Below are 68,725 nucleotides of genomic sequence, written 5' to 3'. Positions count from 1 at the left end.
TGGATCACATGGACCGGTGTTCCTGATATTTTGTCTATTACATTTAAATCAGTGAGGCCATGCTAAATAAAAGAGACTCAGCTGTTTATAACGCAATACAGTTCAGACCACAAACTACATCTACCAAAATTAACAAATATTAAATTTAAATAAAAACTGAACATTCCTCACCAACTTTCATTACCACAGTGGGAAAATATTCCTTTACAAATACATATTACAACATCTTCAGATGGGGCACCTTCTGTCTGCAACTGAAGGGCTTTTATTAGGTTTACCGCTGATGAAATTAAACATTCAGCCATGCATCAACACTATTTCAGGATACAGCTTACTAAAATGTCTTTGAAGCTCAAGGAACCTCTGCGCTCAGGTACCGTTGTGAGGACAGATCTATTAAAAACAGATTACAACAGATAAGTTAAATATAAACATACTTATCATACAAACATAATAATTACACAGTTCCAACTGATCTGACTTGAAAATCACCCAACTGGAGGGGTTTTCATTTCATATTTAACCTATATCAGTGAAACTAGGCTCTATCTTGTTCCACATTATGAATGTTTTTACTTTTTGAGGAAGTGTACATCTTACTACAAACACTGCGTTCAGAAACCGCTTGTTAACTTATATGAAGGCAGAGCTTGACTGTCTCCACAGTAACGTTATAGGACTAAAGTAACGTTAACTAACTTCCAGCAGTTCAGTGCAAAGTGAACATTAACGTTACCTCATTGTGTTAGCCAGCTAACTTCAAGTAACGTTAGCATTAGCCTTTCTGTTAACATTACTGCGCCTGAAAACAGAACTTTTTCACTTACCAGACCAAAGCGCATGTAACAAGGAGCCCCAGATGAAAAATCATTAAGTGTTAACGACTGTCTGGAAAGGTTTGAGCCACTGGTGATACGTTATGTTAGCTAACGTTAGCATAACAGGAATACGGCAAACTGACTCCACATACTGCCTCCGGTCATCCCAGTGTACGGTTATAACATAAAGTCAAAGAACAGAAAAAAACACTTTCACAGGCTGAGAAGAAAGCTAGGTTCTCTCGAACAATGTAAATTAATTATTAATTATTTTAATTTTTCAATAAACATTGGGCAACATTGGGCAGCTTATCAGAGGTGTTACCCAATCAGCTGCAACACATTTGTAAACACAGCTGTGGTAAAAAAAATAAAATAAGTGCGTTTGCATAAACAACTGTGTGTTCAAGGCACCACCGTTTCCGTTTAAATATATGTTTTGCCACCTTTTGTCCGCTGAATTCAGCCTAGATCCAATGGTGACTACAGTCGCGCTCACGCCACGCCCCCTTCATATTTCAGCATCATTTGGCGCCAAAATGTCGTGACATACGAAGTTCGGACGTCATCGGTCACGTGGAATATCATATATAAGCGGCATCACGAGCTTTGTGAAAGTAAAACGAGCGTCGACGTCGCGTTCCAAACGTCCCATCGTTGGCGCGAGGTAAGTCTTTCCTACTTATTAAACCATTGTTTTGTATTTTAACATAAGCAGGGTTGTAGAATAACAGAATAGAATAGAACAGAATAGAATAGAACAGAATAGAAGGGCTATTAGCACTTTGGAATTCTGTTAAAAAACCTTAGCTTCTCAATTTAATGGCACATTTAAGCTAGCCATCAACTCGGTCCTAATAAAAAATAGGACCGAGTTCATGGCTAACTACTAGTAATAAGTTACTCCTGCTGAACAATTCGCGGGCATTCCTACAAGGTCTTATGATGTAAACATTAATGTTGTTGCTCTAGAAACAGCATTTAGCTGTATTTAAAATCTTAAATTATTTATAGGATTATAAATAATTTTAAAACAACCAGGCAGTTAATATGCACACTTCAACACATGTTTATTTATTGCAAGTCATATGTCCTCTCAATATATAACAATGTTATCGCACATTGAATATTTTCCTCATACCCTGCGGGTCTACATCATGCCCGTTGGGTCTGGTCTCACCAAATAACTGTCATCAGTAGGGGTGTAACCATACACTAAATCCACGGTTCTGTTCAGACCTCGATATTTGAGCCAGGGTTCGGTTCATATCGCGGTCCCCTAATATTTACAAAAGATAGGCCTACAGCTTGCACTAACTTAAGTGTTTTCAGGACACATATAGTGAATCACAGGTGAGTTTATTAAACACAGCGACTTTATGAAACATACTGCTGGTGGAGAAAAACAGCAGAGACACACAACAGAGAGAGAGAGAGAGACAGAAAGAAGCGCCGTCTACGCCGAAACACCTTTTAGTCTGGTTCTGATCCAGGTTGTGTTCAGTAAGCAGGACTCTGTGTTGCAGGAGCTGATGTGTCACATGATGATGGGGAACATGGTGATGTTCAGGAAGGACTCTGTGCTCAACATCCTCAGTGAGTGACTCTCAGAAACACCTGTCCTCACATCTTCCACCTGTGTCCACCTGTCCTCGCGTCTTCTTTGTGTGTCCACAGTTTAGTCTCTAGGCTGGGAGAACTTCGAGCAGTACAGCACCTGGCAGCTGTTCCTGGCTCACAGCATCCCCCTGGAGACCATCATCCCCATCCTGCAGCACCTTTAAATATAAAGGTGAGTGGTGTCTAGGGAAGGGTCCCTGTCCTCCAGTCTGATCAGTCCTCTGACTCTTTTGTCTTTGTGTTTCTAGAACTCCCGGAGGCCTTGTCGTGTCTGCTGCTACTCCGCAGAGAGAGATGGGGAGCCAGCGTCTGCAGTCATCAGCAGGTCATTTGTGACCCTGACCAGGGCGGAAACCAGACTGAAATTTTTCAAACAGGTTGCGTTGTTTTAGATGGTCCTGAAGCTGTGCGACAACTACTTTTTCCAGCACCTTGGAAAGGAATGGAAGGTTGGAGATGGGCCTGTAGATGGCAAAGACTTCTGGGTCTAGGGTTGGTTTTTTGAGAAATGGCCTGATGACAGCATTTTTCAGTGTTCATGGAACATGGCCAGCCTGGAGGGAGTGGTTAATGACCTTCGTGATGAGGGGGCTTATGGCATGGAGGTTGGATTTTACCAGGGCTGTGGGGAAGGGGTCCAGGGCACAGGTGGATGGTTTCATTTTTTTGATGAAGTCCTCAACCTCTCACTGTGAGATGACAAAAAAACAGCAGAAAGGTCGGGAAATCCCAGGCTGTGGCTCGGCAGTCGGACAGGCAGTGTGGAGAAACTGGATAGCAGGGAGCGGATGGTATCTACGTTTTTTGTTTGTTTTTTTTCTGAAAAAAGTGGTGACATTGCTGCACCTCTCTTCTGTGGCTTCTGAATGAGAGTGAGTTTGTGGTTTGAGGATGTCATGCTTGGAGTTGCCAGGGCTATTGTTTATGATGTTGGAATAGAACTGTGAATGTGCATCTCTCAAGCACCTTGCATAGGACTTCTGATGTTCTCAGTAGGCCTGCCTATGAACAGTGAGTCCTGAGGCTTTGAGGCGCCACTCAAGGACACGCCCAGCTGTTTTCCTTTTTCCGGAGTTCGCAAGGTGTACCGGGGGCTGAGCGTAAGAAGCTGACAGTTCTAGTTTTGACAGGTGCGTGGAGATCTAGCAGACTGCTCAGAGATTTGTTGTAGAAGTCAACCAACTCAGCAGAGGAGAGATGTGTCCGGGTTGATCTTTTTTAGGTCCCTATAGCAGATTTGACGCTTGTCTTTGGTGTGTGAGGAAAGGAGTGACAGCTCCATTGAGATGACCCAGATCATACGCCAGAAAGTTGGGGGCGGAGTTGGAAATGCCCAGGTCCAGTGTGTTCCCCCTGGAGTGTGTGGGAACATCAACATGATGTTGGAGGTTGAGGCAGTCCAGTAGTTGCAGAAACTCGGCTGCAAAGTGGCAGGAGGGGTTGTCTACATGAATATTAATATCTCCAAGTATAATAATGTTGGCAGAGGTGGTGCAGGGTGTTGTGTGAAGGTTGTGTATTTCTGATATGAAAGCTGAGTTGGGTTTGGGGGGCCGGTAGATGAGGAGCATTGTCATGGGGAAGGGGGGGGGGTTTACATTTAAATGCTAGGAATTCAAATGAGGACAGTGTAGGCAGGGGGAGCCAAGTTCTGTCCACAACCAGCGCTGCGGGCTCTCTCCAGGTAGCTGTAACCGGGGGGGACAGACTTAATTAAGCGCTGAGTAAACCCCTGGCTGGTGCCATGTTTCTGTCAGGTACATGAAGTCTAATCCCTTGTCCATGATGTGGTCTTGTATGAAGGATGCTTTATTTGTGAGGGACTGTGTATTGAAAAGATCTATTTTGAGTGTTGATGCTGTGGTGAATCTCTGTAGAGGCCGTAGTACACTGGAATCCACTCCATGTTTTCTGGCCTGCTTGGTGTGGAGAGATCTCGTGATGTTTGCTGTGCTGCTAGCACAGAGAGCGACACTACTCTGATGACGCAGCAGACATGCGACAGTGGTCCAGATGGATGGAATGTTTGAAGCAGGCTGGCCAGGCTGATTGTAAATAAACTTTCGACGGGAACTCCTGTGGACGCAACGCGGACGGCGCTGAAGTCCAAGTTCTTTGATGGCTGCAATGCACGTTGGAATGTTAGCAGCAGTGGGATAGAGTACTTGAGCTTCATGCCGGTCGAGGCATGACCGGACCGGGACAGCTAGATGGCTGCCCCAGGAGTAACGTTACAATGGAGAAATCTGAGCCTGAGCAACACCAAGAACAACTGTCCGTATACACAGGCTTATTGATCGCTTCAGGAGGTACTGATAACTGATAGCTGATTGATTGTGTCTGTCTCTGCCAGTCTTCACTCAGACCCCGGTCCTTCGGGGATGAGGTATGCATTTGATATTTAATGTGTCTGATTTGTGTAACCAGGAAGCAGCTTTGTGTCTTCACCAAGCAGGAATCTCCAGGGTTGAAAAGTGAAGCTTCAAACATGCATTCTCTCTAACCGCCAGCAGGGGGCTGGTTTTAAGTGTTCTTCAACACCGCATGATGTTCATTTTGTATATCAGACTTTTGTTGGTCTGGAAAAGCTGAAGCATTTATTACCTGACACACCGTACGTTTACTGCCAGAATATTTTCTTCCTCTGAGATTCACCGTCACTTTGTGTCACTCAGACAATCAAACACTCTGAGACCTCCAGATTAAAGGAGCTGCTCTGATAACAGCACCTGTCAGGTAGATGTTCTGCAGGGTTTCCGCGGGAAATCTGAAATTTCAAAATCAACATTTAAGGCCTTAAAGTCTTAAATTCGCTGAAGTTTGTGTTCTAGGTCTTAAATAATTTTAAACGGGTATTTATTTTCCAAGGTCAATGTAACGCTATCTGTAATGCTCATTGAAATGGCCCCGCAGCGCTCAAGAATGTTTTTGTTTTTTTTCCCCTTAAAACCAGTCTCTAGCAAAGTATTTGAAGCCTACTGTCGCTAATGAATGAGCGCCACTATTCAAATTTCACACAATCGTTAATGATTATCAGTAAGCTACGGTAACAGCACATCCTCGTTCTTCAAATGACAAGCAAGTGTGAGGGAGAGAGCGTCAGAAAGTGACGCGGGGGATAAGATCAGCATTAAGTTGTCAGGTTACAGCTCTGTCCTGTACTGTACATCTTGATAGTTAAATTAAAAAGACAGGACGGTGTTGACTACGGAGAAGCTGAGGTTAGTAACGTTAAAGCAAATTAGGGATGCAAACTAACGTTAGTCCTTTAAAGCTAATGAGGAGATTATTCTTTTGGATTTTGATGTACAAATGAAATGCTTGTAATTATACAGAAGGGAGGTGGTTCTCATGTTGCCTATTATTTATGTTTATTTCTACAAATGTATAAAGCAGTAAATTAAGACACAAAAAGCTGTCCTATCTGTAATGATTCTGAGGTCATGTGTTTTCCTTCCATTATATGGTGGTGAGGCTCAAAACTGTGCAATGAATATAAAATCACTGTGGAGAACAACTAACCAAATGAATTCTCCCAAATCTAATGGTTAGAATTCAACCTCAGTAGATTTACATTTAGCTGACGCTTTTATACAAAGCGACATATATATATATAATACAATTATCTAATCAACCAATCACATGGCAGTTGCTTCAATGCATTTAGGGGTGTGGTCCTGGTCAAGACAATCTCCTGAACTCCAAACTGAATGTCAGAATGGGAAAGAAAGGTGATTTACGCAATTTTGAGCGTGGCATGGTTGTTGGTGCCAGACGGGCCGGTCTGAGTATTTCACAATCTGCTCAGTTACTGGGATTTTCACGCACAACCATTTCTAGGGTTTACAAAGAATGGTGTGAAAAGGGAAAAACATCCAGTATGCGGCAGTCCTGTGGGCGAAAATGCCTTGTTGATGCTAGAGGTCAGAGGAGAATGGGCCGACTGATTCAAGCTGATAGAAGAGCAACTTTGACTGAAATAACCACTCATTACAACCGAGGTATGCAGCAAAGCATTTGTGAAGCCACAACACGCACAACCTTGAGGCGGATGGGCTACAACAGCAGAAGACCCCACCGGGTACCACTCATCTCCACTACAAATAGGAAAAAGAGGCTACAATTTGCAAGAGCTCACCAAAATTGGACAGTTGAAGACTGGAAAAATGTTGCCTGGTCTGATGAGTCTCGATTTCTGTTGAGACATTCAGATGGTAGAGTCAGAATTTGGCGTAAACAGAATGAGAACATGGATCCATCATGCCTTGTTACCACTGTGCAGACTGGTGGTGGTGGTGTAATGGTGTGGGGGATGTTTTCTTGGCACACTTTAGGCCCCTTAGTACCAATTGGGCATCGTTTAAATGCCACGGCCTATCTGAGCATTGTTTCTGACCATGTCCATCCCTTTATGGCCACCATGTACCCATCCTCTGATGGCTACTTCCAGCAGGATAATGCACCATGTCACAAAGCTCGAATCATTTCAAATTGGTTTCTTGAACATGACAATGAGTTCACTGTACTAAAATGGCCCCCACAGTCACCAGATCTCAAACCCAATAGAGTATCTTTGGGATGTGGTGGAACGGGAGCTTCGTGACCTGGATGTGCATCCCACAAATCTCCATCGACTGCAAGATGCTATTCTATGAATATGGGCCAACATTTCTAAAGAATGCTTTCAGCACCTTGTTGAATCAATGCCACGTAGAATTAAGGCAGTTCTGAAGGCGAAAGGGGGTCAAACACAGTATTAGTATCATAGGTTCCGTTTTATAAAGTTTCCAAAAAGACATAGAACTCTTATTTTATATTGAGTTTTTCTACCGGTGATCCATTTTTCACATCAGCAGGTGCACCACATGCCAGCTTGTTAATTACGTAGCTTATCAATGTCATCATCCATCCCGGTCATCATTGTTGACATCGTCCGATGCCAATTTTGTAGACATCACTCAACCCTAATTTGAATACATTGATTGACTTTGCAGGTAATTTTGTGACTGCATTTCCTTTTGTTTTCTTTTTTTAAGTCGTGATATAGGTCTTAAATTTCATTCATAATGATCTTAAAAAGGTCTTAAATTTGACTAGGTGAAACCTGCAGAAACCCTGATATTGTTCCATTACCTCATCTACCTGACTATCAATTTGCATTGTGTGGAACTTCTTATTTTAAACAATCTTTATTAGCTATCTTTATTTGCTTATGATTCCATAAAACTACACATTTATGCGTAGTCGCTTTTGCCACAAAATATAGTAAATATATAATAAATTTTATTTAGCTCAAGAGATTCAAGTTATTATCACCTAACACCAAAAAATCTCATTAAGAATCTGGAAATGTTCAACATTATTGCAAAAAGAATGAAAACAAATTATCAAAATTGTTGCTGGTTAATTATCTGATCAAGCAGTCAATTACTTAGTCTATTCAGCTTTATGCAAGATGTGCCTTATTTTGTGTCTGTTAAATGTAAAAATGAAAGATGTTTAAGATTTTGACACTAAAAGGGAACTTGAATTGTAATAACAGAGTTGTATTTGTATTTTTCAGGACTACTATCTGAAAATGGGCATTTTGTAAATTTCAAGTTGACTAGTAGGAATTTTGTAGAGTGAGTTTCCATTAGTATTTGAGTCTAGCACAATACATTTCCCTCAGTTGTGCACAATTACATTTGAGTAAAGAATTAGTGGAATTAAATTTTAATAAGCATCAGGGAATCAATTTAATATGCAGAAATTAAATATTTTTAAAAATGTATTATATTTAAGCTAAGGTTTACTTAAAATATTATAAAAGTTTGAGATAATCAGTTTCCACAAATATTTTGAGCATTCTAAACTTATTTGGGTTTTAATGTGTTTTGAGTTCACTCGTTGGGTTTCCTTCTTCTATGATTGAAGAACATGAAGCTGAGAGGTTGCCTTATTTTCATTATTGATATTCTCGATTGATTGATTGAAGCCCAGTGTGATCTACGGGGAACCAGTGTATTTGGGGGACATTTTGGCATCCAACTTTTTCTTTTCTTTTTTTGATGATTATCAACTCATTACTTGGGCCTAATTGTTTTAGCTCAACTCTAGCTGAAAGGATGGCTGCTTAAAGTGGTCACATTATGCTCATTTTCAGGTGCATTTTATTTAGGGGTTGTACCAGAACATGGTAATCTTAAAATTGTATATTCTTGTAAACTAATTGCTGCTAGCTGAGACAAACATCCGCTCCTCTAGCAGTGTAACCTTATAACCTGCAGGCAGTGAATCGCAGCAGCAGAGGGAGGAGGAGGACAGGAGGAAGGACTGATAGTTCTTCATTCTTTATTAACTTCACAGTATTTTGATGTCAGGAATATTTTACTGACATTTTAGATATATTTTCAGTAATATTCAGAAATATTAGTGACTTTGCTGTTGGAAACATTACTATTGCTGCTCCAGAAACATCAGAAAATCAGGCCACTTTTTTAGGTAACACTTCACCATGTTTGTCAGAATTCAGCTTTTAAAATAAACTAATTATTCCTTCTTAGTTTGCAAATATGATAAGATTTATTAAAATGAATTAAAGCCAATTATAAAAACACATTTACAATTTATGCACAACATATCTCATTGACGTGATATAAAATATTTCAAAATATAAAAGACACAGAATCACTGGTCTCTAAATCTTTCTGATCCCAGAGAGAGAAAAGAGAACACAGAGTGACATAAGTGTTGCACAAGCAACAGAGCCTACACCATATCCAGCACACGTGGTTTTGTAAAGCTGCCTATCTCTGATTCAGGGTTAAGAATGGCAGAGCAACAGCAACTGACCTGAAAATACATTTTCTTTGAAAAACACTTTTCGGTGTTTTTGGCGGTTTAGTCAGTGCAATAAGTAGGTAAACTGAAATGTGAAAAGGAGTGTTAGAGGCCAAAAGATATTTTCAAATATTTACAGAACCTGTTTTGCTGTTTAAGTGTGAGTTATGCCTGAAGTGAGAGATTATCAGGCCAGTACGAGGTTTAAAATGTGGTCAGTGCTGCTTTTACAAAAACATCAAGCATCAACGCAATCATTCGCCAAAGCTTGGGAAATATGCTCACTCACTTTCTTGTTGAGTGTCAAATGAAGACTGTCTGTATAATAAATATGAAGCTACCAACAGCAGCCAGTTAGCTTGGCAAAAAAACTGAAACAGGGGAAAACAGCTCTCTGAATAAGATAAAATTTTCTACCTAGTGAGATTTAAAGTTGGATTTTATTACCTTTGTTTACAGTTTTTATGCCAAGCTAAGCAGCTGCTGGCTGTAGCCTTATGCTGAGCGTACAGACATGAGAGAATCTTTTCAACTCACAAATAGTTGTTTCCCAAAATTTCCAAACTATTCCTTTAACGATGTTAAACACAACACAAAAAGACGCCGCAGGCGACTACGAAGGCAAAGGTTCTACATCATGTAAACTTTACACACTGTATTAAAGGCACTATTTGGTCAGCTGACTGAAATGGTTCAGTTCCAAGCTCCCTACTTCACTGTCATTTTTGTTGGTAGAACGGACTGTCGAAGCCGCTGTCCTGCTGCCGCTGTCTCAACTCAGAGAACAGAGGCCTGGAATAAACTCCATGCTGCTTCTCACCCTCAGAGCCGGGGGTGGGCTCTCTGTGTGTACTCATCTTTGCATGGTGGAAGTTCATGGTCTGGGTATGAGGTGTCTTCTTGGCAATTTCATTATAAACAGTCATGTCAGAAACATCCGGGGTGAGGTCACCAAACTCTGCTAAGTCACTGGCAGAAAACGGCTTCACTGGTTCTACTTTCTTCCCTGAGTAGGAAAGCGTGGAGACCTGCAAGCCCGTGTCAGAGTCACTACTGGTCATGCTCCAGTCCGTCCGCTTCTCATCTCGGACAGGAGCCTCCTGGATGAGAAAGGGTTTGCTCTGTCGCCCTGAGTCGAGGCGGTTGTCAACTCCCTGCAGGTACAGCTCCCTGCTTTTACTCCTCACAGAAGAACTGACAAAATCCACCTGGGATGGAGAAGCCATCTCTTGAGGTTTGTAAGAGCGGAGGTGTGTGTATGTAGCAGTTTGGTGTTTCAGCCCTGCATCCATGGAGGCCTCCTCCTTCCCAGTTGCAGAAATGTCCTGGTAACGTAAAGGTTTAGTTCTTGCTTCTGCGGTTGATTTCTGCTCTGAATCAGCACAAGTCTTTTCCCTGTGGGGTCCCTCCTCTGGCCTGATGTCAGGAAGCTCAGTTAGTGTGGACAGGTTCTTAGTGAAACCTGCGTGTCTACCTGGAGGGCAGTCAGCTGTGGACAGAGCCATCAAACAACCTGTCAATGCAAACCACTGATTCACACCAAATTGATACTTTGAAACAAACAAAGCAGTTTTGCACAACATGACTCACTCTGTAGACTGTAGTTCTTTCCGGATTTACTTTTGATAGGCGTCTCCAGTACTTTAGCCATGGCTGCCAGCTTGCTTGCAGCATTCATTATTTTCTTTTCAGCCCTGCAAAAGACAGGAAGATCAATGCAATTAGTTTGAAGAGTCATGCTGAAGCAAGCATCCAAGTTTAGTTCAATTATGGCCTCTTGCCCTGTAGTCTTTCCTCCGTCCTCCAGTATCTCCTGCAGACAGGTCAGATAATAGCGCCGCATCTTTCTGACAGTGTCCTGCCTCTCCCTCTGCACCTCCACACGGATCATCTCTGCTGCTCGCTCCCGACTCTCCTGGAGGTAACGCAGCATGTCTCCTGCCATAAAAAAACCCCAAACACAATTGTGATCTGTGCTTTTCACCTGGGACATGCACAAGAAAATTACTTGTTGAGGTCCCTAAAAACTGATTATAATAAATCAACCCAGGTCCTCTAAAAATCAGCATTATTACCAACCTCTGATCTTTTCTACAGTCATCAGGTATTGCTGTTTCATCTCCTCAAGGCCTTGCTGAAGATTTTGTTGCTGCTCAGAATTCCTGTAAGCAAAAACAATGTGTTGCATTTCATTAAAATTCGTTGTTCATTAACTACTATTATTGCTATGCTACTAACAGCATGCTAATCATGGAGCTTATAAAAAAAGAAAGTCCATATATTAAATAAAAGCAGTAGTAGAAGAAGTATTATTAATAGTTTCACTGAACACTGAACTTACTATTATCTGCTGAATTCAGGTTTTATAAATACAAAAGGTCTGTAGAACTACCATCTGAACTAATGTACATTGTTTTTTTAGACTGTAACCACACAACAGTGAACCCAGGTGTATTTTTAGTCATTTTAAAATAATTACTTTGTATTGCACACAAAACAAAGATTAAGCTTCACTAAACTTCACACTACTTCGGTTATTTTTCCCTTTATATAAATTTTCCACAAATTAACCATGTAAATATTTTGTATATTGATTGAAATATATTTGATACACACAGAAAGGAGGGCATGTTGCATAAAAAATATCAATATAAACAATATTTATGTAGCCAGGTGAACCAGGGGTACAGAGTTAAATAGTGTTATGTAGGTTATAATGTTATGTAGTTGCTGGTTATTGCAGCGATAACTGTCCTCTGTATTTAATGGCACTGTCACTTTAAGAGTACTACATGGGACGGCTTGTGCGAGAGGGTAGCGTTTCCGATGGGACCATAGACTGTATATAAGAAGGATGGGACACGGGGAAATACGGAAGTGTTGGTCCCGCGGTGTAGAGAAACGGCAAGGGATGTACTTTGGTTTATCGATACGGAGGATATTTCCATGGTAAAGTACAGTAATAATCCTTAAGATCGGCAGACAAAAGAGTTAACTACGTAGCAGACCAAGGTAGATGCATGAAGACCTGGGTGTCCCAGCGGATTGCTAATGATTGATAGCTGAGTGTGTGTGTGTGTGCGCACTACAATGGGAAGAGACTGACCAGCGGCGACAGCGTGAGTGACAATGAAGTGTATTAACAAACAAAATCACATTATATTAGTGTATTTATACTGAGGCTGTAAATAAACAATGTTTGTTTCATATTTAGAGAGTTTCTGTACAAAGTACTGGGTAAATTGTATTCTGTGAATGAATGTATTTTATGTTTTATGGTAAATTTAAATATTTCACCTTGAGTTTATGAACTCAATGCATTATGTGGCTAAGTAAATGTATTTATTTATAGTTGTTTTTTTATTTTTCTCTATTTAGAAAGGCCACTACTGTTGTAGAGTGGTGTTATCTAATCTAGATGTCCAGATTTTGGCTATTTTACAGCTTTGGTTGTTGAGAATTTAGGTCTAGAGTTCCTGTTTAGAAGTAACTGAAGTCTACCAGAGTGAGTGTAAACTAGTTTATGGCAGCAGATTACATATTGTGGTATGGTTAAGGGTTACTATAGAGTACTGTTAAGTCACATAGTTGAGATCAGATGCAATAAGCAAAGGACGAGTAAGAAAGTTATTCCTGTGTTTTGTATAACCACCAACTGCCTTAAACCCTCTCTCATTTGAGTCCAGTCGGGGAATAAAAACCCATAAAATTTATTGTGTGTTTGGCCTTATCATTCCTGGCCTGGCCACATTTAATTTCATTGGACAAGAGACAAGAAAAGGAGAAGATAAAAAAAAAAAAAAAAAAAAGCACCGACCCTGAGGATTCTTTGGCTCTCTTGACGTCCTCTAGCTGCTGCAGATGTTCCTCTTTTGCATTTTGTAAGCCGCTTTCATACTGATCTACAATAAACAGTGTTGTAGACCATCAACATAGATACTGCTTAGGCTGAGTATTTAGTCATGACATTTAAATAAACATTTAAAATGCATTAAATACCTTTCAGATTCTGCATTGCAGTTTTGTGCTCTCGTACGCTGTGCTGGAGTTGACGACAGGCTTTCTCTAAGTGTCTCTGGAGCTCCTGGTTCTTCTTCTGCAGCTTACTTACAGTCTCAGAGCACTCCTTTCTGCAACGAGTCTGCTCCTTCCTCTGGGACAAAGAGCCTGGAAACAGAGTACAGTTATCGCCATGTAAACTTGTTGATGGGCACTATCACACTACCGTCTAATCAAAATGGATGTTTTTTACAATGTCCTGCTGAGTGAAGAGATGACAAGAGCACATTACATACTTTGCATTTTGCTGATTGCTCTCTCATGCTGTTGCTGTGTTTCTTTTAACACATGACTCAGTCTCTCCTCACTTATCTGTGGGGGCAAGAATGAAACCATAAAGGGATTAAACAAATTATAAACATTTTACCTCATAAAATAGACAAAATTCAGACAAATCATAATTGAATGCTACAGAATTTAATCATAGCAGTACTTCTTGTGGTAAAGGAAAAGGAGAAGCTGTCCGCACACTGACCTGCACTTGCAGGTTGGAATGTTGCATTAGTAAAATCTTGGGAGCTTGCAAATTTATGTGTAAGACGGCTTATCATTTTCCTTTGCTGTTTTTTCACCACATAACTTGACCTTCTTTTTTTGCTTTGTGTAGTTCTTGTGCAAGAACGCTCTAACCTTTGCCTTCTGCAGACTCAGTAAATGAATCATTCTGCATAGTGGAGTGTCAGTTAGGGTTGGACGATCTACTCTATTTTCACATCGTCTAATCATGGCTACATGCCAGGGGGCGGTGTTATGTTACAGCATGCCAGAGAAATGCCAGCATGAAAGAAATAGGTTTTTAGCTTTAAGAGAAACCACCAGAAACATCTGTGAATGCACAGTACAGTGTTTCCCACAGAATGAATTACTAGGTGCGTAAATAGCTATCAACTAGCAGCTATGTACAGCGTGCTAACCTCAACAACCCAGCAGTATTCTAAAGTTAACATAGCTACCTATACTAGCTAGTCTCCATACATGCTTGCTTATAACTTACTTGAAGGTGGGTCTCCGACATTGACAGCATTGTGTTAAGAAAATAGATAATCTAACTTCTCATAAGTTAACTTGAATGTATTAAGTTACAAATGGCTCTGCTTCAATGTGTTTGTGAGAGAGGGGGAGAGAGAGAGCGCGAGCAAGCAGAGGTGCTGAGTGAATCTACGCACTATGTGCAGGTCCACAATTATGATTTTACTCATATTAAATAGTATATGGCGTTGATATTGTGGTGTGGCGTGTTGTCACAAATAAATCAATAAATGGGAAACACTGCTGTGGAGTGAAGATTCTAGAGACAGTTTTTGTGTCATCTTAGATAGTGAGTTAGTTAAAATCGCCTAAATATCGGCACATGAAAAACAAATCGCTGATCATCCCTTCAATCCGCGATAGCTGATCCAATCGCCAATCGGAACAAGCCTAGTGACAGTCCTACATGATTAACAAATAAAATGCCTTACTTCTTTAGACAACAGACAATCCAATCCCAACTCACTTTCTTCCACTCGGTCTTGGCTTGAGATACTGCTCTGTTGACTATGTCTTTGCAGAATGTTTGGATGATGTGTGTTATTGTGCCCTCTGATGTGGCCCCGCTGCTCCTCCTGATGTCTTCAGTGTCCTGCTGATCTGTTTTGGGATCTCTGAGAAGTTGTGCCTGGACCTCTGCCAGAGCAGTCTGCAGCTCTGCTAGTAATTCTCCTCTCATCTGCTGTCTGCTGGCGTGCTCCTTCTCTGCATGCTGACATCTCCACTCTTCCTTTCGGGCCCTCAGCGTTTGCTGTAGCTTGGCCTCCATCTGCAAGAGCAGCTCCTTTTTCTGGAGGGCCAAGTCCTCTCTGGCCTGCTGCAAAGCCTGCTCCAGCTTTTTGCACTGCTCTTGCACCTTGGTTTGATGCACCTGCTCACTGCGGAGCTGCATGGCAGAGATCTCTTGTTGTTTGTCTCTGTTCCAGGCTGCTTTAGCTCCGGCCAGCTCAGCCTTCAGTAGGGCCGTTTGCTCTCTCCTCACTTGCTCCAGCTGAGTCTGGAGAGCTGCCACCTCCTCTTGGAGCTCCTCCACCCTCTGTGTTCCAGAGCTCTGCTCCTCCAACTGGTTCTTGTGCTTCTTATGCCACTGCTCCTCGGCCTCCTTCAGAGCCTGGGTTATCTGACACATTCAAATTAAAATATAAATGATCAGAATACAAAAGCCAGTTGACAGCAGTGACAATTTTGTAACTCACAAAAAGAAAACCTTTATATACCCTTTGTTCGGTGTGTTTTTCTTCTACTTCTTCCCATTTCTCCCTCTCTGTTTGTAGAGAGTCTTGGTATTCTGGTAATGAAGTGAAATCCTCAATCCAGTGATTGTAGGCCCTCGTTACTGCACCTTCAACCTGAAAAAACAACTGTCCACTACTAAATGTGTCAACCCCTAATGAAGGCAAAATAGCTGAAAATGTTTGGGCAATAGAGTATGGTATGTATATATATTTTTTTATGGACAACTAATTGATTTGATGATTTCAAATAATTGAGGGATGAATCAGATAAAACGTTGTCTATCTGGGAAACTGTGTGAAAAAACTGAGGAGAAAAAAAATGTAACACAGCCTTAGCAAGTCTAGTGGCCTTGGAATGATTCCAATTGGTGCCACTCGCACTTTGCTAACTAGCACAAGTATTATTAAAAACAAACAAACACTGACCTGTTTGGCCATGTCCTCCAAGTGTTTCTCATGTAGCTCTCTCTGGGTTTGTTTCCTTGCTTCCTCCACAGCTTTGCGTTTGACTTTGTCAGCTTCCAGTTGCAGCTCCTGTTTCTGGGCACTGAGCCTGGAGTCCAGCTCCTCAACAGAAATTGTCACACTGCTGGCCTCAGTCTCATCTGCCTGACAGGTAGCCTCAGCAGTTTCCCTGTGTTTCTCTCTCCTAGCCTCCTCCAGCTTCTGGACCCAGGTTTTCTCTATCTGCACAGAAGCAGTAAAAACTTTCAGGTCTAACATAAAATCGCCATCAGGGAATTGAGGGAGCTGGATAGTAATTTCAGGAAATCATACCTTTTGTAGTTCCTCCTTCCAAGCAGCCTTGGCCACGGCTACCTGAGAGTTCACCTGCAGCTGGATCTCTGTCTCCTTTTCTTTGGACCAGAGAGCTTTGAGCTGGTTTATTGAGGCCTGATGCTGAGCCTCAAGCTCAGCCCGCAGCTTCTCCATAGCTGTGCCACTCTCCTCTCTCATGTTTTGCTGGGAATGAGAACCAAACCATTCTCAGTCCACAGTTATTCAATGTTGGATACAGGCAACGCAATCAGTGAGAAACAGACTTGTGCAATACAGCGTGTAGCAATACAGTAAACAAATAGTAGAAAATACTAAAAGCTTTGCATCCCAGATGAGTCAACACATACAAAATTTAAAAAAAGTAAATTATAATAAATAACTTACTAATATGAATCAACACAGTTTAGTCATTTATAGGTTTGGCGAGCGTAAGAAGTGCGTCCAACTGTTTCTGATATTACATACCTCATTTTCCCTGATCAAAGCCTCCTCCTTCATCCTGTTGCGTACACTTTCTTCAAGCATGTCCTTTTCCTTGCAGACAGATATGTAACATTCTTGCACAGCCAACATCTTATCATTGGCCTCAGACAGCTGGGTCCTGTGAAGAAGTACTGTATGAGCTGAAACGTTTTCCAGAAAACTACGATTTTCAGTGACAGGTGCAGAGGACTTACTGTAACTGTTGGACCTGCTGTTGGTGCTGTGCAGTCAGCTGTTCAACAAGACCATTGTGTTCCAGCATGAGCTCCGTTCTGATCCGGTTCACGACATCGTCCCTATACTGCTGATGAATACGCTCAGATCTCCATGAAGAAACAGAAACGTATGTATAAAAACACACTAAGATTATTTAAAAGTAAAGAAAACGTTTAATATAATCTTATTTCCTCCCTCCATGTCTTACCTCTCAGCTGCCTCCTGCTTCTCTTGGTCTAATTCCTGGATCATCTCCCTCATCTTGGTGCAAAGCTCAGAGTTAGCAGACTTCACCTTTTCCTCACTCTGTTTCAGCTCCTTATTCTTTTTTTCTAAGACCTAGAGTTTGGATATACCACATCTTTCATTAATCTTTTCTTATAGTCTAAAAATAAAAAGAACATAATTCATTTGACGGTAGACTACAACCAACCTCCACTTGTTCCTGCAAGTGTCTATTGTCTTCTTGTAGTCGCATCAACTCTTTCTGAGGCACTCCGCATAAGTCCACATGTTTCATCTGGCTCGTCTCTCTGACCTGTGAACACAGATGCAGTTTTCTTATGATCACTTATGCTTGTAACACACCATTTATGAGAGCTTTGATGACATTTGTTCCTTTTTAGGCCACCACAACTGAAGAGTGTTGGCAAGAAACATACAAGAATATAATACTTTAATCCTGTCAGATCCATATGTTTTAATAGGTTTGTTCTCTTATCTGAAACATTTGCATGCTTTTCATATTTCTGTTTTTATCAGCAGAAAATCAGATGAAAATCTGAGTAATAGCTATCAGTATGGACAGGTACAGTGTGAAATGCTTTGCTCAGCAGTGCAATATTACTGCTTGTGTCTGGTCATGTAGAGGGGAGTCCTCACCGAAGAACTGAGCTTGGCTTCATCTAACTGGGTCTGGAGCTCGTTCACTCGACCCTGAGAGAGCTGGAGCTCCTCCTGCAGCTGACTGATCTTTGTCCGCTTTCCCTTCAGACTACCCAGGCACCGCTGCATCTCCACTCGCAGCAGTCGCAACGCTTCATCTTTGGGCAGCTTGGAGTCCGAAAGGTGAGCCAGGGCAGCGCTAACCAAACAGTAGGGAAAGTTTGATTTTGATGGTTATTGATGGAAGTGGTGACAATGAAGTAGAAATACTGCGAGTTGACAAGGTAGCACAGTATCTAGCACAAAGACAAAAGGACACAGGCGGTGCAGCAAGACCAGATGACAATGAATCTGCTCTATAATGATGGTGTACCTGTGAAGCATGCCATTTTTCCTGTTTGTTTTCTTTAATCCTAAATCCACACAGGATTCAGACAGCTGGTTCTCCCAGTCACTGCTCAGGTCTAATGCAATAACACCATGTTTCACAGCAGATTCATACAGAGTGATCTGCTCCTTCAAATCGGCTAGATCCTCCTTCAGGATAAATAAAAAAAATTAAAGGTTTAATCTTTTTTTTGAGTAATAACATTTTGACAGTGGTTCCATTCTGGGGCAGAAAAATCAGAGCAAACCTGTAAGACTTTGTTCATTTTTCACTCAGGGCCTTGGCTGATTGAGCCTGTTGTAGTTTGATTTGCATCTGAGTTGTCTCCTGCACTGAACCTGAAGAAAACAGTACCGCAACAGAGAAGAAAAGCTTATTTGGAATTGAGCGAATTAAAAATAAAACACACCTGCAGAGAAGTTTCTCATTCGTGTTCTGTAATTTCTTCTCAAAACAGACAAACAAACAAAATACATAAAATGTGGTAGCAATCCACATTCACCCCTTCACTCACTTGTCTGCAGCAGCTTGGCACATTGTTGTTGACTCTCCTCCAGACGCTGAGTGAGGGCGTTAACGACTCTGGCTCTCTCCAGTTGCTCTTCTTCTTTCTGGCGCTCCAGCTGCTTCACCTGCTCTCGCAACCTCTGACCAACATCAATCTAGAACCAACACAAAAAGAAACAACACAGGATTTTACAATGTCTGCATGTTGAATCTGGACATCTGTCTGAATTCAAAACTATGGGTTGTGAATAGCTTTGCCATTGCTGCATCCTGTAACAGTAACACTACAGACCTGTTCGTTCAGAGCCTGAGAGGTAGAGTCTAGTTTCTGCTGTAGTGTCAACAGTGCAGACTCATGCTGCTCCTTTATGACAGTAAGGTCTCTGTCATGCTGCTCCCGCGTTCTGGACAACGTGTCGGAACGACAAAGCTCCAACATCTGCTGTTTCATGCTGTCCACTGCAGCCTCTGCCACCCTTTGCTTCTTCATGTTCTGCAAACAAAGTAAAATTGTGTATGTGTGAGCCATGGGTTGACCAATAAACAGTCTGGCCAATTATCGTGGCCGATATTCAGCATTTTCCAATAATCTGCATCGGTCATTTTAAAAACATACTCCTATGGCTCTGCTGCAGCCCCTTTCTGTCTGTACTAACCACTTTATGGGCTGGAGCAATGTCCCGCCCACAGTACTAGCTGATTGGTTACAAGTCACCAGTAAAAGCCTATCAACACTGACTATTGTGAGAAAGTAGCTAACAGAGCGAGCCAGCCACCACGCTGCAGCCTCTCACCTCCTCTCTCAGCAGCGCTCCGCACACACACACCGAGTGGAGCTAGCGGAGCAGATCAGTGTTGATTACACAATTTGACCATGACTACGCCTGTTACTGTAAGTAAGTGCAGCAAAACTAGCAGCACTGGTAAAAGCTGATACTGCATCAGTACAATAAGCAGGAACATGTACAAAGCAATATTTTAATCTGCTCTGTCTCATCCACCGCCGCTGTGTTTTGATTTTACACGAGCACGTGCTACATACCTTAAAATTTAGCAAATTATTGTAAACTCAGCTGCTCTCTTCCAGCAGCAGCAGAGGGAAGAGGAGGAGGAGGAGGAGGTACGACTGATAGGGACTGATGTCTTCTCATTCTAAACTTTATTCAGTATTTTTATGTCAGGAATATAGTTTATTTTACATGTTCCATTTGTTTCCAGTGAGATATTGATTTTATATTTTTACTTTGCTGCTGTAAACTTTACTTTTATGGCTTCTCTGAAAACAGTTATAATAAAATGTTAAATTTGATTACTGTTCTGAATGTATTCTTTTTTAAATAACATTCTAAAAGGCAATTATTTAGTAATGAAAAACTAATAAGAGTACAGATAAAGAACAGAACCAATAAATGTATCAATAAAATCTTAACAATATAACATAAATACAATATAAAGGGCAGCAGGTAAAGACAAAGTTTACAATAATTTATCACTCATAGTTAGCAAGTCCATCTCTGGGATGGACTCTAATTCATTTAATTTACTATTTATAGTGATTAAACATGACAATTAACTTTAATTTAAGTTTTGTGTTGGAGTTTGTGTTATAAATTTTGACACAAAGATTAAAAATTTTACAGCAAATGTATATCGGTCGTCGGTCTAATTGGTTACTAATAATCGGGATTGGCCCGGAAAAAACATATCGGTCGATCCATAGTGTGAGCTGCATGTGTGTAAAAGATAGATGAATGGATTATTACTATTATTTATGTATACTTTTGAGCACTGTCAGATAGTGCACTTTACACTTTAGGATCAATAAAGTACTTATCAATCTATCCATCTATTGTCTTCTCAAAGATTAATGATTTTTTTATACAAGTTTCTTAATTACAGATAACCTGTCTCCTATTTTGCTTAAAACAATTAAGATGGTGAGAAGGAGAAAAACCGTAGTGTGGACCAGCACAGAACTTACCTCCTGGTCTCTTTCAGTAAGGACTTGTATTTGCTGCTCCATTGCCCTCAACTTGTTTTGCATTTGAACCTCTCTCTCCTTGGCCTCTTCAACCAATCGACTCGATTCCTTTAGACTTACTGCAAGCCCATCCTTTTCATCTGTTGATGGCGGGAAAAAATGGGATTATGTTTGTACAGCACATCTAGTAAGAGACCAAGGACACAAAACGCCAGTTTCTATAAATGTCTTTTTAAGAGTCATAAGGGCATATATAGTGAAGACATCCAATTTTATTTCCTTCTATCAATCTCAATTAGTGCTATAGCTTGACAGACAACCAGCCCTTTGGCTTGTATAGTGTCTCAGCAAAAACAAACACAAGGGTCAGACATGGTGAAAAAAAATCTTTACAACTCTTCACAGTGGCCTAGAGTTGGTGATTTATTTATTCCAACATCTAGTGATTTGTTTAATTTCCACATAATCTTTAATGTTAGCTTTTAAATGTTTGAAAATAAATTTAAAAAAAGAACAATAAATCACAACATGCAACAACATTAAATTCCAAACCTTAAAGTGTCACAAAACCAGTAATCCCATTACTTTTCCATGGGCAATGTACTGCATTAAAGTTAACTTCAAGTCCCATACCTCGTATTGAAAGCAAAAACTGAAAAATACCTTTGACTATTGCAAACTGATGCTCGAGATATCTCATATTACGTCTTGAATCCTCCATCTTTCGTTCCAAGTCTTCAATTTGCCTCTGTTGAGCCTTGTTTAAAATCTGGAGCTGGGCAAGCTGCTCCCTATCAGCAGTTTCTGAAATACAGCACAAAATGTATATTCAACACATCGATCACTTACATTTGAAAGGGTGAACATGATAGAATAACACGTTAGGTCTCCAGTTTCACAGTGATAAACTGCCGCACTAGAACAAGGCTCTCCGTCTTTACATACGGATGAATATTAAGGCTATCACAGCTACAATGTCAATAAAAATACATTTTACCTGTAGTCAGGCTGAATATATCTGTGCATGACAGAGACATATAACAATAGCCATAATAAGCTAATTGTTGTTATTTCGACACAAGGATTTGTTTGTTTTCTGAAATACTGAACTTAGTGTTTCACATCAAATAGTAGTTCAGGTATATTTTGTCTGGAGGCTGATGAATTGCAACGATAACTAAAACACCGCCACTCTAAAATAATACTGTTAAACTGTGATAAAGGCTCATGATATCTGTAGTTCATATGGCTGGCACATGGACATATTCAGCACATTATTTTTAATCAGTTAAAACAACTCATTTTGTGGATTATCGTCCACAGAACAACTAAAGTGGAGCAGATGACAGTTCAGTGTATTGCTCAATGGCACTTTGCATTTTAACTGTTGTAAACAACAAAACACTATTTCAGATTCAGATTATTGACTTGGATGAATCTGTTCAGCTAAACTGACTATGATCACTTGTCAGCTATTACACTACTGTGATTTGCATGTCACTCGTCACAATCGTGCTGTTAATCCACCAACCAAATCAAGACTTTACGACTCACGTTGTGTCGAGTCAAGGAATTCTCTTTGCAGACGGTCAAGTTGACCTTCTTGGTTAGCGGCCTGTGAGTTAAACATCTTTGGCTGATGGGCAGGATGGTGAGGATTGTAGCTGGCCTTGTACTGATCTACAACTCTGTCCCCCATTCCAGAGTTTAAATCCTGAAGATCAAAAATGTTGCACACTTGAAATGCAATCTCTTTCTCAAACACATAATCAAATTGTACAGATTTTAGGTTTGTACAGCTCATTTAAAATAAAACAGACAGAAAGCCTATTTAATCCTGGGTGATCCTTTAAGAGACAGGAGCAAAAATCACTGCAATGAACCATCAATAACTCTGCTGATGTTTTCATAGGCTGCAATGACAAAAAAAGACATAAAACTCCACTCACTTGACAATGCTTTCTGTCGTTGGTGTGTTCCCGGGAGTTTAGGTTGTCTCTTCTTCCTACTTCTCCATTATACACTACAGCGTTATTAGTGCCTTGAGGGTATGATTTAGAGTCATACTCATTGGTGGAGAAATCATTTGTCTCTGTAGATTTCTCTGTGCCTATGCTGGTGTATGTATAGTCTCCCTGGGTAAACTGATGATCCTGTGGCTGCTGGTTCCAGGTGTGAGGCAGAGGTTGACTTTGAGGATGACTCCGATGTCCACTGATCGGAGCAGCTCCATCCTCATAAGCATACTCATCATGTGAGCGTTGATCAAAGTCAACTTCATAGTTCTTCAGGGAGACATCGACAGTAATAGTGATTTTTTCTTTCCTTTAAAAGTTCAGAAGATAAAATCATCGAAAACAAACTGACAACCAACCTGTTCATGAGAGGTTTGCCTTGGATGAGCTGACCATTGCTGAGTCCATGTGGACTGTGGACTGAGTGGACAGGGGAAAAAAGCTAAATTATTGCACTGCAATCAAGTTTGTCTGATTGTATTGAACCACACTCAAGTTCTGTAAATCTCAGACTACTAATGTTTCAAGAGCAAAATGTGTATTACCTGTTGCCAGTGTTTTTATTGCTGCAGGTAGAGTACTCCAGCTCTAGGGAGGAGTCTCTGCTGTCCTCCAGCATGTCATCGGGCAGGTCTGTGAGCAATTTCTGTAGCTGCGGAAAAATCGCACATGGAAATGAGTCACCAAGGTTGCTCAGCAACCAGATTATAAAGTAACACAGTTAGAAAAAAAACAGCACAGAGAAGCAATCGCTGACAGCCTGAGAGACAGAATGTGTCAGGGGTGCATTTGTAAATGGATTAAATGATATTGTCTCGAGAGGAATAGGGCTCAGTGTAGCTGATAAAAACATTTTGCATAGGTTTTAGTGTTCACGATTATTTTGTTCTTGTATGTGTCATTTATAAGCATGTATTAAACATCATTAATCAATGATGTTTAATACATTTTCATCAGGCAAACTTTCCAAACATTCACTGGTTTAAGATACCTAAATGTGAGGATTTGCTGCTGTTAGATTTTCAGATTAATCAGCAATCAAGGTAATTGTTAGCTGCAACCCTAAAATAAAGCTGTGTATGTATAAAATACTCAAACACGAACTGAGAATCAAAACACTGACCAACTTGTCTTTTTCTGTCAAAATATCTTAGCTCTTAATGACACAAAAACGACAAGGCAAATCCACTGCCTCAGCAACAGGTTGACTAGTCTTGCTTTACAACTAGCCATGTGATAGAACAAGTACAGCCAGCTGGACTTACTTCCCACAAGGACCGTTGAATATTCCTCAAATCCTCCACTGTGTCCACAACCGAAGGACCCATATTATCCGACTTACACATTTAACAAAGATTTAAGAGGCACTTCTGTTTCAGCTGTGAAGCCACATGATAACCTCCTAGCAGAGAATACCATCCAAAATGCGCCTGGCATGTTGTCAGCTCCCTGCAGTACTGTTGTGTTTGCTCCCAAAGAACTCCATTGTTTAGACAAAACATATAGCAAGGTTAACTGGAGCAGAAACATTCCAATTACCGGTGGCAAACATTTTCCACTTGACTAACTTGCATAATACATAGGCTATACCAAAGGAAAAAAATCCATTCTCAAGATGAATATTCTTGCAAAAGGCCAATTCTTCTGTAGCTCACTGGTAAAACATCCTGTGAAGGTTTCTTCATGCTCGCTCTGTTTGGTACAAGTGGGTTCAAGCACAGTAACCTAAATAGAGAGAAAGTAGGGAAACAACGGGGCAGAGCTAGTTTCAGCGTGACACACCTGGAAGAGGCCTTTTTCCTTGAGCCAATAATAGCTCAGGTTAATGGCGCAACACATTGTAGGCGTGAGTAATAAAACAGCATGCCTGTCTAACTGTGAAACAGGCCATTCAAACCTTGACTGCTTCCCGAGCAACAACAACACTAAGAAAAACACATAAGACCTGACAAATGTGATGCTCAAAAAGTTGCATGAATATTTTTGAAGAAACTAACAGAGTACCATTACCAAACTCACACTGGCAAGTGACACAACAAAGTCCAACAACTAAACACAAACGTTATCCCAACAACTTCACAGTGCAGCAGCGGTGTGTCTTATAAGTAACCTCTTGCTCTCTTGCATAGTCCTCCTGGTCGTATTCTTCTTCATCATGCTGGGTTTGAAGAGCCGCACTGTCAAAATCAATAGACATGATGCAGAGCCTGTTGATGTACGTTAGGGTGATGTTCTGCAGAGAGGTGCAAAAACAAAGAGGACACATCACAAACAGCCAGGAATAATGTTTGTAATACGTTTGATGTTGGCGTTAAATTACTTATAGTAGGTCAGTGATAACTTAGCTAACATTAACGTTACAAGTTAGCAAAAAGTTTAAGTCAAAGCAGACATATAACGTTAACTTTAGCTTACCTGTTGGCATAAATGGGAAAGACGCTTCTTTTGGTCAATTGCTTATTCCTTTACTTATACGGTAAAGTTAAGTTACGTGGCGTTATTAACTGCTGGCCACATTAAGCTAAGTACTGTTTACATTACAAAGCAGTGAAGCTAGCTAACAAGAGGCACCGTTAACCTGGGCATGTTATTAGCTTGCCTTAGCAACAATGACTCCGACGGAGAAAGAAAAAGGTCTGGTCGTGAAAGAGCTAGAACAAATACTTTCGATCAAAGATGTAGATTCATAAAAAGTTTAACGAAGGTTTGCATGTATTTTGGCCAAGCACTAAACTTTGTAAGACAACCGGCTGGCCCGGTCAGACGTCCTCTTTAAGAGCCGCAGACTCGCCCACTTTGAAAAGTCGCGCGCATTAGCAGCGCCAAACCTCTGCGACGGTGAACAAATACACACGGACTACAAGCGTCTTATCTCTCAGTTATCTCAACAGACGCATATACGAGTTTAGTTTTATAGCCATTCTCTGTAACAAAACATGCACGGTACAAGCTAGTTCGTAAACATTATTGTTCTTGCTGCCAACCCCGGAAATGAGAAGCCAAGCACGCCTCCATGGCAACAGTTTCTCTAGAATTATGGGAAATGTAGTCGCTGTGTTTCCTTGGCATCAAATAACATCTCGAGTGGTATGAATCATACCTTTACCTGTCAAAACTGAAATAAAAAGCTACAGCTTTGAAACGTGCGGATACTCTTAGTTGGTTATTACTAAAGAAAATAAAAACAGCATATGCCCAGGGTGCGATTTGTGCATTTGTTGCATTTGCAGAAATATTTTAATAGTCTATCTTGAACTTTCCTGATGTGGACAGGTAGGGGCTGTGATCATGCACAACAAAGCACAACAAGCCAGAATTCAATCACCCTTCCACTTCCATGGATAGAATCTGCTGCACTGATCTTGCTCATAAACTGTGTGAAAGTATGTGTTTTATTTATTTATTTTAATTTAATATATTATTTTCATTTTCTAACACACATGCTTACTGTTTTATTTACATACTTTTATTTTTCACGTAATGTTTAAATTTTATATATTTTTAATTATTTTATTTTTTAAAAACACACACACAACACAACTTTTACTGATTTATTTACTTATTTAATGAAATGTATGAAATTAATCCTATGTAATTTATTTGTAGCTTTGGCAATATTGTTGTTATACATTCATGCCAATAAAGCTGATTTGAATTGAATTGAATATGAATTGAATTGAAAGGTCTAGACCTAATCCATATTTTTGACCGTACAATTTGTATATTGACTATTGCAAGTTAAAAAAAACAATCTGGCATTTTGTGTGTTTCTCATGCCATAACTTGAATAAAAAATAGGTGCAAGGTAGATTTATTAATCATTTTACAACAATTCAAAGACAGTAGGAGGCTGTGTTCATACCATAGGCCTAACATATATTAGGCTACACTGTTGTTGTACACTCTCATCTTGGAAACAACATTTAGGTCACTTTATAAGCAATAAGAATGAGTTTTGCGGGGTAAAAAAGTTTTTTATTTCTAATATTATGTTTCCATCTTGTGGTAAAATAATGACATGGCAAGTATGATTGTGCCATTTTATACTGCAGAATACTTCTTGACTTCAAATCAGTACTTACTGTACATAGCATTATTTGATTTTAAATTTACAAGATATAATAATGTATAAATGTGTAAATTTTACTGTTTTTATAAATTTTTTAACATTTTATTCACAGCATAACAGCAGTAATACAAAATAGGATAAATCGGTAACCTCTGTATATTCAAAATCAAATCCCCTGTGAGGTCTTTTAAAGAAAGATTAAATTAAATGATTCTAAAGCAATGGAAATCTTAGCTTTTTATTTCTATACATTTTTAATGACGATGTTAGTATGTGTGGGACAATAAAATGAAGAAATCTGGGTTTGGAGTCAGTCTAATTAGCCTATTTGACTTGTAGATGTAAAATTTACCCTGAATTTTTAAATAATATGCTATATTGTGACGTCTTCTCGTCCCCTTTGAATGGTTGATCCCATGGTTGAACCACGCCTCCTGGCCTTACACTTCCGTGTTTTTGCCGCTGCAGCCTCAACTGTTTCAGAGTCAGCTCATTTCACACAAACATGTACTTTACCATATGAATATTGAGACAAACTCTGACCTCAGTTCAGCGGTTTGGCATCCGGGATCCTCTTGTGACAGTCAGCTGATCGCGTCGCGGCCAGGATATGCAAAAGCACTGAGCTCCGCTGACTGACAACAAGAGGTAGCCTACATTTATAGTTTTCTTTAATCTGGCAGAAATGGCCACACACCCACCCAAGTTAAAGACTGCGATTACTGCCAGTGAAAGGTGAGTAGCAGGAAGATGTGCTGATTGTCAGTGAGTCAGAGGGACGAGAAAACAAATGTGGAGCAAACTCTCTCTGATAGGCTACTTCATGTCTTCGTTTGTAATCTTTTACAGGCTGCAAAACTTGAAAAATACTTTTGAAACAAAGTATGGAAAATCTCCTCTCTTCTATGCATGTGCACCTGGAAGGGTAAACCTAATAGGTATCTTAATTTTATTAGTTTTTTTGTTGACTTACAGTAGTCAATGGGCTGTCAGTTATAGCATATTGGTGATGATGTTGCTTTATTTGCCTCTGATACAATAAACCCCCAAGAACAAACATTTTTATTATTTGCTCAATGCTCAAAAATGTTTGTTAGAAATGTTGGACTTATGGCTTCTGCTAATAAAACAATGTGCGGGGTCCTCCTTAATATCTGTACTGTACTGTAGAAAGTGAGTTCATCCTACTAATAAATAAAAACATTTGAGAGAAGTGTAATTTAACAGAAGGAAAATAATCAATTTAAAGATATTGAATATCAGAGATCTGTAGTTTAAGTCCACACATATTTGTACTAGTGCAACTCCCATGTCAGTTCAATAATTTAGTCTCATCATATAATTTGTCAACTGTTTCATTTTTAACAGGAGAGCATATCGATTATTGTGGTTATTCTGTTCTTCCGATGGCTATTGAACCGAACATCCTCGCAGCCATCTCAGTGAACGACTCAGGGAAGATCACTCTGGCCAACACAAATCCTCAGTACAAGTAAGACTCAAACACTTTATGGCTACTGTTGACTTTTTACAACATGCTTGTGTATTTGTACATGTATAGCACCATCAACATGTTTTCATGATCCTTGTCATCTGGCTTTTCAGGGATTTCACTGTGTCGTGTTCAGAGGACATTGCCATAGACAGAGAGAATCCAAAGTGGCATTATTATTTTCTCTGTGGAGTAAAAGGTATTCAGGTAGGTTTAGTTCTACTTTACAATACTGTAGTAAAGTGATATTTTCCCTAAATAATGTTATGGAATAAGTAATGGAATTAACCTTCCTGCTGTGTATTTTATAGGAGAAGTTTGGGATTGCACATTTAGCTGGGATGTCATGTGTCGTAGATGGAACCATTCCTCCGAGCTCTGGCCTGTCCAGTTCTAGTGCCTTAGTTTGTTGTGCCGGGCTTGTAACAATGGAGGCAAATCAAAAGTCCCTCACCAAGGTAAGAGGCTTTACAATATAAGCATTTCATTTCAGAACACTATATGCATTCACATTAGAGCCTGACCGAGGTTTGAGGATTTTAGAAACACATAACATAACCCTAACATTTGTTATGTGTAGTTATGAGACCTCACCAAGATAACATGACATAATGCAGTTAAAAAATACACTTTTATTATTATTATTATTTATTATTAAAATGTTATAAACGTGTGTTGCCAACGAGGGAGTAGTGGACAAATGCAACAACAACACTCATAACATGATTGAAGACTCTGTCTTCCGTTTCTTTTTTAATTGTCATTTATCTGCTGCTGAAAACACTGATACCAATTTATCTGCAATTAGCTCATATTAGCCAATAATATCAGCATAATAAGTCATCGGTCAGGCTCTAATTCACATAGGAAAACATGCTGTATGCATTTCTGTGAGCAACTTTTGAAAAATGTAAATATCAGATGTGACTCATGACTTCAAAACTAACCCATAATGCACTTCACTTTTATGCCAGTAATCAACAGTCAGAGAAGGTTTGTCAATTTCAAATGGGTCAATTAAGCCCTTTTCTCATTATACTCTGTAATCCTCCAGGTGGCGCTGGCTGAGATATGTGCCAAATGTGAGCACTACATTGGCACAGAGGGAGGGGGCATGGACCAGTCCATCTCATTCCTGGCAGAGAGAGGAACTGTATGTAGCTTTCCTTTCAGTGCATTAGGTCAAACAAGTAGCATAAGTTGATCAGGGTCATTTGTTCACCCAAACCAATCTTTACACTAAGAACATAGAAGAATAATAATGGTTTGTTTCAAATGTTCTATGTAGTCAAGAGTTGCCACTTGTCTTATTGTTGATTTATTGCCAGGCAAAGCTGATCGAGTTCCAGCCTCTGCGGGCCACTGATGTGAAGCTCCCAGATGGGGCCGTGTTTGTGATCTCCAACTGCTGTGTGGAGATGAACAAAGCTGCTTCTTCTCACTTCAACATCCGAGTAGTGGAGTGTCGAATCGCCACAAAGGTATGGTGATCCTGTACAGGGGCTCTCAACTTGATTCTGGGGGGCAAAGGATGATTTATGGAACAGGAAAATTTTTTAAATGGTATTACCGTGTTTCTGTATTTATATTTATTTATATTTATTTATATTTATTTATATTATATCTCGATTTATTTGCTGTTGTGAAATGCTCTTAAACTCTCCTCGTTAAATGAATTATTCAGACAAACTACATAAGGTAAAACAATTGTTTGGTTGTACCTTCATTACTCTTCATATTGAATGTACGTTCTGTGATGGGAGTCTTTGTTTTAAGGAGTCACAAGCCAAAACGGCTTCATACAAGAGTCTTACAAGTCATACAAGAGATTTGGTCCATAAAAAGGATGAGAAATGTCCAGTTCCTTTTCTATTTCAAACATTAAGACTTGGTGCAGAACTCCTGAAGTGGAGAGAATCACAAGAACCTAATACTACCACAGAAATGTGGAACTTTAGCGGCATCTGGCATTTCTCATAGACTTACTCTGAAAATGTCTTTCTTCCTTTGTTGCAGCATTGGACTTAATTAAGTAAATAACCTGCAGTTGTGGTAACAACACTTTTGCCAATACTAATACTACAGTAATTTTTTGAATATTACAATTATTATTTATTTTGGATTTAGCATGTAGTGTATAGTGCTGCAACTAATGATTGTTTTCATTGTATTAATCTGTTGATTATTTTCTCAATTAATTGATTAGTTCTTTGGTCTATAAAATGTCAGAAAATGATGAAAAATGTCGATTAGTGCTCCCCAAAGCCTAAGAAGACGTCCTCAAATGTTTCGTTTTTCTCCACAAGCCAAAGATATTCAGTTTACTGTCATAGAGGAGTAAAGAAACCAGAAAATAATCACATTTAAGAAGCTTGAATTTACTTGTTTTTCTTTAAAAAATGACCCAAACTAATTAATCGATTATCAAAATAGTTGGCATTTAATTTAATAGATGGCAACTAATGGATTAGTCATTGCAGCTCTAGTAGTGGGGCAATGTACTTGAAAGTGTTGCTTCCTTACTGGTTATCCAAATTACTGAGTTGATCTTCAGCAAATATGTGTAAAAATGAATATAGTATATAGAGAGGGGTATAAAATCCTAATGTTCCATTGTGAACATCAACATCAACTAACTTGTGTGTGAGTAAAAAGTTTGTAATATTTCATCGAAGTTGATTAAAAATGTTGTGGTGGGTATGAACACAGATGCTGGCCCAGGCGCGGGGCCTAGACTCGGGCGGGTTGCTGAAGTTGGCCCAGGTTCAGATGGAGCTGAAAGCCTCCCTGGAGGAGATGCTGGCTCTGGTGGATGAGGTGTTGCATCCTGAGCCGTACAGCCGAGAGGAGATCTGCAAGGCCCTGGGAATCACCTGCGAGCAGTTTTCCACAGAGCTGCTGAGCGCTAACACTCAGCATGGTGAGCTACAGTATATGTGTATTTTTATACCATTATGTGGAAACAAGTGGTTAAGTAGTTGATTAGTAGATTTAAAGGTTAAACAATTACAATTTTGATAATGGATTAGGTGTTGGAAGTCATTTGTCTTGTAAAATTATCCAAAAGTTAAAATAATTAATAGTTTTGCAATACGAGGACTTCTTGATTTTTTGCCTTTTAATACCATTCTGAATTTAATATCTTGTTGGTTTTGGGACCGCTGTTCAGGCAAAAAAATGCCTTTAACGTTTTAAAAAACAGATTAATCCATAAATTAAAATGATAGGTAGTTGCAGCCATAATTACTATGACATAGAACAGGGCAATGTAGTTTTTAATGTTAATACAGTATTGTGATATGAGACTAAACTTTTTAATTATCAGTACCTTATTATCAGTCATACGGTGATATCACAGTTTTTCTTGAGTACAGGCATTTGTTAAAAAAATAACATAATATTTATAATTAATAAACAATAATTATTAGGTAGCATCACCCAGGTGTCTGTCGACATCAACACAACCAAGCAGAAAGTCTGGCAGGAGCAGATGGAGGACTTTACAATCAGCGCATCTGCCTCTTTTCCTCTCTCTCAGTGATGCATTTCAAGCTGCACCAGCGAGCCACCCATGTGTACGGTGAGGCTGCACGGGTGCTGCGCTTTAAGAGCGTGTGCGACTCTGAACCTGCCGAATCCATACGGCTGCTTGGAGACCTGATGAACCAGAGCCATGCAAGCTGCAGAGACCTGTACGAGTGCAGCTGCCCCGAACTGGATCAGCTGGTGGACATCTGTCTGTGCGTAGTCTCACTGACTGCTATTACAGATTTAGACATTTTATCCTAAACTGTCCTGAGACAGATTGAAACTCAGGACAGAATGGGATAAAATATCTGACCAGTAAAAAACTGGCTCAACTGTTGTGTACTATAAACTTGTACTTGCTGTGGGTATACATTCTAATTCATGGTATACAAACATAAACATGACTCTACCAATTAATACTTAATACTTTTAATTTCCTGTGGGCAGCTCCTCCATTTCCTTTGTATATTGAATTATGGGAGAATATTTTAAAATAGTGTAGTACTGTAACACACACACACACACACACACACATATATATATATATATATATATACATATATATACACACATATATATATATATATATACATATATACATATATACATATATATACACACACATATATATATATATATATATATACATATATACATATATATATATATATATATATATATATATATATATATATATATATATATATATATATATATATATATATATATATATATATATATATATGTCTGTATATGTCCCATGTGTACCATATACATTGTATTCAGGAATATTGTCTTTACCACTTATCGGAAGATCAGCAATTTAATCCCCGGCTCCTCCAGTCTGCATGTCAATGCGTTCTTGGGCAAGATACTAAACCCCAAATTGCTCCCGCTGGCTGTATGATTGGTGTGTATGAGTGTGCGTGAATGATACGTTTCTTTCTGATGAGCAGTTTGCACCTTGCGTGGTAGCTTCTGCCATCAGTGTAGAAATGTGTGTGAATGGGGTGAATGTGACATGTAGTGTCAAGAGCTTTGAGTGGTCAGAGGACTAGAAAGGCGCTATACAAATACAGTCCAATTACTATTTGCCATTTACCATAAGATAATTCTTTTTAACCATGCTGCCTTACCATCTCTTCAATTTTCCCTCCTCCCTCACACATGCATTTTTCCTAAATGTATGATCACATGATTGAAGGCTGGTGTTGGAATACTGTACTTAACAGCCTCTTCTTCTTTTTCTCTTGCTTACAGGAAGTCGGGGGCTGTGGGCTCCCGGCTGACGGGAGCAGGTTGGGGCGGTTGTGCTGTCTCCATGGTTCCCGGTGAGAAGGTGGAGTCTTTTTTACAAGCAGTGAGGGAGGCCTACTACCTCCCTGATCCACGAAGAGCAGCGATGGAAAAACAGAGTTTGTTTGTGTCAAAGCCGGGAGGGGGAGCTGCAATTTTCCTTGAGGAGTGAAATGCATCATCCGTGTCGGTTTTTGCGGCTATCATTCAATTTGAAACATACTGCTGCGGGTAAATAAATTACATTTTTTACACTTAAAATTGAGGCAGAAGGAACTTGCATATAATAAATAATACTACAAAATGTAAACCTTACTGTGTTCCATTTTACCTCTTTACTCTTACAAATTATTCTGGAATTTAAGGACCAAACAATGGTGAATTATTTCATAGAAAGGGAAAATGCTTTTTTGTGTTAAAACATGTTTTTTTAAAATCACGTGTTAATCATGGATTTTTGTAATACGTTGATTTTGTATTGCTAATTCACTTTTCACCTCTGAAAAGAAACAATGTCAAATAAACTAATAAACAATATTTTTTATTTGTGCTGTTGTATAAAATCCAAACATCCTTTTTAAAAACATTTATACATGAACGTAATGTAGTAAACAAGGGCAAAAATAAAGAATTAAATGTGCTAAATATTTTACCTGTGCAGTAGTGTTGTTGAAGTAGTAACAGTCGTTGGAACAGCATCTCTGAGACATGTTTCTTCTGGCTGTTTGTGTTGTGTTAAAGGCGTGTGAGCCAAAGGGAAATCAGGGTAAGAAGTCCTGATTGTAAGATTACACACTAGGGTTGAGCTTTTGCACAGGATTCATTTTCACTTCATTAGAGAGCAGTGATGTCGGAGGCTCTGCGGTCTAAGGCATAGGTTACTGTACTGTGCTGAATATAACTGCAGCATTCTGCATTTAATTTTGTTCAGGGACTTTTATCACATCGTATCTCACCCAGCCAGTTTTCCCTTTGACTATTTCTGGTAGACAAAAGAGGGGATATGATTGTTGTTGGTTTAAAGCTCATTTCCACTGAATTTAATGTTTTATTCATCCTCTTTATTTTGGGAAGCAGAAAGTGAGGGATGAACCTGTATTATAGAGAGGATATCAGATTCAAGCACTGTATTCAAGTTTAACACATTTCTTATCAAATGGAAAAGATGGATTATCTTTCCTGTGAAATGAGAAAGTCAGGAAATGTAGATCTCAGAATTATAGCATTAAAAGTTCCATATGGCAAAATATGGAGTCAGCTAAATAATAATCATTCATTCTGCTAACTAAATATATTTAAATCAATAATTAAGTTGTGCTTACTGTCATATTCAGCAGTTTTACATCAGTTTTCACAGAAAAAACTTACATTTTAGCACTTTGGATGTAGGTTGAAAGGAGAGTTTCAATGCATAGGCTTTACAGACGTAAGTCTATTAATAAATGTTTTGTACTGGTGCTCAGGGCTACCTGAGGGCTTGCTATTTGTTATTCATAAATGTTGATAGACGTTTGTGCTCCAACCACTTAAAGATTAAATTGGATCAGTTGACGCAGGACAACAAATATTTCTTTAACTTTAGCAACTCATGCATAACGTTGTCCTAAAATATACCTGCTGTTGTCAGGCTGAGTTTGCACATTAAACAAATGGTTGCATGATAAAGATTAAAACGTGTACCATGATCTGTTTTCAATCAGCTGGCTTTTTTTGGAAATGGTTCCTCCTAATAATCATGTTTTGATTGGCCTTTCACGTCCGGCAAATGATTCACACACGAATAAAAAATGAGGTACGACTGTATTGTTGCATTTGAGCATAAATTCACCCAAATGAAGGACACTAATACCTTGTGCTTGGTCTACGGGATCCATGCATACGGTCTCCTATACAGTATACAGAATCTGTTTAGCCAGAGGTCAAGTTCAGTCAGTGTGCCGTTACTCTGGAGTCTGTTTTGCTCTTTTGTCACTTTCTGGTGCTTCTGTGCTTTTATCAGAGACGCAAGAGACTTCATTTTTTCTCTTTAACACATTTTCTATCCAGCTGTTTGGTGTTCTTTCAGGGGAGCAAGCAGAAGACACTATGCTCGTCCTCATGTTTTTGCCTGAGGTAATCAGCTCTCCATAGCCCTGTTGGTGGGAGAAGGCATAGGCAGAGCGGCGGGAGCTCGTCCTGCGTACTCGCCTCAGGTTCTTCTCCTGAGGTCGATCCCTCTTCCTGGACTGTTGTAGATGACGAACCTACCAAAATACAGCAGTGGTGGATGAAGTTCTGCGATCCTTTACTCAAGTAAACGCACCAATACCACAATGTAAAAATACACCATTACAAGTTGATGTTTAGCATTTAAAATCCTACTTAAGTAAAATTACATAAGTATTATCACAGAAATGTAAAAATAAGAAAAGTGAAAGTACTCATTCTGTGTAAAGTCTTTGTAACTGAGAAATCAGTGGGGTCTGCAATGATTAATGGGGCGTGAATGGAGAAAGACAAAAAATTATGCCACACTGTGTGCACTATTTTAAAGAGGTGGTATTATGCTCATTTTCAGGTTCCAAATCTTATTTAGGGGTTGTACCAGAACAGGTTTACATGGTTTAATTTTCAATAAACACCATATTTTGCTCATACTGCACATTGCTGCAGCTCCTCTTTTCACCCTATGTGTTGTACGCTCCGCTCTTGAGCTTTGTTGGGAGTTGCACATGTGCAGTTCCCAGGTAAGGACTACTAGCAGCATAACCGTGGTTTAATGACGTAAAGCAACGGCAGAAACACCGTAATTCTGGTAGCTGCAGAGCTGCCCAACAGTGGCTCAGTGTGTTTGACTGACTCGGATCGTCACTGTTTAATCTGCCCACTTACGAGGCTCCCCTGACAAATACCAATGTAGCGTCACTGATCGCCGAATAACTCATTTGTTTTAGATTCACTGAAAGTTTATTATCTAAGCAATATGGTTACATCTCTCGTGTGCAACGGGATGTCATGGGGTTTTGACGTAATTTTTGGGCCTACAGGTGCTGGTCATATAATTAGAATATCATCAAAAAGTTGATTTATTTCAGTAATTCCATTCAAAAAGTGAAACTTGGACATTATATTCATTCATTACACACAGACTGATATATTTCAAATGTTTATTTCATTTAATTGTGATGATTAAAACTGACAACTAATGAAAATACTAAATTCAGTATCTCCGAAAATTAGAATATTACTTAAGACCAATACAAAAAAAGTATTTTTAGAAATGTTGACCAACTGAAAAGTATGAACATGAAAAGTATGAGCATGTACAGCACTCAATACTTAGTTGAGGCTCCTTTTGCCTGAATTACTGCAGCAATGCGGCGTGGCATGGAGTACACTTGAAATATATCAGTCTGAGTGGAGTGAATGTATACATTATACAAGTTTCACTTTTTGAATGGAATTACTAAAATAAATCAACTTTTTGATGATATTCTAATTATATGACCAGCACCTGTACATGGAACCGGCCGTGCAGGCTTTGGTCGGCTTCACTGTTTCAACTGTGGCTTACCCCCTTGTCGTAACCTAGCAGATGGTATAAGTTACTCACAAGTCCACAACCATACAACATCATTGTTCCACATCTTACCATCAGGACTAAACGTTGAACTGTTGCCGGTGTTCTGACGATCTAACGTTATGCTGCCTTGCCGAAAAATGCTACCATAGCGCAAATCAATAGACTCGACTCTGCCCTGCTCCGTTTTCCATTGCAGGTAGTACCCAGAGATAGTACGTAGCGTGTTATGACGACGTAATGTTCAACATGACACACACACCAGCGATCCACACAGCTTTCTCTTTTTTAAGTTAAAACGTTTCAACATTCCTCAGAATGTAAAGACAGATAAGCGGTATGAAAACCTTCCAGCTGTGTTTTCCTCTGCTGTTGTTGCTGCAGCGGTCGGTGTGACGGTGGGAGCAGAGGGCTCTGTGAGCGGGCGGCTGAGGGTGTGCCTGACCCCTGCTAGCCTATTTATGACACGTTTTCATTGTGACCTCACAAGTAAAGGAAGTGAAGGGCTGGACTACAAATGAGCTGTTTCCAAGTGGTTCAGAGCAGTGTTTTCTGTGGGAGATGGGAACTCCCTTTGGCCTGGACTTTGGGCTTTTTCACTTTGCAAACCTGTTACAGGCACAAAAAAAGAGAGATAACTCAATAAAGGAGAGGGGAAAAGCCAAACAGCATAATACCATCTCTTTAACTTTTTTTTATTTTTGCTTTTATTTAACATTTGGACTCGAAAAAGTCTTTTAATGAAATGAAGTTTTTAAGGGAAATGTCGCTTCGGTGAAATTGCTCACAACTCACTAACTGAAACATGCCCCAACTAAATAACTAACCCTCTCTTATTGTTTCTCTTATTTTCAATTTCCAATGTTGAAAGGTTCTACTTTACTAATTTGGCAGATGCTTTATCCAAAGTGACTTACATTTGAAGAACAACATACTCAGTAAAGTAAGAGATCTACGAGTAACAGTAAATACTAGTAAGAGCTAATAACGCATTCAGCATCAATGGGATAAATACCTAGGGGAAGCAATAAGAGTTAACAACAAGAAAATTGTGGTGTCGCAAATGACAGCAAAGGACAACATTTGTTGGAAGAGCACAGTGCCAAAAAGGAACGTAAGCCTGTACTATAGAGTTTAGGTAGATGGGTGCAATAATTAAATGTACTTTCCACCACTAAAATACAGCCACGAAAGAAATGTATCCATCACTTACACAAACACAGTATATGCATCACAGTTATTGTACCTTATCTGTTAGAGTTGGGAAGAGGTCTGCTCTCAGGAAGCGGACTACTAAGCCAGGCACAACACACACCACAGTGGTGAGCAGAATGACCAACCATACACTCTTCTCTGATAGACAGTTACGTGCCGTGCCTGAGGACGCACAAATCAAAATGTATTTATAATTAATTTCCAAGCATCAGTGTTATTTATTTACATATGTCCAACTGAGCCACACTCACCTATGAATGGGAAATTTCTTGGAAAGACGCCAAATATGCCATCACTTTGCATAGCAAACAAAATGGCAAAGTACACTGTCAGGCTACCCCACGTGAGGAGGTGATTAACAGCTGTCCAGTAGTGTTTGTCGAGTCCAATCTAGGAAAAGATGCATGTATCTTAAACACAAATATAGAGTCTTAACAGGGCTATTTTTGTCTGATTTGTTCTTGCTGTTTATACTCTTACCTGAACACTTACGACTATGACCAAGGATGTTGCTATGGTGACTGCAAACGCTTGTTGGTCAGATAAGTGGGAGCCGTCCTCTTTCACCATGACAGAGAAGGCACCATAAGGAATGAAGAAGAGCAGGAATGATGTGCATACCCCCTGCACTGTGCACAGGAAAAACTGGCATTTGTTGAAGAGAAGGTTTTGCTGGCCGGGTTTGTACAGGCTCGGGTAGCGAAGGCTGTTCTGGTCATTGACATCCTTTATGAAACAGAGATATTATGCATGTTATGTGAGGTGTTAAGTATTATTACATTTAATGGCAGTAGGGTAGCTGTAAGGTGATGCATTGAGGCAGGTGCTTGATGGTAGTTGGCAAAAGTATGGCGGAGGGTAAATTTGATATGATAGATGAACAATATAATATTGGATATGGTTTGCATAAGGGGCTCTACTCACGCACAAGTTTATATTATTTAGGGACCTTTTGGAAGTTTATTAATCATGCCACAGTAAAAGAGGTCTACAACAATAAGATATTCACCTGTATGACTAATGGGGACTATACATTTAGAAATGAAAAGTTTCTTTAAAAAGATTAAGGTAATTTGGTATTGACTATATAAGTCAGCGCTGTGTTATCATCACATAATTAACAGAGTTACCTGATCAAAAAGTCCCATCGCCAGGACTGGTAAAGATGTGTAGACTATATTGAAGAGGGTAATGAACCACTGGTCATACACAGTCTGTGGACAGAGCACAGATGTAAATATCATTAATCCAACACAAAAAGGAGAAACTTTCAAAAATATATAGGCCTTGCAACAATTCTTTAGCTTCCTTACCTGAGCCGAGAAACCACAGAAGAAACCGTACCAGAAGTGCACCAGTGTGAAGGCAAAGTTCTTGTAGAAGAAATAGTACAGGAAATTACACATGCGGAAGTAGGACCAGCGCCCGTGCACCAGCAAGAGCCGCTGCAGGTACCGAAACTGAGCGAAGGAGTAATCTGATGCCAGAACTGCCTGCATCCCCTCCTGACCGCTTATCCCAACACCGATGTGAGCAGCTGCAGAAGAAACACACAAAGTGGATTACTGCCCTTTGAATAGAAAATATTCACCATATTAAATGCACATCCTGTGATCAAATTGACACTTTATTATTGGTTGAGGGATTTAAATACAACAGGGGAAAACCAAGGTTAAATAGGTCTGTATTCTGATAAGTTGAGAAAAAAAGAGTTTTCATCTATAACTCAGACTCTTCAAATATGTATGTGAATGTACATCAAGTTTATGTAGTTAAAAAAACTGCCGATTGGGAATTGTCTTATTGTTTGACACAGAAGAGCAAACCTGAAGCGGTCAGAGACAACACTGCAGAAAGCTGCTGACTACAGCAGAAAATTAGTTTCAGAAGGAAAAACGCTCTTCTTTCTACTGTGTTACAGTTATTGACCACCACAGTTTCTGCAGAAGGCTTTCATCAAGGATTCAGTGTCTTGCTAACGAACACATTAGCAAAGCCTGTCGACCGAGAGCAGCTTCATCTTAGCTCACTGCTGCACTGCAGTCGTGTAGCCCCAGTTTGTGCCTCTGATGTATCACCATTACATTTGAGAAACAGAGCTACAGGTGCTGGTCAAAAGTTGATTTATTTCAGTAATTCCATTCAAAAGTGAAACTTGTATAATGTATACATTCATTCCACACAGACTGATATATTTCAAGTGTTCATTCCTTTTAATTGTGATGATTATAACTAATGAAAACCCTAAAATCAGTATCTCAGAAAATTAGAATATTGTGAAAAGGTTCAATATTGAAGACACCTGGTGCCACACTCTAATCAGCTAATTAACTCAAAACACCTGCAAAGGCCTTTAAATGGTCTCTCAGTCCAGTTCTGTAGGCTACACAATCATGGGGAAGACTGCTGACTTGACAGCTGTCCAAAAGCCAACCAGTGACACCTTGCACAAGGAGGGCAAGACACAAAAGGTCATTGCTAAAGAGGCTGGCTGTTCACAGAGCTCTGTGTCCAAGCACATTAATAGAGAGGCGAAGGGAAGGAAAAGATGTGGTAGAAAAAAGTGTACAAGCAATAACCGCACCCTGGAGAAGATTGTGAAACAAAACCCATTCAAAAATGTGGGGGAGATTCACAAAGAGTGGACTGCAGCTGGAGTCAGTGCTTCAAGAACCACCAAGCACAGACGTATGCAAGACATGGGTTTCAGCTGTCGCATTCCTTGTGTCAAGTCACTCTTGAACAAGACACAGCGTCAGAAGCGACTCGCCTGGGCTAAAGACAAAAAGGACTGGATTGCTGCTGAGTGTTCCAAAGTTATGTTCTCTGATGAAAGTAAATTTTACATTTCCTTTGGAAATAAAGGACTCAGAGTCTGGAGGAAGAGAGGAGAGGCACAGAATCCATGTTGCTTGAAGTCCAGTGTAAAGTTTCCACAGTCAGTGATGGTTTGGGTGCCATGTCATCTGCTGGTGTTGGTCCACTGTGTTCTCTGAGGTCCAAGGTCAATGCAGCCGTCTACCAGGAAGTTTTAAAGCACTTCATGCTTCCTGCTGCTGACCAACTTTATGGAGATGTAGATTTCATTTTCCAATAGGACTTGGCACCTGCACACAGTGCCAAAGCTACCAGTACCTGGTTTAAGGACCATGGTATCCCTGTTCTTAATTGGCCAGCAAACTTGCCTGACCTTAACCCTATAGAAAATCTATGGGGTATTGTGAAGAGGAAGATGCGATACGCCAGACCCAACAATGCAGAAGAGCTGAAGGCCACTATCAGAGCAACCTGGGCTCTCATAACACCTGAGCAGTGCCACAGACTGATCGACTCCATGCCACGCCGCATTGCTGCAGTAATTCAGGCAAAAGGAGCCCCAACTAAGTATTGAGTGCTGTACATGCTCATACTTTTCATGTTCATACTTTTCAGTTGGCCAACATTTCTAAAAATACTTTTTTTGTATTGGTCTAATTTTCGGAGATACTGAATTTGGGATTTTCATTAGTTGTCAGTTTTAATCATCACAATTAAATGAAATAAACATTTGAAATATATCAGTCTGTGTGTAATGAATGAATATCCAAGTTTCACTTTTTGAATGGAATTACTGAAATAAATCAACTTTTTGATGATATTCTAATTATATGACCAGCACCTGTAAGCATGAAGTTCCTAAAAAAAAGAAACACCTTAAAAAGACTGAAGGTATTTCCTTTCACAACCCCCTGCATCTGGCATCTGACACCTGCCCTGTGACAACTGGTTTGTGTTCTGTTTATTTTTGCCTTTGCGTGAATGTGGTGTGCTTGAACTCTGGTATTTCCAGAAATCATCAGAGACTCTTCTAACAAGTGGTTTAAACTGTTAAACTGTTGTGAACCAGGTTCAGGTGTGAAGGCATTTCAGAGACTAACAAAGACTTACTTAACATAGCATGTTTTATTGAGCATATCTAATGCCAGCACCAAATCTGAATGATAATATCTTGTGGTCCCAATTAGGTTTCTGTGTTCCCCCTAGTGCCTGTAGGTTGTCCCTCTTAGGTCATCTCAAAATCCAAATATAACATGTTGTTTTGTAAGAATGCAATAATACGATATCAGAAAGAAACACCCATATATATATATATATATAATAATAATATTAGAATTGGGATTCACATATAAATTAAAAAGGAGATTTCCAGCTACCACATCTGCTTTGATCAGGAAAAAGAGTTGCAAGTTGAGAATATACATGCAATGAAATGAATATGTTTTCATACAGATGGTTAAAAGAGCCTTTGAGGAGTCTGGAAATACCTTCATAAGCTGGTAAGTGTTTAATCCTAACAATTTTTGTAGGGTAATCACATGCTGGGGCACTGCAAGTTGAATGTAATAGTAATACTTGCTTCCTGCTGCTGTTCCCAAACCAGCTTTTTCAGTGTGTCATCCCCTTGGATTAGTAAGTAAGAGTGATCAATCCTTAGACCTACTCTTGATCATGCTGACATCATTGGCTCCATCTCCAATGGCCAGAGTGACGGCCTTCTTGTGCCTCTTCACCAACTCCACCACCTGGGCTTTCTGCATCGGAGTGACCCGGCAGCAAATGACTGTTTTACACAAACAGGCCACGTCCAGCAAGACGTGCTCCAGCTGTGGCTCCAAAGCGTGAGTCTGCAGGGAGAACACATACATCCAACCTGTTAAGCCTCATCAGTACCATCCTATAACATTAACACCCTGTAGAGGCAATACCAAGCAACAGCTCACTGTAACATTTCCACCTAGCTGTTGAGCATCATGCACACCCCTCAAGGCACGCTCCTCTGTGAGGAAATGGATGTTAATGAAAACCCATAATAGAGCCGAGGGCCCTCAGCAGCATAGCAGCTCTCTGCTCATTACAGACTGCACAGTCAGCAGCAGGTACAGAGATGCCTCACTCATAAGACAGCAACACCACCACTGTTTAACTAAATAAATCATGTACCGGTACAGGTATCAGTATCGAAATAAAAACAATCACAAAGGACAGAATTATCATTCCAACAAAGAAAAATGCAATTGAGTATCTCACCAAACTGTGTCCATTGATGACTAAGGCATACTCTGCAATAAGGGTTTCTTCAAACACATCATCTGCAGTCACGTCTTTCATCTGAACATCTCCTGCACTGATAACTCGACTCACGCCGAGAATGTGCTCTTTAGCACTCCTGTGGAGAGAAAAGACAGTAAACTTACCTTTTATATGTTTCTAAAAGCTTTATTAAGTACATGTCATGACATGTACAGCATGTCACCTGAGCTGCTGCTGCACCTCCAGCAGTGTGTAGCCAGAGATGATGAACACCTCATTCATGTCGTCTCGCAGCATGTTGCAGGAGTAGCCAATGTTCATCGCTGTCTCTGAAATGTTTTACACAGTTTACATCTCTGTAGCTTTTCACAGATAGGTAAGCGGTTATTAAAGTATCAGTTTTTCTGGTCAAAAAGATCATTTAGGTGAATTATTCTACCTAGTTTGTCTCCTGTGAGGACCCAGATCTTGATGTTGGCTCGATTTAAACAGGCGATAGTTTCTGGGACTCCTTCCTGCAGTTTGTCCTCGATTGCCGTGGCTCCTAGAAGCTTTAGCAGGACAGCAGTCAGTCTGCAATGAGTTTGATTGCTTCAAGGGTGTAAACAAAAGGTTGTAAATGTTACCTTCAAGCCCTGCTCGATCTCTTCATAGAGCACGGCCAGTTGATCCTCGCGGTTCTCAATTACAGTGCTGGCAAACAGAAGCCTTTTCGTCCAAACTGCAAAATAGTCTTCATCGACATCTTTGTAGGCCAGGGCTAATGTTCGAAGTCCTTCTCCAGCAAATTCCTGCGGAGAAAATGAGAACAATCACCATTAACAATACAGCAACAAAACAGGGCACTGTATTTTTTAAGCATGTTGGTGTTTTGTTTTTTTATGACTATAAAATTGAGACTATAAACTTAGATAGTGCACTTAAGTGTATAAATTCACTTTTTAACAATGTAATCACTGAGTAATGTTATCCAATGGTATCACACTTACACTGAGATGTTCTGAGGTAGTGTGCATGAGGGCTTCACTGGATGAATCCAGAAGTTCAAAGATAATAGTGTCAGCTCCTTTGGAGTACAGTTTAATCTTGCCCTGTGGATTTCTCACTATGAAACACAGCAAGAGAACACTGTCATGAGTTGTAGTTTTTCCCTTTGAGTTTGAGTTTTTGCCATTTGTTTCTGGTGTTCTAGCTCGTAGTCCTGTGTTGATTTGATATTGCTTTGGTTTGGTAGTCTAGTTGTTATATTGTTTCTTAGTCACTGCCTTAACTCTTGTTCCTGCGTTTTAGTTCGTTGTCCTTGTTCCCAGTCCTGTACCATAGTTCATGTTAAGTGTTCACTCTGGTCTGTTTTGTGTTCAGTAACTTGTGTTCCGTCTGTTCCCCCGGTTGTCACTCTGCCTGCATATCAGTCTCTCTGTTTCCCTCTGCTCACTGTCTCTCTCTCTGCCTGCCTCGTTAGTCTCATGTCTGTCACCTGTGTTGCTCCCGCCCTGCTCGTTAGTCCCTGTGTATATATACCTGGTGTTTCTGTCTGGTCCTTGTTGGGTCATTGTTTATTGTCACCCAGTGTTACAGTGTGTTACCTTGTTGCCAGCCTACTCGTCGTGTTTCCCTGCTTATTTTGGATTCTGGTTTTCTCGTTTGGATTACTTTGTTTTGGACTCTGTCATCAGCCACTCAGTTTGTAAGTGTGCTCGCTTTGTTTGTTTATTAAAACCCCTTGAACTGTACCTCCTTTGCCTTGCGTCCTGCATTTGGGTCCTCCAACCTGCTCAACCCTGCCTTCACCTCAAAACCGTGACATACACAACATTACTTTTTTGGTCAAATCCTCCTACACGGATTACAGATTACACAAGCATGTAGAGACTGTTAACTTCATGCTATTTGCAGAAAATAAAGACTTATTACTAGTTGTCACAGGTATTGTTATTAAACATGGTAAATAGAAAGTGTGTTAAGAAACAGACTTGCTATTAATTTTTTGATTTCATGTAGTCATTTTCTATAATAATGTGCACATAATGCCAACTTCAGTACTTGTAAGTTAAAGGGAGCATTTCTGTTATAAGTGAAGACCTAACCAATGACACTCATTCTCTTGCGCACGTTGTTGAAGTCCAGTATGGCCAGCAGCTGGTAGGTGACAGCTTGTCCCATCTCATACAGTGTGATGGTTTCGGGGGTTCGGGCCCGGAAGACAAAGCCAAAGTTTCGAGCTGCAGTCACCAGTGCTCCCTCGTCAGGTGACTGGGCCTGGTACACCAAGTTTCCTTCATTTTAACAGAAACATCGATCAGAGCCACTTTAATGTATTCAATTATTTGTCTTTTTACTGGATTGTGTGTACAGTTTACCTTCACTCTTCTCCTCTGGCATGACAGTGTGGCACAAAGCCAGCAGTCTGAAGAACTCCTGCACTGTAGGATCTTCCAATTTAATGGCTTCCACCAGGCTGCCATCGTAAAACTTAAACTTTCTGTCACAGAGAGGGTTGAAGGAAAAGTCCACACAGGCTGTTTTCTGAGGGCACACAGACCACCAATATAGTCATTATGTTATTATGTTATTAGTATTGTTTCAGTTAAGAATTCATTCTCGTTTAGCCTTACTTACTTCTGTAATTTCCACCTTCTCGTCAAATTCATTATAGACTTCACCTGAGTGAATAAAAAGTACTGTAATGACTCATATCTTGTGAAACATTATAGAAATTTGGCTCTGCCACTGCTGATAAACGTTTTGCCCTAAAATCTAATACTTTAATTCAAACATAATTATTGTAATTAAGTATTTCCCACAGTTAGAATTAAAAATTTATTATTTAAAAACCACTAAATGATCCTAGAATTATCCAACTATCGTCAACTAAAACTGAGAAAACATGCTCACACCCAATTGTTTGGTAAAGTTTAATAATGGACTGAGTTTTAAATATTTCCAAAAAGCTCCATACCATATGTCTGTCCATTAATGGAACACTTGCTGAAGAGCATGATGTTCTGGGTGAGGGTGCCTGTCTTGTCGGAGAAGATGAATTCCACCTGACCCAGCTCCTCGGTCAAGGTGGTGGTGCGAGCTTCCGCCGCAGTGTCCGTCTGACTGTGGTACATCTTCCCGTCCCAGTTAATGAAATAACTGTGGCCGAGCCGCAGAACCTCCACACTGAAGGAAGGTTTTACCATACATTTTTCTGTACAATATCCCTTTTTAATAAGAAATCATTTATAAAACTGAAATAATAACATTGAAATTGAAACGTCCATAGCTTGAAAAAAAGTGACAGTTTTGCTAAGAAACACTGTTACTTTAAGAATACATGAAGGAACTTTTAGACCTGGGCAAGCAACAATTTCTCGAATATTTATATAGCATTGTCTTGGTCCTTACCTGACATACAGTGAGATGGGCACAACAGTGTTGAGGATGATGATGTAGGACCAGAAGGTGAGGAAGCCAGAGAAAACAGCACTGCTCTGAAACCCCTCCCAGGGCAAGAATACCTGGAAGTTTCTGCCAATGCAGCTTTCCCAAATAGTGTTTCCGATGGCCAAAATGACTCCCATACAAATGAGGGAGGCAAAGATCTGAAATTTAGATCAACAAAATGTGTCCATTATGTCAGTTTATCTCGACCTTCTTCACCTCATGAAAATGAGAAGTATGTCAGTATGTTCATTTAAAGATCCTACACACCCACGGTACACTCACTTATTGTGTCTGATTAGATACACTTGATCGACATGTACCCCCACGCTCTGTTTGTTTTGTTGCACCCGTTAGAGCGGGACAACTTGCACCTCATTTTTATTGGTGTATTTCATTTTAGGATCTCACATAAATATAGATCCACCCAATTTCTTTGAGCAGCATAAATAAAAACATCTGTGCAGGAGGGCCTTTAAAGAACATTTTGCAGGCACAAGACTTACCCACAAATAGTTTGGGTTTATTAATCAAAGCTTTTGCTGGAATGTAAAAATTTTATATAATTAATTAAATAAGATGCAGTGCACTATGTTAGTTACCATGTAAAAGCAAGAAACAGCTTACCCACAACACTAAGGTGTTCATCAGCTTGTCAATACTTGTCCTTTTAAATGTAGTCCGCCCAGAGTTCTGCATGAGTTTGGTTTGCAACCCTAGAGGAAGGTTTAGGAAACAACTATCAGTGTTGAAAGAACATTAACAACAAGAGGGTTTATGAGCTGGTCAAAGGATAAAATAAAGACAAGGCTAATGGATGTGGAGAATGAAAGCCTAAAAAAAAATTTAAAAATCATACCAGCAAAGATGACCATTCCAAAGCACCACTCAGTGTTTCTGAGTACACAACCTCGCAGCAGCATTTTGTCATTATCCAGAGGGTATTTATTGCCTCCCCAGTACAAAGTTCCTGTGAATTTATCCAGCTTGTTGTTCGGTGGCTCACAAACGACCTCTCCTGAGGAACAAAGCAAATACAGTCTTACCAACGTCTTCCCTGCAGGAGACAATTCACTGACATGCATTCACACAACAAAATACTAATAATCATTTTGAGGAGAGACATTTTGAACACACACAGAAAGCCTGAGGTGTCCACAAATGAAAACAAATATGTCAAGCATCATCTCACCATCAAAGTTCATCAGTTTGGTAATATCTCCCAAACCTGAGGTGACGGTCAAAGCCTGACGAACTTTCAGATTCGTCTCTCTTTTTTGGGAGAGAAATGGAAAAAACAAATGTGTTTTCCATGGAGACATAGAAATGAATCATAATCTCACACTTTCCTTCCTCACACATTTGACACTGTGTTCGGTCGCAGTTTAGATTTCTTTTGTTTTACTTTACATAACCAGTGCAGCACTTACCCATCTAGCTCTGCAGTCTCAATATAGCACAGTCCATAGGGCTCGCTGCTACAGAGAAGGAGGATGTCTGCCTGTGTATAAAACCAATATGTACACTCAGTGGTGAGAAAAGACAATAAATCAATCTTAACCATCTGAACCTGCAGGAGCACCCAACAGCCTCTGAATCTCCCAGAAGAAATCTTTGCTTGTTAACTGTAACTGCTCTTATATGTTAACATGAAAGGCCGAATTGCACACCATCTAATAAAAGCTGCAAGAAAATGAAAGAAGCAAAACAAAAAGCATCCAATTTACAGAATACTTCACAGCATTGCGCAATTTACTCACAGCGACAAATTGATTATTCTCTAGTTTGATGATATCCCCCACTCGAACGTTCATCCATTTCTCATTCTGCAAACTTGGAAATTAAAAACAAAAGGAAAATAATAATACTGATTAAACCACGTAAATGTCCTTGAACATGCAGAATGTAATCATTTGTTCATGTGATTTTGCTTCTAAGCAGTTAAACAAAGCATCTAATGAGAGAGACAGAGGAGAGTGATGAAGTACCTTCCCCTGAGGAGAACCTGAGACTGCCGGTTATTGACTTGCTGGTCGCTCTTATGTCGGAACTGAAATTTATAAGAGGGATGACAATTTGTGTCATGGGAGATAGAAGAGAAGCATTCAGAAGAGCTTTAAAATATTTTTTTTACTAACATAGTCATCTGTGGCATCCTTGACAGCTGTGATTACCAGCACCAACACCAAAGGCACGATGGTTGTGAACCAGGACAGAGAGGAAATTTCTGGAATTAACTATATGAAAAGAAAGAAAGGCAGGTTAGCTTCACACAATAAAAAAAACTACATTCATAAAAGCGACGTGTAAAAAATATATTTCTGCGCAACCCAGCTTCTTCTACCTGCAGTATCGACAGCACTAAGAAGTACGCATTTGCAACCCTCTGGAACTGCTCAAAGAAGTTGATGGGCAGGAAGGTTAAGATGTTGTACTTTGAGGTTTTGATGCGATTGTCCTGAAGAAGCAAACATTTAGAAATTTAACTTAAAGAATACAGACTACACTTGTGAGTAAAGTAAAACATAATGTAATTTTGAGGTCTACTTACAGCATATGAGAACTTGTCATTGTAGTCCCACGCATTGGCTTTCACACGGCGTTCCTTCTCTACAAACAGACAAATAGATTATCCAGAGACAAGTGAGCCTTATACAAGTACATATAAATACAATATATAAAGACTTCAGACTTAGTTTCCTTTCTATTTTTACAATAATTTATTGATTTTTATTTTAAATACTGTAAGAGAAAGCTTAATATAATTGTGTACTCTCTTGACTTGGGCCTGCTTGCTATTATATTCACCCTGTAACTACAGCTCGATAAAGTTAAGATGGATGACTGATACACACTTTCCTAATAAACCTGTTATGCTGATTAATGCACAAACCAGACCTCTATTTGTCCAATTAATATCTCTCGATGAAACATTTCTTCAACATAAAGGGCACGTAACAAAACAACATGCCAATATCAATAATGCACAAAAACACAAAATGTGAACAACAGCAGTACAGTGGTGCAGCATTAATCATTTACGATCTACGTAGTCCTAAAGAGGTTTACAGGCACAATCTATCGACACATTTAAACATATAATTTGGTTTAGTTTTCTGAGGTGAGATCCCACTAAAAGGATAATCTACCTCATCGTGTTAGATTTAAAAGTCTTAAGCTTTGCTAACTAAGATTGGTTGCCATGTATTATGAATTTGTCAGTTCATTTTAAAGTAGCAGTGAAACTTTCCATTGGGACAACCTTGTACATTTCTTTTTACCACTGCAACATAGTAGAAGGCTTTTCTTTAATACACTGAAGCAGAATGCACTGTCTCACCAAAGGTAGCAGTCAATTTCATTCCCTTTTTTCCCTGTTGTCAGTCATAGGCAGATTTTAATGGGAGATTTTGTGAAACAGAGGTGTTAATAAAAAGAATGATATGTAAATTCTATTTAGCTGATTCAGTTTCAAGGTCCTGGTGTTGTGCTGGCTCACTGTCACACTGTCATGAATTACTGGGACGTCATCTTTAATGTTATTAGTACCATCTGTGCTTTTCCTACTATGACAACTCAAAATGTCTACTGGTAAAAAGGCCAAGGTGGTGTCCAAAATCATACCCTTGTTCACTCATTCACTACTCCCTCTACAATAGACACTCAACAGTTGATTCAATAGTGCTCAGTAATTTAAGATTTCTGTCAATTGGTGTCAACACTGACAGGTATGCATATGTAAAATGCTGGGTATTGACACTACTTTTTTAAATTTCACTGAGGAATTTTTGAGGCAACTATATGTCAAATACATACTGCACATTCCACACTAAAGCTGATGATACACGGAGCAGCTTTTAGAGCAATTGTGCTGGGCAAAGTTGCCGTCAGTGGTAATGAGTAAAGATTACTACCGTAATCCCCTTCCCCCACCACTCCACCACCCGCCCTGCACCTCCGCTATCCGTTCAAAACATAGTCGGACTTGCCTCCAGCAAGATTGCCCAGCAACATTGCTCAAAATGTTGCCCTGTGTATCATCAGCTGAAGAATCCAGGCAACTCCCCTTTTGTTGCTTGCAAGATTGTCTATTGTGCCATAACGGCTGTGGTGGCATAGCCTTTTGTCTTCTTGTTCCAGCCTGGTATTGCCTGTCATTTTTGCCCTTTTGTTTTTTTTGCCTGTTCTGACTGCCCCATCACACCTGTTGCCAAACAACAACACAATAAACTAAACTTTTACCTTACATGCTTCAGGTCCAGTGTGATACGGAACCTCATTTAACATGGTACAAGACAAGGTTGCTCTTGACTTGAGAATATATTCACCCATTCCTCTTGGCCTGCTATAATGGGTCTGATACATCAGACTGACGTATTCACCTAATTCCCTGCATTTTATTTCAATGGGTATTCCAGCAATCTTTATACTGTTCTTTCATAAAGTGTGGGGACTCACAAGAGACAAATGAAGAAGCAGAGGTATAGAGATTTTGACTTTTAGTCCCTATGGGTCAGGTTACAAAAACAGTGTCATTAAATACACCATCTTCTCCACCTCCTAAATGCTCACTTCTTTCAAACTCTACACTTCCAGTTTGTCATGCAGGTTTTCTAAAAAAGTCTCAACCCAGCCAAACCAAAATGACCCTGATGACATCATTAGGGTTATTATTAATTTTGGAAATCTCCCCCCAGAGCAACAGGAAACATTACATAACTGCTTTGAAAGACTGACTCTTTGTGACAAGTAAACTTAACTTAAAAAACAGTGGAATGCCCCTTAAAGAATTACTTCAAAATACACTTGCTTGCTTTCTTGAAGAGAGCTGTAGAGCTATAAAGCTACAGCTATCAGTCTATTAGCTTAGTTTAGCATAAAGACTGGAAACAATAGGAAACAGCTGGCCTGGCTCTGTCCAAAAGGTAACAAAATCTTTTACCAACACTTCTAAAGCTCAATAATTTACACGACATATCACATTTGTTTACAGGTTTACTGGGAATTATGTGTGTGCCTATTTCTTGGGAAGGTGCAGTGACTCACCACTGGTTACCTGGCAATCTCACATTACAACAAGACTCAAGAAAGGAGATGTAACATGTGTTGGTGAGCTTTAGAGGTGCTGGTAGGCAGGTTTTGTTACCTTTTGACAAAGCTATGCTAGCTGTTTCCCCTTGTTTCCAGTCTTTATGCTAAATTAAGCTAGCATCTCCTGGTTGTAGCTCAGTAAGAAAGCATCTAGGTGTAATTTCCAAATGTCAAACTAAACATTAGATCTTACCTACTCATTAGTATGTATTGTTTACCATTTATTGGCAATTGATAATATGTCGCAACAATGCATAACATATATGGCACTTCCAGTCAGCTATGCCTTTATGTCTCACATTTGTTCCCACTTCTCACTTCTATATTAGAAGCAATGGCACTAAGTTCCACAAAGATCCACAACTCTGCTGGTCATTACTCTTTTGTTACATTTCTTTTCTTTCAGACAGTATCAGTCACAATATCCTAGCTTATAGAATGATTATGATGGGATATGCACATGAATCCACCTAAATATGGTTGATCCACTAAAGGGAAATAAATAACATCTCTTGCTGAGTCTACTTCATGGGTTTGATGATATAAGAGTGTCTGCGGCATGTGGGCTCTGTCTGAGCTTGCCCCCTTTACACCCAAGAAGTGAAGACTTCATCCACAATTACAACTCTGGCATTCATTTCATGGCTCATATGTCAGTGTGATGCATTAACATGCTCAGTCATGCTTTTTAAACAGTCTCGACAGGAAATATATTCACTCACAAACAACACAATAAATACCAGTCACCTTCAAGATGAAAACAAGACAGAGCAATGCCAGAGAGGAGCACATTGCTAGAGCTGTTGTTTCCAAACAAGGTTAAATCATTATTGAATTATGCATAACACACACGGTCAGAGCTGCAACAGGATAAACCTTCTCACACAACAGACTGGCCCCATCCTGCTATCTGTTACCATGACAGTTAATTATTAAGAAAAGCATTTGTTGTTCAAGGACTTCGGTCTGCTTAAACATTTCATTAGAAGATGTGTAAAAGCAATATTGTTTTTCTAAGACAGCAAAAGTTACCGCTGTTATTTAACAGACTGATTTCTCAAAGAGAATATATTTTTCTGCTAGGCACTTGAGCAGACTCTTGAGCAGCCTGCAAGTCCAAACAGCTTCAGGAAATAAATCAGCCCATATTCCCCCTGAGTCTAACATCGATGCAGGAAGCTTTTAGATGATCTAGATGAACCCCAAAGGTTGACAACACAATATCTGTACTGAAGTTCCCTCTTAGCTTACCTCAAACACATGAAAAACACATGCCCAGAAAGGGAGAGGCTACTGACTGTTTCATTTTATCTCTCTAAACCAGTGCACTGCACTGGATGAGGAGTTACTGTACAGCTGCCTGAGAGAGAGAGGAAGACTTAAACAAGATAAGTCTCCAACTTTTGAAAGACCAACAAAAGACAAGGCTGATATTTGAGCTTTTCTGTACAATGTATACACTTCAAACCTGCAGCCAGTAAACGCTCAACACCAAACAATGTTTCCTGTTGTTCTCAGCTACAGTGTGTTTAGAAAAAAATTCTCACCAATATGAGTATTTCTTCTCCAGAATGCCATGTTCTCCGGGGACCTCCCGATTCTTTCCCTAAAAGTCATGTGAAGAAATCAGAGTTGGAATGTAACTAATAAGTACATTTACTTATTAGACACTGCACTTCAATTGACTTAAAATGAACGAACTTGGCGGACTGTACTGGCTGACTCTTATGTTGAACATTCACTGCAGTACGTCGGTCAGAATGCAGAATCAGATCGGAGGACCGGCAGAGCACAGGGCCCTTAAACAGATTTTAGTGTGTGTATGCATGTGGTTCTGCAGAAATACAACAGAAAAAAAATTAACAAAGTTTAGGAGATAGGCCTATACATAAGAGAAGATTCATCGTTGTGTACGTACATGGGTTCTCAACTCCACCACATTTCAGCGGGAAATATTTTTACTCCATTTTTTGACAGTTGCTAGGCTTTACACATGGAGCTTTTACATATAAAACATGTTTTGGGATGAGCCAATAAAATTAGCTCCACATCTATTAACTAGCCTACAACAATAAAATGCTACTTTCACATGAATGCATCAATAATAATAATCCAAAACATTTACTGAGGCATTTTTCTTCATACGAGTACTTTTACTTTTGATTTTTAATTTGCTGATAATACTTACCTTTACGCTTACCTTACCTTTCTACTGCAACACTGCAATTTCCCTTTGGGTGTGAATAACATATCTATCTATATATCTATTAGTTACATGTTTAAAGCAAGAGTTTTACTTGTAATAGAACATTTTTATATGAATACTTTTACTTTACTAAAGGATCAGAATACTTCCTCCAGCAAAGGAAGAAACCGCTATTAACCATCTACACTAAAAAGAGGAACTGAACATTTTGCATTGGGACAGTATTGCAGTGCAGGAGGTGAATGGGGGGGGGGGGATTGAGTCAGTGTGTGCAATAAATGTGGCTTTGTTTTACATCTGAGGCAACAAAGTAAGGTGTTGTCTCTGGTTTCTTTTCTGTTCAGACAAGCAACTTTAATTAAACTATTGGTGTAACCAACAGCAGCAGTTAAATCCCAAGTGAACCATGTCTCCTTAGCAAAACATCCCTGAGGAGCAATACAAAGCTGGGAGTGTAACATCTGAACTAGATATAGTTCCTTAATTCTCAAAAGAAAATAGCGTAATAATGAAACAAGTGCAAGGATTTCTTAATTCTTGTGTTATCCCATAAATTTCAGTGTCTTACCTTGCACAGCTTTGTCACAGGCGCAGTCTTGTATTGTGTCCATGTATCCTGTCGTTCAGTTTATTTTCAGACACCACATTCCTCAGATCCTGAATGAAAAAATCACCAGACATGGATGGACTCCTGGTTGTAAATGAGCAGCAAAAGCCCGTTCAGCTGTGGTGAAGTAGAAGAAGACTGCAGACGGTGTAGGGTGTTAAAATGGTGCAGCAGGCACGTAACAATGAGCAATCACGCTATTCGGAGAGAAATGTGTAGAGACAGAGTGAGACCGAAAAGAAATGAACTCACTCACGATCACCCACCCAGAGCGATGACATGGAGCTCATAGGAGCCTTCATCGGGTGAGATGCGGGAGCGTGCGCGTGTGCGTGGGTGTGTCTGTGTGTGTGTGTGTGTGTGTGTGCAATGTCTGTCTCCCCTTGAGAAAAACAATAGCCAGACTGATTTCTTTACAAACATTTAAACACTTGATGATGTTCTTACAAGCATTGAAATTATGAGCTGTGAAACATTTTGAATTGGCTCTAATAGGCAGCAGTGAGGAGCATTTTAACCTAAAGTGATCAATTTGCACGCAGTTTAAATGTAGCCTAAAATTAAAAATAATCTGGACCCTGAAAGCACGATCTCAGTAGGCTAATTGTCGTGAAAATCTGTTTCCTAGCTCATGTGTATTTTTTCTATATTAGTTTATAGCTATAGCCTATTGCCTGCTAAGTGCCCAAAACAGAGTGCAAACATGCGCCGTCACTCAAGATCTCCTCCAAACTGCTCTAGTGCAGTCTCTGATTCAGGTACATTATTAAAAACAACGAGGAAACAATTAGTTAGATATTTCTTTTCACAGACCCGAAATAGGTTGTAACATTATTGGTAAATATTTTTACCAACACTTAAAAAAAAAAGGTGTGTTTTTTATTGTTACGTATTTTATATTCTCATTTCCAGTTTCCCACAACGTGTTCTGAGTTGAAACTGTTATTATAGCGCCCCCAGTCGGTGTGCTTTTGAGAGAGATGACCTCCTGCCTTTAAGCTGATCTAATTCTCTGTTGTCAGTATTTCTGTCAGGCATGCACTCACATCGTTGGCGCTGTTTTCTGTTGGTTTTGTGTTGCAGCTGCCATCTGGAGGGAAGCAGGTGAAACTGAGGCTTAAAACCCAAACAGACAAGTTAATTGAGGTTTTTATTTTTTATTTAACATGCATAACTACTATAAGATTATAAACATCTAGTAGTGCCTGGTCTCACATTACTCCGGTGCTTCATGACCTTCACTGGCTACCCGTGACATCACATATCCACTTTAAGGTATTGCTTCTAACATTTAAGGCATTAAATGGTCTTGCACCCCCATATTTGTCTGATCTACTTTTCACCTACCGCGCTGCACGGTCTCTCAGATCAACTAAACTTGGTTTATTGTCCATCCCTCGTTTCCGGTTGTCTACAGTAGTTGGAAGGTCATTTAGTGTTAATGCTCCAAAATTATGGAATTCACTGCCCCTTTCACTTTTAAATATTTAATCTGTGGCTACATTCAAGACACAGTTAAAAACACATCTATTTAACATGTATTTCGTTTAAATGTGACTATATGTATCCTATGTGATTATAAGTTGTGTGTTAGTGTGTAAATTTATTGTAAATGTACCACGTAAAGCGACCTTGAGCTCTGGAAAAGCGCTATATAAATAAAACTTCTTCTTCTTCTTGGTCTTAGTTAAGTATTGTAAGTTAATACAATTTGGCACACTAATGTAATTTCATCTGGAAGGGTCATGCTTACTGTGGATGCCACATACAGTGTTGCCTTAATTTCCATACGGGCTTTTTTCTACTATAATAAAGTATTTATCACTATAATTGAACATAGAACAATTAGGATAAAAACTCAGTTGCCACTTACCTAAAACTAACATTTAACTTGCCCTCATTGACATAAAAGAGGTGGACAAAATTAGACACACCCTTGGTTTAACCCAATACCACAGCACCAGTATAGCCACCAAAAAGACCACAAAGTTCAATCAAAACATCCCTACAACAAAAACTCAACATGGCAGTTTAATTGACTGCATTGGTTTTAGTTTGGTGTGGGCCTGGTGTAGGTACACTTAACAAAATTATAAACGCAACACTTTTGTTTTGCCCCCATTCATCATGAGCTGAACTCAAAGATCTAAGACTTTCTCTATGTACACAAAAGGCCCATTTCTCTCAAATATTGTTCACAAATCTTGGTGAGCACTTCTCCTTTGCCGAGATAATCCATCCACCTCACAGGTGCTGATCAGACAGCATGGGTATTGCACAGGTGTGCCTAGGCTGGCCAAGGAGTGTCACTTTGTGTTGAAAAGTGGTGGGGACATAAAGGCTAAGATTACGGGTGTGAGGATGCACAATATTGGGGTCACGAGAACAAAAAGAGAATATATTTTAACACTATTTTGAAGAAATAATCAATGCTGACATATAAGAATATTTTGAGCATTAAACAGTTAATTTCCAGTATTCATGAGACATTTTCTGTTCCAATTTATGGAGGAAATGTCTCTATTTATATAAAGGGAAACACAAAATCCAGGTGACGTGACAATTCTAAATAAAAATATATATGGAATATAATTCAGTAATCTGTAGCTGTTTTAATCGTAAATAACTTGTTTTGGACAATGCACATTTGTTTCTTCTATATTTAAATTGCATTGTGTGTTTTTTTATTGTGTAAAAAAAATTTCTCAAAGCATTATAATTTTTTATTTAACATTTCTTGTTGCAAGCTTAGAAAATTTTTAACAAATGCTTTCAAAAAGTGATGGGGACAAAATCAGCCATTTCAAGAAGTGGTGGGGACATGTGTAAATGACACCTATGGGCTGGCCACAATAAAAGGCCACTCGAAAATGTGCAGTTCCATCACACAGCACAATGGCACAGATGTCACAAGTTTTGAGGGAGCGTGCTATTGGCTGCTATTGAATGTCCACCAGAGCTGTTGCCCCTCAATTGAATGTTCAAGCCGTCTCCAAAGGTGTTTCAGAGAATTTGTCAGTACATCCAACCGGCCTCACATCCGCAGACCACGTGTAACCACACCAGCCCAGGACCTCCACATCCAACAGCTTCACCTCCAAGATCGTCTGAGACCAGCTACCCGGACAGCTGCTGCAACAAGCCATTTGCATAACCAAAGAATTTCTGCACAAATTGACAGGAATCATCTCAGGGAAGCTCATCTGCATCCTCAATCTCCTCATCGGGGTCTCGACCTCACTGCAAGTTCGGACAGCCAAGAAGAGTGGACCACCATTCCACAGGCCACAATAAACAACCTGATCAACTCTATGCGAAGGAGATGTGTTGCACTGCGTGAGTCAAATGGTGGTCACACCAGATATTGACTGGTTTCCGGATTATAATTTTGTACAGTGTAAATACAGTCTTTTGATTTTATGCTATTTCCGATGTAAAATTTACTGTTAATAACCAGTGATTTTGTTTAGTACTAATTAGCACTAACACTAAGACTAACACAGTCAATTATAACTATATCAATCTGTCTTAATTTCAGTCACAGGGTTGGGCAATTAATGCATCCTGCAGCCACGCCATTATTAGTGACATTGTTGTGGTCCCTCGATAAACATGACAAACCAGACTCCACTCTTATACCAGGTAATACATCCAAAAGCTGTGAATTGCCATTGGGTGCCAGGCCCAGTAGATTTCTTTATTTGTTTTTTCTTTATTTATTTTTACAACTGTCCAGTCCTCGCTGTCAGATTACACCCCTAAAGTAAACCTGATAACAATGTGGGCAAGATAGAAGTACATCCCAGCTTGAGTTATGGTTATGATGGCAACACATCCAGTTCTCTGTCCACAGGCGCTGCCATTCAACTGTCTTTCCCCCTTTCAAAAGAACAAAACTACTGTCAGAACCTACAAGCAAGCAAATAAAATAAATTTCTTAACATAAAAATATATTGAATAGGATAATATCTGTCACGCCTTTACATAACTGTTAAATGTTCTTTTCAAAAAAGTACTAGTGTTTCTTTACTTTATAATAAAGAGGCGTTCAGAGGTTGAGGTTGGGCCTGTAGGGAATATCAGAACCACCTGATGTTCTCATTACAAAGCGATTAAAATACTCCAAAGGACATGACTCCTTTATTCTTTATGGCACAGTGGCTCATTGTCCAATAACGCAGCATTATGTGTGGGGAAAATGTTATACAAGTTGACACCTCTCTCTTTTTTTTAACATTAAAGACCCAGGCCTATATAATTAACAGGTACAGCAGGCTATGTAAATATCTGAACCAGTAAAATCAGTTTGATGAGTACCCTACAATCATGCAAAGTCAAGCTGATGGAGACTTTTTTTGTTGCAGCTTGATATAGCCTATTGAATGGGTATAAGATGCGCTAATTGGCATACAGATCTCAAACCTGCTACTTGCACGTTTTTAGCTTATAGGCCTGCGTGAGAATAGGTTTTTAAGTCACCACGTCTCTGATTTATTTTAGATCTGTCTGGGCATATAGGCTACAGGACGTTGGCAAGTCATAATACATAATGAGAATAATACTGCAGCCTTAGGGACCAGAGTTCTCCTCGTTGACTGAAGGTGAACAATGTCACTTTTTCTCTCCCAAGTCATCACATTTGGACTCTACGTCCTCAGAATTAAGCGTTTGCTCACGAGGATCGGTCTTGATTGGTCGAGCGGTAGAGGAGGCGGGACGAACAGTTCAGTCCCTCACTTGAAGGGTGGCAACTGCTCAGTTCACAGTCGGTTAACGCCTCACGCAGACTCTGTCAGGTCTTCCTTTTTTTGCAGAGTGAAAGCAGGTCAGACTGAATTCTCCTGGATTATCTAAGGATTTTGTCTAACTTGACACTTCAACGGGAGGATAACAGTAGTGCTGGTCAAGGTAGGTAACATACTAGACTGTCTTTTTCGATGTTAAATTGTACCTGAAGGTCTACGCATGTACAGGAATGCTTGTTATGGATGTTTATGGAGGCTTCATTACGCAGCATGCAGCAGCAACTGTTCAGCTCTGACTGGGCTTCGAAGAACCACCTCAAATAAAAGTAACCCAGCTGTTACGTGTTAGTTATTTGTTCTATGAGAGTCTCAGGCCATAGACAGAAAAACATATGTCAAAGTCAAAGTCTCTCACCCAATTTAAAGCAGATCTCCTAATTGTGTAAATTTTTACTCTAAAACTTTAAAAACCTGTTGAGCCTTAATGAATTGGCTCCTGTAGTCATTCTGTTGTGTGTGTGTGTTTGTTAGGTCAGTTTAAATGTGGGTTGGTCCCTTATTACATTAGCGTTAGCTGTGGGTGGTGAAGCCACAATCAAAGTCATGATCTTCTTGTTCTCTATAGTCCATGTCAGAGCATTAATATTTAAGCCTACTAAAACCTACTCAAAGAGGTGAAACTTTGGTTATCTATTCTACCTATTAATTATTGTAAAAGGAAAAAATAGTTACTCTACCTTTTGATAGTAAAATGCAAATGTGGTACAGCAATAAGAGGACTTAAGGTTTTTGACAGATTTTGTATGTTTGAGTCTCAGACAGTATAAGCAAATTGTTGTTAACCAAATGATTTGTCTTTACTTTTAAGACACAGGATGTCTGCACTGTGTCGTCTGAGGCAGTGCCAGGCCAAAGGCATTGCTATCGCTTATCTTCACACGGGTAGCAGTGTCTCTGCCAAACATCATTACAAAATGCTCGTGCTGGAGGAGGAAGTGGGGGCATTACAATGAGTGCACGAATGAAGAGGATGATGGGAGCTGAGAATGTGGCTGTTGTGGAGCCCAGCGAGGTAAGGATACAGGAGATTATGACTTGCTATAGCTCTCTTTGTGGATCACTAGAACATAATACAAAGAAGAAGCGTCGCTTTCATTTATTCAGCTTTCTATTTGTGTTTTGCATTTTTGTGTTTCAGTCCCTCAGAAACATAAATGTATTTTCCACTGTCATTTAAAGCTGGTTTGTAACAACTTATCAATGTTTTCAGATGCACTACTATCAGCCAATCTGGACGCTGGTTGGTGCTGGGGCAAAATCTGTGGCCTCATCAGGGCGTTCCACTGCGAGTGTTGTGCCGTCTGGAGTAAAGTGGGTGAAATCTAAAGTTCAGGAAATCAACCCAGATGCAAATACTGTCCGCACAGACGATGGGACTGAAGTATGTTTGCTTTAGGAAGCTGTTATCTGACAGTGTGTATGTATAAAACTGCTTTATAGTGTGTCATCTGCTGGCATGGCTTTGAGTGTTAGTTTTTATACCTATGTGCATCTAGCCCCAACCGGTCGAGGCAGATGGCCGCCCACCCTGAGCCATGGTTCTGCTCGAGGTTTCTGCCTCTTAAAAGGAAGTTTTTCCTTGCCTCTGTCTCCTAGTGCTGCTCTTGGTGTGAACTGTTGGGCTTCTGTAAATATCATCACAGAGTACGGTCTAGACCTGCTCTTTTATGAAAAGCGCTGTGAGATAACTGTTGTTGTGATTTGGCGCTATATAAATAAAATTGAATTGAAATTGAACTTAGACTTTCTTTCACATTGCAGATCTCCTATGAGTATTTGATCGTGGCTCTTGGTTTACAACTCCATTATGAGAAGGTGAAGTAAAGCTTTATTCATTCAACTCTACCTAGTAAGCTTTTGCCATTGTATGTAAATTGAATTACATCTCAGGAAACTCCTCTTATCTGTAGATTAAAGGACTGCCAGAAGGATTTGAGCATCCAAAGATTGGGTCAAACTACTCAGTCCAAACTGTGGAGAAAACGTGGAAAGCGCTGCAGGACTTCAAAGAGGGCAACGCTGTTTTCACTTTCCCAAATACTCCTGTGAAATGTGCTGGAGCTCCACAGAAGATCATGTACCTGACAGATGCCTATCTCAGAAAGGTACTTCATTTTTAGATTTGAATGATAATATAGTACATTTTCAAGTGTGGTTTTCCAAATTAAATTTCCAAATACATTTTTATGTTTTTACCCAAGACAGGAAAAAGAGCGAAGGCCAATGTAATATACAACACATCTCTACCTGTGCTCTTTGGCATCAAAAAATATGCTGAGTCATTGTGGGATATTGTGAAACAACGTGACCTACAAGTGAACCTGAGGCACAACCTAATTGAAGTGCGGGCAGACAAGCAAGAAGCTGTGTTTGAAAATCTTGATAAACCGGGCGAAACCAAAGTGTTTGAGGTAACTGTGTTACTGTACCGCAACAGCGCTTTTTACGTAGTATGTTATGAAAAACCTAATACACTTTTTGTTTTTCTCAGACTCCAGTAAATAACTCTTGCAGTTTTCTTTATTAGTATGAAATGCTTCATGTCACTCCACCAATGGGACCCAATTTGGTGATTAAAGGCAGTCCACTGGCAGATCCGGCGGGTTGGTTGGATGTCAACAGAGACAACCTCCAACATAATAGGTATCCAAATGTGTTTGGGATTGGAGACTGTACCAATCTGCCCACATCCAAAACGGCCGCTGCTGTTGGTAAGTGATTATTGTGTCATTAGTTTGAACATTGCATCAACGCAATACTGGAAAGTAGTCTGTTGCTGCATACAAGTCATACTTTTTGATCTCTTGTTAACTGCTTGTTCTTTTTGGCAATTTAGTCAGGAAGTGTATTGCACAATAACCTACTTACACAAGACTATAAAACACACACACCACACCCTATAAAGCTTGTAATTTAGGTACACTTGTCAGTAGTATCTAATGGATTGTATCATTATCTCAGTTTACCTTTGTGTTTAAGTTTGATTGTGTTAGGTGCAAAACATTTCTTTGTCAAAAGTAAACACATGGGGAAATGTTTTTTAACCCTCTGCATCTAGCTAATTTAAAGGTGTGCCAAACTGTGGATAAAAAGAACACAATTTCCTGGCAACATGGCAACACTGAATGATGACATTGGGTTATAAACCAGTACTTATCACTTCCTGCACATCGGCAATCTGACTGCAGTAAAGAATCTAGCATTATCATGCTCATCAGTATGGCTGTAACAGTTCTGAAACCGCAAAGAAGATAATGAAAGATGGATGGATGGATGGTTAAAACCTTGCGTTTCAATAAATTCAACTTTAAATTATTTCTCCTTCTAGTAGTAAGGAACCTTAGAATAGCCATATTACCTCTTTACTTTTTATCCATCCAACAGTATTCCTTTCGTGGAAGCTTGCATGTAAATTCTTACTGTGTGTCCCAAATCCATATTACATACTAATTGTAAGCAGGTGTTAAGTATATGGATTGTTCACCCTGGAAAAGTGGCACAATAAAGTATACTCAAACCAGACAGTAACTAAATACTACATACTAAATTTGTTTGTTTTTGTCAGTGTGCTGTTGATGGACGCTATTCTCCTAAATGGATACTGTTTCTCTAAATAAAGTAGCTGCTCACAGGTGCAAAGAAATGTGATGAATTGTAGATGGTGGTGAAATAGTCTACAAAGATCTTTTCTAAGAAAAATAATGAATCAATCTTAAGAAAGACACTTTGCTTTCAATTGATGGATGTCGGATGTTAGCCATATTGTGTCATGTTCTGCTGATATAAAGTATGTTGATTGTTTTGTATACTTAACAATTAAATAGCATGTAGCGTGGATTTGGGATATAGCATTAGTCTTCTTAATTCCTAAAAAGAGAATTTACACATTTAATGAAAAAGCCAACCATTTTTTCTCATTCTCAGCTGCTCAGTCTGCTATATTGAACAGAACCATCAGCAAAATACTGAAAAATGAGAAGCCAGATAAGAAGGTAAGTGGCACATAAACATCAAGAATTTTACTTCTCTGTTGAAATATATGCAAATACATAATCAGTATCTCCTTGTATACAGTATGATGGCTACACTTCATGTCCGTTGGTCACGAGCTACAACACGGTAATTCTGGCAGAGTTTGACTACAATAACCAACCACTGGAAACATTCCCCATCAACCAAGCCAAAGAAAGAAGACTCATGTACTACATGAAAGCTGATGTGATGCCTCACCTCTATTGGCACGGGCTTTTAAAGTATGTATAGTTAATCAACAACATGTTAAAAGTTTGTATTGAACAATTGTACCATACCTTTCATTTCATTCCATTTTATTAATGTTCTTTATTTTTCTTACGTCAGGGGCCTGTGGGGTGGACCAGGACCATACAGGAAACTCTTTCATCTTGGGATGAAATGAAATCTCACCATCACTTTGCAAGTTAATACTGTACTTTCCCTAAACTTCTAGGGTAAGAAGTAGCACATTCAATCGAGGATGGACACATATTGTGGCTAGTACGATGGTAATATTTATGGCCTGGACATCATGACTAATCACAATAAGTTTGGTCATGTTATCATCAATATTTAAATGTCTCACTTTAGTTAAACCTGCAGTAAGTGGTGCATTTATGTTACCATGGAATAAAATGACTCCCTGTAATGAGAAAAAGTCACTTGACTCTGCAGCTCTATGTAGCTTTTAGCTGCTTTTGGTTCTTTTGGCAGCACGTTGAATGTACGATCTTGCTGCTTTCATCAACCTTATTATCCAACCAGCAAAAAGTTTGTAGAAGATTCTTTGATTTGCAACCCTAGGTGTACCAGTGTGCTTTCATAAGCCAGTACGTTTCCCCACAGCCTAATTGAGGTTAGCCAGGCTCTTCCAATGTTTATTCAACTTCTTGCTGCAGAGTGAATAATCCTTGTTGTTCATGTACATCCAATAAACTGACCAATATTAGCCTTTTTAAAACAGCCACAAAGTTTAAATGAACAATTAAAAATGTTGATGCTTTGGGACACTTACATGGTAATTTGTTTTTGCAGGATATGGGAGGGATGCCCACCTCTACAGCTTTAATCATTGTCTGCCAGTCATTAAGAGTGTTGTGTTGACAGTAATCACTAAGCACAATATTTAAATATTCTATTTTCCAAATTCTTCACAAGAACTTGTGTACATTGGTGAACGTTAGTTATTATGTGTGTAGTTTCTTAAGGATTTTAATAGTCTAGAGTCTTCTCCAACTTACATGCTAAAGCATCCAGTCTGAAAATGTATTTGTTTCCACAGCACAATGTTAATCATTTGTGCTACCAAACATTTTGTATGAGAGGTTATCTTTGGAAATACTTACCCATCAACATCAAAACTAAGTGCTTTTTCTTAGATCAGAAATACAGTTTTGTACATAGATTATTTTTCTATCAGTGCTTAACCGAGTGATAAACATCTAGATGACTATGTAGTCGGTGCTAACATCATTATCGTATTAAAAATATGCATTTCTCTTTAATCATTAAAATCTGTGTACAAAACCTGCTGTAAATTTGCTATAGAAGTAAAAACTGAAATTGCTGCTGAAAAAATTCTCAGTATAGTTTTCACCTTGTTGCACTTTATGGTATTTTTACTTTCTGGTACTTTTACTGGAATATTTAAAGTTATATATAACTTTGTTTTGCTATGATTTTTTTTATAGTATTATTTACTTTTATGATATCCCTGATTAGTATTATTACTTTAGGACACAATCTGCAATTGGTGGACACTGCCCTTTCTGCACATACAAATGTTTATGCTCTACTAAATTGGCTGTAATGTTACACTATGTTTATGCCTTTGTCTTACTTTCCAGACATCTAGTTATTCATGCAAACTGACATGCATGTTGTCTGTAGTATTGCTATATTAGTTTATAATGCAGCTATATCGCCTCTGTAAGGACCCAAAACACAGTGCAAAATGGATTAGTGCTGTCCCTCATTCTATTTTTAAAGAAAAAAAGAAGAAATTTGTTGGAAATGTATAACGGTATCTTTTCACAGACCTTTGGTGTATGATGTTACCTTATTGGTACATTTTTTTCTTTGTTAAAATTTCTTATGGGTTTGTTTTTTATGGTTTTATCTTTTATTTTATCTCAGAGGAATTGTTTGAATTGTTCAATGGTAGTGTCTTCATAGGTTTTGATTAATTTCAAATTTCATTGCGTTAAGCTGTTGATACATGGAGCAACTTTTAGAGCAATCGTGCAGGGCAACATTGCCATCAATGATAATGAGTAAAGATTACTACCGTAATCCCCTTCCCCCATCATTCCGCCACCCGCCCCGCACCGCCCTATCTGTTCAAAACATAGCCGGACTTGCCACTAGCAACATTGCCCAGCAACATTGCTCAAAAAGTTGCCCCGTGTATCATCAGCTTAAAGATGAGCTGATGCTACTTATTGACTTTTTGATTGATGCTAAATAGAAGACATATATATGTATGTGTATATATGTATGTATGTATGTATATATATATATATATATATATATATATATATATATATATATATTATATATATATATATGTATATATATATATATGTGTGTGTGTGTGTGTGTGTGTGTATGTGTATGTGTGTGTGTATATATATATATATGTATGTATGTGTACATACATACATACATACATGTACATACATACATACATATATGTGTGTGTGTGTGTGTAAATTATTTTGTCATTTCCAATTTCACTCAACATATCTTCTGAGTCTGAGTTGTTTTAAAAGCCAGGGCACACAGCAGAGATGACTATGTGCCTTTAAGCTGAGTTTATTCACGTTGTTGGTGCTGGGTCATGTTGGGGTCATGCTTAACTTGGATGCCACTTTATACTATTATATAGGCTAAATGTCAAAGCTAACATTTACCCTACCCTCATTGACACAAAAGAGGTGAACAAAGTATTTGAAACACCCCTTGGTTTAACACAATCCAACAGCACCACTCCATGGTCAGTGACTATTACATGGCGATCAAAGGCCAACCAGAGGCTTTAAAACTTATTCAAACGGAATATTTTCTTTTCCAGACTCTGTGATCAAACTCCTCGAGGACTAGATAAAAATATGCTAAATGTAAATATAATTCAGAAAGTCCCACTGATACAATCCAACATATTAGGTAGGACATTCTGTTTGTTTCTTCTTTCTTTATATTTGTATTATTGTAATAATTGATATCTATTGTTATGAATCATATCTCAACCAACTCCAAGGCCTATAATCTCTCTGTCACTTTAACTTCCTAAATACATATTACTATTATTGTATAATTTGGTTAATATATACCAAGCTTTTTATTTTATGCTATAACACTATAATAAAACAGGCATGAGGAACCAGGTAATAGATCCAAAAGATGCACTGAATTGCCATTGAGCTCCTCGCCCAAAATCTATCTAGTCTTCTCTGTCAGATTAAAACTCCACAGTAAACCTGATATATGCTACCATATGGGCAAGATAGAAGTACATCCCTGCTTGTGTTTTGGTTATGATGGCCACACATCCCGGTCTCTGTTGTAGACCTAGGTGATCAGCAGGACAGTACCTGAAAACAATATCTGCACCAGAAAAAAACAGTTTGACCGTTAGTAGCCAACAGTCAAACAAATTCAATTTATTTTGTTGTAGCTACAACTTTTTAAATAGTCCCATTGAATGGGCAGGCACTATACAGGTCTCGAACCTGCTACTTAACTACTACAATATTCTTCATGGTTTACAGATAGTGATGCATATATGAAAAACCATCGGGTATTTGCAGTCCCCGTACGTTTCACTACTAGCTAAATACAAGTTTATTTCGCAAACATGCTTTTCAGCAGATTCCAAAACGACTACGCTGATGTGATGAACCGTGGAAAGGGCTCTATTACACCCACAAACGCCCACCCTCAAGTGAGGATGCATCCAAACTTTTTTTTTGAAAAGCAGGGTTATTAACTTTTCAAAAACCTTATAACGTCTATTTTCGAGGTCTGTCTTTCAACTCCGTTAAAAGTTCAGCTAACATATTAGGTTTATGCTGAAGATAAAAGGTTAAACCCACTGTTAGTAACGGCCGCTTACTTTTGATTGATCGAGCGGTGGAGGAGGCGGGACGAACAGTTCAGCCCGCCCCTTAAAGGGTGGCATTTGCAAGTCTATATCAGATTAATGCTGATAGTCCTACCTACTTTGCAGAGTGAACGCAGCTCGGACTGAATTCTCCAGTGTCATTTAAGGATTTTTTCTAATTTGACAGTTAAACGGGAGGATAACAGGTCAAGGTGAGTAAAACAACTCTGTCTTTATCGACGTTAAAGTGCTGAACTGTACCTGGATATCATGTTGTCAGGTCAACGCATGTATCTTACAGGATACTTGTTATGAAGGCTTCATTACGCATCTTGCAGCAGCAACTGTTCAGCTCCGACTGGGCTTCAGAGGAGATTCAAGCAACCCAAATTAAATTAACCCAGCTGTACCTTTAATTTAAGTGTTAGTTAATTGTGCTGTTAGGGTTTCTCTTATAGGGGTTGTAAGGGCACTGGCAAACTAGGGCATCTGAAAGGTATAGGCCTACGTCAAAGTAGGCCAAACTTAATCTCGGACTCAATTTAAAGCAGGTCCCCTTATTATACAACTTTTTTACTCAACGACTTGTTAAAAAAAGTCACCATAAAGGCACTGTTAAACCATTATTTGCTCCTGCAAATATCCTGTTGTTTGTTTTGTCAGGTCAATTTAAATGTGGGTTGGTCCCTTATTACAATATCTTTAAGTGGTAAACCCACAGTCATGGTCTTATTGTTCTCATTATTCCATGTCAAAACATTAAATATTGAAGCTGATGAAAAAATTAACGTTTAAAATCTATTCAGAGAACTGCACTTGGGTTATCTATTCTACTAATTACTGAAAAAGGCAAAACTAGTTACCTTTGACAGTAAAATGGCAACTGCAGGCTGTTGACAGATTTGATATGAATACAGACACCCCGCGACCCTGTATGCAGAATAAGCGGTGGACGATGGATGGATGGATGATTACCAGACAGTATAAATTAAATGTTGGTAACTATAAATGATTTGTCTTTACTTTTAAGACACAGCATGTCTGCACTGCGTCGTCTGAGGCAGTGCCAGGCCACAGGCATTGCTGTCTGTCGTCTACACAAAAGCAGCAGTGCCTCTGCCAAACATCATTACAAAATGCTCGTGCTCGGAGGAGGAAGTGGGGGCATTACAATGAGTGCACGAATGAAGAGGATGATGGGAGCTGAGAATGTGGCTGTTGTGGAGCCCAGCGAGGTAAGGATACAGTAGATTATGATTAGCTATAGCTCTCTTTGTGGATCACTAGAAGTGTCGCTTTCATTTATTCAGCTGTCTATTCATGTTTTGCATTTTTGTGTTTCAGTCCCTCAGAAACATAAATGTATTTTCCACTGTCATTTAAAGCTGGTTTGTAACAACTTAT

General features: G+C 39.3%; 5 protein-coding genes across 8 annotated transcripts in view; 3 read left to right on the top strand and 2 right to left on the bottom strand.

Annotated features, from left to right (window-relative positions):
- Positions 1-8,979: 8,979 nt before the first annotated feature.
- Positions 8,980-25,821, bottom strand: cep152 (centrosomal protein 152). The gene is given in 29 exon segments (XM_038706487.1): positions 8,980-10,749; positions 10,851-10,954; positions 11,042-11,198; positions 11,340-11,422; positions 13,078-13,162; positions 13,260-13,427; positions 13,556-13,631; positions 14,815-15,468; positions 15,566-15,697; positions 16,010-16,270; positions 16,361-16,546; positions 16,829-16,964; positions 17,041-17,169; positions 17,271-17,401; positions 17,496-17,600; positions 17,945-18,146; positions 18,321-18,484; positions 18,583-18,602; positions 18,605-18,673; positions 18,850-18,997; positions 19,135-19,335; positions 20,824-20,963; positions 21,487-21,627; positions 22,378-22,537; positions 22,773-23,108; positions 23,198-23,258; positions 23,384-23,490; positions 24,949-25,071; positions 25,254-25,821. Coding segments are annotated over 28 exon segments (5,013 nt in total). The 5' UTR covers positions 25,036-25,071; positions 25,254-25,821; the 3' UTR covers positions 8,980-9,979.
- Positions 25,822-27,456: 1,635 nt separating this feature from the next.
- On the top strand, positions 27,457-33,760 carry galk2 (galactokinase 2). The gene is made up of 10 exons (XM_038706138.1): positions 27,457-27,642; positions 27,757-27,845; positions 28,276-28,399; positions 28,513-28,606; positions 28,711-28,857; positions 29,454-29,552; positions 29,728-29,880; positions 31,109-31,319; positions 31,938-32,139; positions 33,188-33,760. The coding sequence occupies exons 1-10, from the start codon at positions 27,593-27,595 to the stop codon at positions 33,393-33,395; spliced, it is 1,377 nt and encodes a 458-aa protein (XP_038562066.1). The 5' UTR covers positions 27,457-27,592; the 3' UTR covers positions 33,396-33,760.
- atp8b4 (ATPase phospholipid transporting 8B4) lies at positions 33,749-54,680 on the bottom strand. 4 transcript variants are annotated; one of them, XM_038706136.1, is made up of 29 exons: positions 53,793-54,680; positions 53,289-53,421; positions 53,135-53,193; positions 49,048-49,106; positions 48,841-48,954; positions 48,635-48,733; positions 48,485-48,546; positions 48,257-48,329; positions 47,927-47,997; positions 47,689-47,768; positions 47,356-47,514; positions 47,124-47,212; positions 46,461-46,657; positions 46,027-46,235; positions 45,687-45,730; positions 45,428-45,593; positions 45,155-45,343; positions 44,057-44,172; positions 43,694-43,858; positions 43,507-43,618; positions 43,291-43,396; positions 43,065-43,203; positions 42,478-42,661; positions 39,311-39,534; positions 39,128-39,211; positions 38,478-38,723; positions 38,249-38,387; positions 38,029-38,159; positions 33,749-35,466 (listed from the first exon to the last, which is right to left on the bottom strand). In XM_038706136.1, exons 3-29 carry the CDS (start codon positions 53,163-53,165, stop codon positions 35,164-35,166), a joined length of 3,591 nt encoding a protein of 1,196 aa, XP_038562064.1. In that variant the 5' UTR covers positions 53,166-53,193; positions 53,289-53,421; positions 53,793-54,680; the 3' UTR covers positions 33,749-35,163. The 4 variants fall into 4 exon arrangements, with proteins under 4 accessions (XP_038562064.1, XP_038562065.1, XP_038562063.1 ...); XM_038706137.1 differs by having other exon boundaries at positions 54,362-54,680; XM_038706135.1 differs by having other exon boundaries at positions 53,289-54,680.
- Positions 54,681-60,016: 5,336 nt separating this feature from the next.
- LOC119894398 (sulfide:quinone oxidoreductase, mitochondrial-like) lies at positions 60,017-65,323 on the top strand. Its single transcript, XM_038707113.1, is given in 10 exon segments — positions 60,017-60,126; positions 60,129-60,217; positions 60,416-60,586; positions 60,967-61,020; positions 61,116-61,310; positions 61,407-61,616; positions 61,733-61,916; positions 63,130-63,197; positions 63,280-63,458; positions 63,565-65,323. Coding segments are annotated over 10 exon segments (1,314 nt in total). The 5' UTR covers positions 60,017-60,020; the 3' UTR covers positions 63,623-65,323.
- Positions 65,324-67,375: 2,052 nt separating this feature from the next.
- Positions 67,376-68,725, top strand: part of LOC119894399 (sulfide:quinone oxidoreductase, mitochondrial-like) — a 5,842-nt gene continuing 4,492 nt past the window's right edge. The window contains 2 exon segments of the mRNA XM_038707114.1: positions 67,376-67,533; positions 68,352-68,556. Coding sequence (XP_038563042.1) covers positions 68,359-68,556 — 198 coding nt within the window. The 5' untranslated portion in view covers positions 67,376-67,533; positions 68,352-68,358.

This window comes from Micropterus salmoides, unplaced genomic scaffold, assembly GCF_014851395.1.
Source record: "Micropterus salmoides isolate LMB-PRFRI ecotype aquatic unplaced genomic scaffold, ASM1485139v1 Ms_hic_scaffold_8, whole genome shotgun sequence".
Lineage (NCBI taxonomy): Eukaryota > Metazoa > Chordata > Actinopteri > Centrarchiformes > Centrarchidae > Micropterus > Micropterus salmoides.
Note: the sequence above shows the minus strand (reverse complement) of the source record. Positions and strands in the feature narration are given on the sequence as shown.

Bases quoted from the DNA above. Each gene is read 5' to 3' on its own strand.
- galk2 (XM_038706138.1), top strand. From the start codon at position 27,593: ATGGCCACACACCCACCCAAGTTAAAGACTGCGATTACTGCCAGTGAA. The intron at 28,607-28,710 runs GTAGGTTTAGTT...TGTATTTTATAG, and splicing joins GTGGAGTAAAAGGTATTCAG to GAGAAGTTTGGGATTGCACA. The intron at 31,320-31,937 runs GTGAGCTACAGT...CCTCTCTCTCAG, and splicing joins GAGCGCTAACACTCAGCATG to TGATGCATTTCAAGCTGCAC.
- atp8b4 (XM_038706135.1), bottom strand. From the start codon at position 53,165: ATGGCATTCTGGAGAAGAAATACTCATATTG. The intron at 46,236-46,460 runs GTAAGGACCAAG...ACCTTCCTTCAG, and splicing joins CCCATCTCACTGTATGTCAG to TGTGGAGGTTCTGCGGCTCG. The intron at 42,662-43,064 runs GTGAGATACTCA...TTCTCCCTGCAG, and splicing joins TCATCAATGGACACAGTTTG to ACTCACGCTTTGGAGCCACA.